This window comes from Glossina fuscipes, unplaced genomic scaffold (genome assembly GCF_014805625.2).
Source record: "Glossina fuscipes isolate IAEA_lab_2018 unplaced genomic scaffold, Yale_Gfus_2 112, whole genome shotgun sequence".
Classification (NCBI taxonomy): domain Eukaryota; kingdom Metazoa; phylum Arthropoda; class Insecta; order Diptera; family Glossinidae; genus Glossina; species Glossina fuscipes.
In genome coordinates, this window is record NW_023998455.1 from 9,076,205 (window position 1) to 9,148,293 (window position 72,089).

Sequence of the window (72,089 nt, forward strand, 5' to 3'; positions counted from 1 at the left end):
CAGGATTACTTTCCATTGTAAATCAAGAGTGAAACAAATGTTTGCCATTTCTACGACGCGGGAAGGTAAAGAAATAAGCGGCCAAGAGCTTCAGTGAAATAGAATTTAAATCCTCTAACGCTGTTCTACAATACGCAATTTGCGTTATATAAATATCAACAGTTATAATCTTCGACGGTAGATGCATCTTATGAGATTCCGCCGCTAGTGATATTAATATAGAGTAGGGTAGGAACAAAACCATTTCCTAAAGCTTTTCCATAAAAGCCTGATTACGGTTTTTTTTTATTTGATCGTAAGTTTCTTCTTTATGAAATTGTAATGTAAAAATTAGGAAAAGATAATCTACACTTAATAGTCACGTTTTTTTTTTAGTTAGTTAAATGAAATTTTCTTATAATTATCAAAGAGAAGAGTCATACTTGGGAAAGCTCCACATGGCATCACGGATTGTAGGTAAATAGATTATTTACGTCCGTGTGTGCGCAAAAACTAAAAAAGAACGGAAAACCGAACAATACTGCACACTTTTCAACCAACTAAAAATTTAAAAAAATTCGATCTGAAAATAGCCCTAAATCAATTGCATAGATTAGTTAAATAAAACTAAACTAAAGAAGAAGGGCAAACCAAAAGATTCAGTACACTTCCTAAATAACTAAGCAATTAACTAAAGATTTATTGGATATACCTGGGAAATTCGGTGCAAATATTCATTAAAATTTCATAAATTCGATCCGAAATTTTTCCCAATCAGTTCACAAAAAAAAAATGGCCAAAAAGTCTCTCTCCAGATCTTTAAAGCTGCCTAAGTGTAGGAGCACACCGATTTCGTCTCCTGTACTATTAGCTTATGATCAACCTAAAACATTAGGCTTCTCTGAGCTGGATTACCACGAAGCCCACAACAAATCATATGCTCCAACACGTTATGGATACTGCAGTTGTGTGTTAAAAACGAGAGCTGAAGAATACGCAACGGCAAAACAACAATTTACTAGAGATGAGCAACAAAATCTAAAGAACAGTAAAATAACCTCAACAAAATATGTGTTGCACGTTAGTGACTTCAGACGGACAATTGTGGATAAAATATGTTACATAAGCGTTAAGCTTAGATAAATGAAGTTAACATAGGCGATGATTACGAATTAAGATCAGTTATTTTTAAATGGGATGCAAATGATATCAAAGAAAGGTGAAATCAACATCAGGAAAACGAATCTACAGGTTGCAGAAGTTACGTAAGCGTTGCCCATAATCACGAGTTTATGTAAATGTGACGCACATTGTTACTTATAATGTTATGCTTACCACCATTTCCGGCTGATTGATACGAGTAGTGATTATTTTCGGAGCATTCGGTCTTCGAATCACATCTGAGACGACCCGAAAAATATTACTTGAAATCCATTTTATTACAAATTTATTTTTCTCATTGTTGGAGTGATTTGAAAAATAACGTTTTTGCACCCTGATGCCACGCGCATTTTGTTTCTAGTACACTGCAGCACAAAACAAGATGTTTGTAGAGTGCTATTCCACTTTGTTCAGTATACACAGCATAAGTGCCTTAGCAAACTGTATGTTTTAAAAAACAAGAACAACATACGCACACAACCTTTTCTCAAGCATTTGTTAAATTTTTATTTTTAAGGACTTCTTAGATGAAATACAAGTTGTGCGATAGATCTTCTTGTTGTGTAAGTGAAACGTAGCAAAAATGGAAAAGTAGCGCAGTGTACAGGCAATTGTAAGACGATTGAAATTCATTTCAAAAATTAGTTCATCATGTAACTATTTGCAACATTACGCAGCAAATTGGTTTTCGCGTATATTAGTCGTTGCAGAGTTGTTTCGTTTTGTTTTTTGTTTTTTTTTTTTTTGCAAAAATGAAACAAAGCCATGTTTTTTGCTTTTAATGAAAAACTTGTCGAAATTGAAGAAAGCAAAATAAAAGTTTTCATCGAAAATTACCCATTTATAATAATCACATGCACACAAGCGACAAACACATGCAATAAATAACTTATTTCTTTTCGCTCGAATTGAGGATAAAATCCCACAATAGTATGCGGACGATATGTATTAGCTAAATGCATATATATGTACGTAGATATGTATGAGCTTACGGGCGAGTACATAGAAGTGAAATTACCGCAAAATTGAAAAGTAAAATCAATTATGGCCGAGAAAATACAGCCTCAGCACAATCGCTGTTGACAACAAGCATAACAGCTAGAGAATGTTGTTGCACAAAATAAAACGGACTTGTGACCTTTTGCCTTATTTTACTTTGTTCAAAGATTCGGATGTAAAGAAGAATCGGTGTGCATGTGCAATGCGGTGCTGGTGTGGCGATGGTAACTGCGGTCAAACTGCACAGATGAGCCATGTTGGTGATTTTGCCTTTGATTTTTAATAGTTTTGGCATTTGGCCAGTTACTCTTATTGTTGCTGCATGAAACATTTTCACAATAATACAATATAAACATAGATTTTGTTACTTAAAAGATCAATTTTACTTTTTTTTTTGTTCCTTTTTTAAACGGAAACTTTTTTTATTACACAGATAATCCAGAATTCAAATAACCTTTTTTTTCTTTTACCGTTCCACGTACAATAGAATATGAATATGAAAATTTTTAAATAAAAGTAAATCCACAATGTGAACTGTTTCCTTTGAAAATGGTACAAGTCGAAAAAATTGAAATAATCAACGATTTGCATATTAAAACATTTGAATGCAATGATGTCAACTTTCAAGAAAAATAAGCATCCATTTCTTTACTCACATTAATAAAATCAATTTTCGAATATGAAATAATCACGAATACCTTCGAATAGCTGTTGAATTTGGGCGGGAATTTTTCATTTATACCGCCTTCAAATGAAATTGCTTAGAGAAGCTCTTAAGTTATGTTAATTTGAATTTCATGTTTCAAAAGAGACGCAAAGATAATGACTTAGACAAGTTGTCGAGTAAAAAACATACATATAATGTAAAAACAAATATAATTTTTTTTTTTTTTTTTGTAAAAGTGACTTATGCCAATTTCAAGGTAAATGACTCACATAATAAACTATTTAGAGAAATTAGGCCGAAAAAACCCCAGTTTAACATATATTAATTTTTGTGAGCGAGCTCTCAGTCACGACCGATTAATTTTTGAAAGAAAATCTACAACTAAGTGATCGTAATGCCAACCTAACTTTCTGGGAACTAACTTGTGTCTTCTATGCTGGGGGGATAATTACTTCTGCACGGACATTGTAATGACTGTGATTGTCAACATATACCGATCCTAGACCTGAAACTAGTCCGATCACGACAAATTGTCCTTTAGTTGCCTTGCAGATTCCTAGAAGCAACATCGCTCCATCCGTTCATCAGTAGCATGAAAAGATTAATATCTGTATCTCAAAAATGATGCCAGGCAAATTATTCAGTTTATTTTCTACTTTAAGCAGCGAAGCAAAAAAAAAGAGAAAAGAAGAGGAAAAGAGAGTAAAGCTGTTGCTTTAAAGCTGTAAAGCCGTAAATTGTTAAAAACAAAATTTTAAAATGTATTCGTTCGTTCGCTCAAAACTTAGAGAATTCAGATGTTTTGAGAGGACCGCTGGACAGGCAACTGCACATGGCTAAATATTATTCCATTTGTAAAAGAAGAAAAAATTTTCAAAAATTTATAAACGGATTTGTTTTTCTTATTTTGGTAGTTGATCGTAGGCATAATTTGTGCTTAAATTGATTCTGAGTTTATCTCTACTACACTCTTATTTACCATCGCTCGTATTTACGATATTGTGGTATGTACTCTTTATGCACTTTCATATCATCATTTTCGGGAAGTCATCGCACTTTACTTGTAATACCGATCTTTTCGTTTATTTATTATTTATTAGTTTTTATGCATTTAGTTAGTTTCATGCATGCAATAGAGTATTAGAGCAATAATGTATTCAATTACAATTATATGCAATTTCATCTTACTCGTGACGTAATATTCTGTAACGGATGATTTTAGAATTTGTGTACGCTAAAATCCGACTGAATAATTTTTGTTGCCAAATTTCACGTAATTAGTTAATTATTAAAATTGCATTTGTGAATATTAAATTTGATTAGCGAACAAGGGCGGGCGCCTTGCATATATTCGTCTCATTTAAAAGGGAAAATATCGAGCCACGTTAGTTTGTAATTTATGAGCACTTTGTATGCAATGTGATGCAATGAGTGAGTCGATCTGGACACGGCATACTGTATTTATTGTTTAATTCTGGAAAAGTGTTTCAATTGTTGTTTTATCAGATAAAACAATTCAGTGGATGTATGAAATGTGTCATATTCTGCATAAACATAACGCCTGTCATGTCGTCTTCACTTGATATTACAAACGTGTAACAACTGCTTACGTAGAGAAATTATCAAATGGTTCTGCACAAATGTACAAAGCGGTCACATCTGTGGATACGTATATGTTGAATTTGCTTAGCTTAACTCAAAGTACATGCAAGTTTGAATATCACACGAGGATTTAACTGATTTATATACAATTTAAATAAAGGCAAATATGTTTGCACATAACTATGCGTACTGCGCTTATGACTGTTTCACGTCCATAATTTCTGATGATCCTGATGAGTGGCGTTGTTTGTGAAATGTGAAATGACAAGAACGATAGAAATGGCATGAATATAATTTCATTCTAATCATCGTTTTGTTGAAGGCATACTGAATAGATCCCATACACATTAGAATATTTAGGCACAAATAGAAACCTAGCATGTTCTCTTTGAATAAGGAAAGAAAGCATGCATTAGCATGGGCCAGCGTTTACATGAAAACAATAATCAATTATGTGCAGCTTTGAACTAACTGGTGTTGATAGGAAATTTTCAAATTTGATGAATACATTATTTTGCATAAATAAAAGAAGAAACCGGGCGCCATTCCTATTTACCTACGATGTTTTAATGTACGTACTAGTACCACACATAATGTTCAAAGGCAAAAATTGAGTAAATCACACATCAGTACTGAAGCGTAGAGGAACTGCTCATAAACACTACCACAAATTAAAAATTGGATGTAAATATTCCGTCGCTTAACCAATTTTAAATTTTTTTTAAGTTATTCTACAGACATTTTACCTCACTTCAGTCAACTTTCGATTTTAGATTTCTCTAGAATGGCTGTAAATAAAAAATAAGTATTTAAGGAAGCATTTCTTAGGTGACTTCCACAAATCAACCAATGAACTAAAAAGTTTTGAACACTTTTTGTAATCGGGCTTGCATGCATTCTTAATATATAAATTATTATATCTTTCTGGGCAAAAACGGTTTATCGGAAGTTGACGCCAATATATCGTCTCAGCGTTCTGCGGCAACTATGCAGATTCCGCACAGTCTCCGATGAAGCAGCAGACGCTATTGCCAAAGTTATATTGGCAGGCGAGATGCGGCGTACCTGCGACCGGCATCATGCGGCTCCTCCATCCATCGTCAGTCCTCTGAGGCTGTAAGAAATGAGGAACGGTTCGTCTCAACTAGAAAACGGCATTTGAGTGGGGAAAGAACGGCGATAAGAAGTTGTAAATTATTATGACGTTCACTGTATAAGATTCCGTCCTCCGCAAAGTAATACTCAATGCGTTGATCCAAGGGAGGAGAGTGATTAATGAAGGGTGTGTGTGCGAGAGGTAGTTTTAATACGTAAGTGCCATGGTTGGCGAATCGTGCTTGGTACTTGCACGGGCCAGTAATATCTTTGGAAGGTTTCCACGTCCAGCGAGCATAGCAAAAAGAAAAAAACCTTTCTGGCCAAGATGTGTTAACTATAAACTATTTCGCTACTTTTAAACATAACAATAACACTTTTTAGACGTTAGAAAATCCTCTCCTAACATTACCAAATTGACGAAGTCTTTATCGACGAATGCAGAAACGATGCCTCGTCACTTAAATCTTTGTTCCGAAAGCAAAATTAATTTCACTCGATAGCTATTAATGGGCTTGCAAAATGAATAGACGTGTTGTCCGTGTAGCTGCCTCACATTCAAACCCAAACGGAGGGATATACGAAACCTAAAAATAAAATATACACCATGTTTAGGAACACATCTCGTTTCTTTCTCTGGGTGAACTGTTTCATATTTTTTGCAAAGATTTTATTACAATTGCAGATAAGCAAACCGGCTGTCCTCACGTGGTTGAAAGAGACTGTTGCGTGCAATTTTGGATTTACAACAGAGTTGCAATCTGCACAAGTTAATGTCAAGCGCAAAAAATGTATAAAAAAGAAATTGATATAAAATTAAATAAAGACGGAGTTGCATTTGCTGCCCTTTTCTGTATCTGTAAAACGTGTATTCTTAAGCAGGATTCTTAAGCAGACATGAACTCACTAAAGAAACGTGTGATATAATTCACACTAAGCCATCACCATTGCAAGCTAATTAATGCAAATAATATATAACAACAAAGTGTTCGTCCGTCCGCCGAACCACGCTAATGGATATATTTTAAATAATCCTGACTTTTAAATTGCTACTCCCACAGCCTATATTGCGTTGATGTCAATTTTATTGTAGCAATACGTTTAGGCTGCACGTTTGAAAATTTTAAATATTTTAATAGAGTCGCGTGTGTGCCGAAGCAAATACTCATGATTTACACAAAATGTGCAAACGGCAATAACCGGTAGGTGCCAGTAGCGAATAATTTTGCACAACAATTGTAGACCCCATTTACGGCTTATTACATTAAAATAAGCAAAAAAAAAAAGAAAAAACTCTATGAATATTTTGATCGACGTATGAGGAGATAGAAAGACAGGCTATTAGATAGGAAATTATTTTCACGCTGACATGAAATTGAATTTAAGCACAAATATGACAAGCACAGGAATTATAAATTCATTACACATTACCTCGTATGTGCGTTTCCTAGCATTCCATGCGGGAATTTTTAAAGGGCTTCTTCTTGTTACCACTAATGAATATAAAAATTGATTTTGTAAAAGTTTTACATTGTGGGCCTCATATGTATGCAACAGGGGCCGATAGAATTTTGAATAAGGTGCTACTGTTTGATTTCCGAAATGCTACGCTTATCTTGCTTTTTGTACTAGTTAACTGGATTAATGTGTTAAAGAGTTTGCGTTGCGTTGCATTATGTTATTTTTGCGAGAATATATGAGTATGCATAACTCACACCTCATTCTTTCGACAGCTTGAGAAAATTACATGTTCTTATCTCATTAAGTTTTTCTCATTCTCATTCTCACTTATCATTATCTTATTTAAGAAAAAATTCATCTTCTGCGAATGTCATGGTTTCCGAAGTAATTTCCTTTAATTTACTTTAACTCCTTTACTTAAAACTTTTTGTCAGAGATAAAGCAAAAATTATATAAAAGTTAAGAGCGAGAATTTCTTTAATTGACAAAATTTATTTTAATTTACTAACATTTACTTTAAATCGTTAATGCATTTATCATCGACAACTATGATGCACTAATTTACAAAGGGATGACGAAAAGGGTTGTATTCACATGATACGGTCACAGGCAGAAGGAAGAGGGGAAGCTGAGTGGGTAGGTATCCAAACGCCTTCAAGTATGTACTTACTCTAGCTACGACTAAAAACAACTCCATACTTATGATTTGAACCCACGAACACTGACTTGATGGTAGTCGCTGTTCTTACCGTCTCGGCTACTCAAACGGATCGTAAGCGTAGCAAGACAGTTTGGCATAAAGTTGGCTGAATTTCATTGATGCAGCGTTGAATCTCCTCCCTCAATGTACGGATCGTCGTAGGCTTGTCGGCATAGCCCGCATAAAAAGCAATCTAGCGATGTCAACCATTCTTTTCACAGTTTGCGAAGTTAAGCCAAGATTCCGACCATATTTTGTCCGACAAACTTTCATTATTTTTGAAATGTTATTCAACAATCGAAAAGGTGCTGCTCTCCTGTATAACGCATCATTTTTACTAACCCTAAGCTGTCAGCAGTCTACATGTGCATTTATTTTCTGGTTGTCAATACTTTACCACAAATTCAAATCTAGCGTAAATTCTGAGACCCATGCTTCAGATTAGGAACCGCAATAATTTTACATATAATCGATTAGTAAAGAAAACCGACGGAATCATTTTATTAATCTTTAAGATATAATTCGGTGTTAGCTTAATGAAAGATGCAATCTTTAATTAAACATAATAATTATGGTATTGCACTTGAAGAACTTTTAACAATTAATTTCATGTAGCCGTAATAGAAATCATATAAACATACATACATATCTATGCTTTGATTCATAACCGAGCAATTTGATTAGAAAGTTAATACTGAAAGTTAACTGAGGTAATGAAAACGTAAACTTAACAATGAAAAATGAAACTATATAAATTTGAATACATAGATCAACATTTATATATATATATAGCCTTGGCAATACTATGTGTTGTTAGATGCCATTTGAAGCTTCCACTGAACGGAGTTTGATATTTTTGGCCACAATCTTTCTCAGAACGTTGTGTGATTTTTGTGAACGGAACATAAAACATGCAGTGATTCTACTACAATGGTGTTTACATGCAATGAGTTCGTTGAGGTGAAAGACATGACATACACAATATTACTGTACTGTTACTGTACTTGATCTCATTTAACAGATCTAACGAATCGATTTTACCTTTCAGCATGTTAAGACGAGATGGCAAATCACTTGGAATTTCTAGGATTTCGCAGCGCAGAGATCAAGAACCGATTTTTGACAAACCCAGGGAAGTTATTATCGCGCTTACATAAATGAGATTAATTAAAATTTGCCCTGGCAGTTCTCTCAGATTTATAACGAAAGTGGGTTGAAATTGGTTAGAAGGCTTTTCCCTTTATTATGCTAGTCTTTAGAGCGGAACGAACAACAAGACCATTTTTCAACTGAAAGAACATCAATTAAAATAGAAACACCAGCAATATTACGTGTACTCGACTTATACATCTTTTCGTTATTCAATGATGAATAAGTAAAGCACAGAGTCAAATTGCGATTTGAACATACGATAGAACCCCCTAAACATCCTGAATTGCCTGAAAGGTAACACTGCAAGGACTATTATCAGATATTTTATATACAGTTTTTTCAAACCGTTTGCATCGATTTAACTGATTTTTGACAAGTAATAACGCAAAACCAACTTCACCTAAAAATAATTTTAAGGTCAAATTTAACTCAGCTCGTTATTAACACGACTGTGGGATTTGTAGCAGCGTAGCAGTGTCATCGGCTACGTTTTATTCTTTTCGATAGACCGATGACTTTAAAATTGTAAACATTCGAGATGTAGAAGTCTGCGCCTTCGAAGCAAGCATTCAGCGTTCACTTTATATTAAAATTTGTTTTTCTTATCGCAATATCAACTTTGGAGAGGCTTTTCTCTTTAAGTTGTCCTTATCGCTAATTGACATCGCTGTCGGTTATCTGTTGTCTTTCTTTCATCAGTCCCGTAACAACGATATTTCTAAAGTCAAATGAAGATAAAGATTTCAACGAACGTGCGCACGCCGATCGGTATATAAAAGGTTGTTAAATTAATTTGTTGACCAAGAATAGACAGATTCGAATATGCTCTCTGCGATTGATGTAGTTAAACATAAACCTAATGAGATTTCAACGTATACATGTAGAATGCTAATATGGACAAGAAATTTTCGAACATGCACATAAAAGTGTTTTGTTTCTTTGAAACGTACACTAATATCATATACACACATGCCTACATTTTGGAAGCGAACAATGGCAGTTAAATTTTATTCCTTAAAATATGTTTATATTCAACAACAAAAGCATTTATTGCGCTTACTTACACTTTGCATTTTCGTTTAACGATTCTCAAAAGCTGTCTTGTTTTGTTATATTCTTTGCATACTTTTTTCTTCTTACTGCATTTCATAATCTGTGTACATGCACTAGCAATTTGTTAAGTATTCATTCGTATTGCAAAACTGGCTGTAGTGGAGAACTGTACAAAACAAATTGAATTTTATGTATATATTGTGTTGTTGTAAAGCAAAAGGAAAAAAAAAATTTTAAACTGAAGCACTTTTGCGAACAGAAGATAAATCCTTTTTATTGGTTTGTTAGTTTTGCAAAAATAAACAAAGAAAGCAATTATACTCAGTTTAGGACGAACTTTTTGATACCCATCACTTACTCACTTGCCATTACGTGTTCTGTATCGAAGGCATTTCAAAATTAGAGAAAATAGAAATCTTGTCGAAAATGCACTACAAATACATTACACGTTGTATGTGTAAACACCCTTTTGCTGTGTAGCAACATTACGGACTCGGCGGCTAAACAATCCATCGCACGGAAAATTGTTCGTTTAACAGAACAAGCGCAAAACTTAACGTAAACCAACTAAAACCCACAAAAACAACTAAACAACATATCGTTTGCGAATTGTTAAATATAATATTTACTAACAATGCATCCTATGGGTGTGGAATGTCTCGCGAATTTGGTCTTCTATGTTTAATCAAACACATCTTTTTTTAGTAATATAAATATTTATTAAGGAAAAGGAATTTTCAAATCATTTCGTTTCACAATCACGACTCAATTCAATAGAAAATGAAAAGAAAAATCATAAAAATCGAAAAAGACTTTCTTTGTTCTGAAAAATATTTACACCTTACTGCGTTTTGCTAGCAATACTTACACTACATGTATATCTTAATCAAGCTTAATACTCAAAATTCTTTTTCATCTTCTTTTGCTTTGTGTGACGTAATTTCAAGCGCTACATATAACTTTCTCGGCTTATGTACTCCTTGTAGAGAGTTGAAAAAAAAAAAAAAAATTAATATTTACTTAGGTATAAATGCAGTTTCATGCATACTGAAAACACAATTTTAGATTTGTTAATCTTCCAAAAGAACAAAAAGAAACAAGTTTCTCTGAAACTTTCACTAACATCTGGGAAATCACAAATGTTAGTAAGCATAATGGAAAAGGAATGAATAAATAAAAATATCATTCTTTAAACGTCAAACCATTTTAGAGATTGCTTTCTTCAATATCAATTCAAACTAATCAAAGTTGTTTCAATTGAAACTCTTGTTAATTTCCTTAAAAATCCGAGTAACATACGATTCCATATATTTCAGATCCAGTAGCATATTCGATGATATTAATCGATAAGCTTAGTATGATTAGTTAATTCAACGTTTGCATCTTAAGGGTCAATCTCCGTATCTACTGAGGAGGAAAAGATGGACACTCTAACTTTAAAACGCAGACATACTACATAATCTCCCCTACATACAGCATTTTGATTATTCGCCCTTCATAACTCGAAATCAGATTAGGGTATGTGGAGACTTTAGAAAAATATGCATTGTGATGTTCGCAGCGATACGTGTTATCATTAAATGTGGGACAGACGTAGTCTTCAATAGAGATTTTAAATATGACGTTTCTATTTAAACGGTGAGCACATAATACAATGAATTTGAGAAATTTCCTAACGCATGTTTGGTGCTATTTAATGTCATGCCGATGGTATAGTCGCAGTTTGATCACCTTCTTGTTCAGATTAATTTATTATGCCCTTCTTCCTATGTTTCTACTTCTGAGTTCAGCAAACGCCTTATCTTTTTTTTAAATATGACCCATCACTCGTAGAAGGAAGGTAAGAGAAATGGGAACGTCGTGGACGCAGCGTATGCCGAATATAAAAGTGTTACGCCTTTACCGACCGAGCTGACTTGGTAGTCGCGGTGTTTACCTATTTAGTTACTCCGGCGGACATGTAAGGCGGCTTGTAATAAAGGATGTAAAGGATATGATTGTTCTCACATAAAAAGAGGGCGTTTAGGGAGTAGTGGTTAGTGTATGAGTACTATGCATCGTTAGAAATTCACTCTAAATTTCAACAAATATATTTATGTATTGGATAGCGTGTCGTAGAGGCATCGGAAGAAGCGGTAGCTTGGATTAACGAAGTATGCTCACTACTCTTCGTTATCTGTGCAGTTTATCTTTGTAGTAGCAAACTTTACCAGTTAGTTAGTAAAGTGAAAAACAACAACAGAACACAGACCACTAGTTTAATAACAGCAATAGTGTCAATCAAGTAAGTCAACCCTGCTAGCAATGCCCGCTTTGGGTTGATACAACTCCGCATGATTAGCTACTCTTTTCGATTGCAATGATAACAACACTCTATACAATCCCTTGCTTAGCTGATTTTACACTTAACGAAGTCACCGCAGCCTTTATGTCAGCCAAGACTGTTATAAGCGTGGCTACGATGTCTACGGCAAGTGAAACAAATGATAATCAAAACTTTTCAAAGCAATTGTTCGAACCAATGCTGTTGATTTGTTTATCAAGCAAGATGCACCACACGATTGAATGAATGATACTGCGTTCAAACGTGGTAAAACATTTTCATATAAATGACGTCGTCTTATCCAAGCGTGTATTCTTTTCTTAAGTTGATGGCGATTTAATTTATACCTGCTTCAAATTTTGACTCGAATGACTTTAATGGTAAATAGAGATGCTCGTTACCTTTCATCTAAGAGGGTTTACCTCTTCCTGACCGTAGTAATATATTTAAGTTTGTTATTTCAACTCGTTGCTGCAGGACACCTTCTGACGACATTTAACAATGATGACAAGCAATTTAATAAAAACTTTACAAATGGATTAGTGAGTAGAGCCGACTAAAGATGTATGGCAGCCTGAGTCACGGTTTCTTCTCAAATATGCAAATTGATAATGTTGACATAAAGACGTTTCGAAGCTATATATTTCCAGGTGATAATTAACAGCCAACCAACCAACCAACCAACCAACCGTGTATGATTCAAAAGTGATGTGCTTCCAATTTCGACTCTAATGTTTCTTTTATAGGATATTGCAGTTGAACGTCACCTTACTTTCTAAGGTCTTATCTTTCAGTCAACTTCAAATTGCACGCAATGATTAAAAATCTTTGCGTACATTGGTTGATAATCAAAGAGCAACTACTGTCGCTTAATAATTCGAAGAATTTCAATTTCAATGCTAAAAATTTCCAAAACAAAAAAAAATCATGCGGTTTTGGTGAAAACTTAAAAAAAAACATCTTTCTAATGTGTGTGCGTGTGTACGATTTAATTTTCTTTCCTTTTTTGAATTAGGTTAGGCTGAGAACTTGAATGTAGTATGACACTGTGATTGTGTATACACTTGAAAGGGATATTAAATGTCTTTAGACAGACATTTACTGATGAAACTATTGTCGGTCTGAGAAAACGCTATCGATAAATAAAACAAAGTGAACTTTATATCATAAATTTAATAATGAATTTTTTTTATTACATGTTTACTAAAGAACGAAATTTACAAAAGGTACATCATCATCAATATTCTTAATTATAATTATGTTTGTATGGTATATTCAGTTAGTTTTAATCTTTTCAAAAGTTTCAACATTCAATTAATCTATAATATTTATTATATTTTTTTATTATAATTTTATTATAATGTCTTTTTATATTTGCAATAACTCTACCTTAACCGAGATGCTGATGTTTAGTAATCGATACGAGCATTCTCTGTTTGTCTATCTAATATCTATTCTGAGTTTTATTTTGGGTTTTGTTTTCGTGTTGCAACAACCTTACAGATGGATATATGTATATTTATATACACATAAATTTACATTAATTTACAAGTTTACATTTTTTATCATGTGTTAATGCCTTTTGATATCATTTCCTTTTTTTCAATTTGTTACAAATCAATGCAAACATAACATATGTATTATACTTAAAACCTATACATCTAAAATTGCTAGCTGTGCATACTCATATTGTCTTTTACACACATATGATACAATATGTACAAATATTATATACATGTATAAGAGAAACTTGACAACCGAAGAATTTATGAAATTCTTGTGAGTATATGCAGATAGTGCAAATTCTTTCTATATGTTCTCACTGCGCTTTCCCGGGCACGCTTTGCCTTGAGAGGCGGAGTGCATCATTCCGTTCTGATATCACAAACTCTATGAAATATATGCGCAAAGATGTATCAGTACATGATCAACTTGTCTGGTTGATCTGCCGTCTTTTGTTAAGCTCTCAGGGTAGAATGTTGAGGACGTCTCTGGTCAGGTTTCACCGTGCACGTAGTCATCGTCTAGTCCTCGTTACAATAGCTACAAACTGGGAAACACCTCGAATAACTGCTTCAAGTATTGTTTAATATCTTAGCGTCCTACATACTTGTGTCGATTGGCAAGAGACACCTAGACGCTCATTTGAAAAATAATTGCCCACGTGTTAATTATTGAATATTAAGAGAAAGTTGTCTAATTTTAATATATGAGCTTGATATGTGTCTCGGACGGCTGGATACGAAAATTTTTCCTATCTCAAATCGTATCTCAAATCGTATGAAGCGGTTCAATGACCTTCTCCAGCCATGTATCGCAGAGCGGAGGATTATTACTATTACCCTAACTTTTCAAGAAACTGCCCAACAATATGCTTAATTTTCTTCCTTTACCTTAATATCAAACGCTATACCTATCCACGTATACGTATCCACTTCTTGCATACATTCTTCTCAACTAGTGGTAAAAATGAGCAGAAAAAAAAAAGAGTAGAAAACCCAAAAAAAAAAAATATATATAATCTATTAACTTTCCTCTTTCCCGTTCTAGTTTGTGGTTGATATGAAAAAATTTGGCTTTAGCCAAATACATAACTTCTTCCACATGTTTAAATTTTTCATATGTGTTAGGTGTACAAAAATATTTTGTGCTTTACAATTGATTTCATCCGGTTTCTCTGTCGGTTCCACGCTGTCATTCAAAGTGTAAAACGTTGGATTCTAAGAAGCAGCCTTTACGACACCGCAGCTTGGAAAGTAATTATCTACTGCCAACTTCTAAGAGAAAAATCATCTACTACAAAGTTCTGAACTAAGTGTGACACTTGGGAAAAATGGACCTTTTACGGGCAAAAGAAATCGAAAAGTAACTATATTTCTATTACAACGCATCTTGGCATGCAGTAAAAACAACCCAGGAAGGGACCTCGAACTTGAGCTGGAAACGCTTTCTGATTGCAGTTTATTCTCTACATTTAACTGCCGATTACCACGTGATCGTATCGTGGCAGGTAGGCGGTTCACAAATTCATAAGCTAGTCAATAAGAGACCAAAAACCCTAGGTAGTAGTGATAAATATTTCGATTGTTAAGCTTTGCAGAAAATACACTCCAAGCAAACTTGACTTTAAGCAAACAATGCACAGAATTTATTCCTACACCTAACAATTTAAGCTACACTTTAATGTGAAAACAAATTTTTTCAATCTTTTTTTTTATAAAACTTTTAACAAATCTTGGTGTTTATTCCCATAGCAATCGTGTGCTATGTAGGTGTAAATGGCCTTTCGGTGTACCGTCGTTTTCAGCCTACACTAATGGACAAACAAATCTGAAGTTTCATAGTTGTAATGAAAGGACTTAAAATTGCTTATGTTTCGAGCTCCATGAATGTAAAATAAAATAAAATTTTCATTTCACATGACATTCAGATACGCACATATGTTTTAAGTATTTCAAAATCCCATCTACATCAAGCATATATATTCCGCTTTTGATCAGTGAGTAGAAAAAACGAATATTTCATATAGCGACTTTGCGGAAATACCTTACCGGACAGTTGGTGCCGAACTGGGAATAGATCCAACCAAAAAAATCTTTATTGCTTTAGATATACTAAATTTTTTCACATATTACGAACTCACATCCAAGCTACCTAAATTCTATCTTTCCAACTAGATGTTATTTACCAACACTTAATTAAGACTGCATACTTTGAAGTGTTTTGTATCTCTATCTCTCTAAGCTTTCAAAAAAAAAAATCTTTTAAATGAAAACTAAAAGTATTCATCATTCCTCTTATTTAGCTGGTGAAGAGGAAAGTTCTCATTAGCATGGGAGAGCAATTTGTTAAAATTAAAACAAAAAATTTATGTAAGAAACGCTTTAGAATATTTTAAATCTTCTCAAATCTTCTTCAAATAACATTTTTTGTGCAACAACTACAACAAAAATTATAGAAGTTTGCTTATGCCAAAATACTGCATTTAAAGTATGCTTACGATTGACTGCGATGCCATGAATTTAGAAACTCTATAAAACAGAATGATCCTACTGAACTAAGCGCTATCGTCAGTTCCGCTTCGCTTTTTTGCACAAACAACACTGTTTTGTTCTTAACACACTTCGCTCGTAGCATTGCACACGATCGATCGACTTTTTCGAGGATTGCAGATCTTTTAAAAGAGACTTGGCATGAGCTATTGAGAATGATTAGAATCTTTGTATCTGGAATATTTTTTACCGAGAACGTTAACCGAAATTGGTGAGCAAAAAGCATAACGCTACGAACTACTATTGCAGTGTGGGAAATATTGGTAATGTTTCAGTTCATAGCCACTTTTAAAAGTCGGAAGTAAAATATCTTTCACAAATCAATTACAAAAAGCAATTAGAACCAAGTTGTTTTCCAGGCTGCCTTCGCTACGCATTGACAATTTCTTAAACGTGATAAGTATGAGAATTAAAAAAAAAAATTGAACACAATTTTTCTTATTGGATTCAAATTCTGTTGTAATACATAGACAAATTCATTGAGAAGAGACATATTTACGTGCACACACAAATTTGTCACGTTCACTTCTCTATGCACGTGCATGTGCTTTAGAATGTTTAAAATTCATTAATGAAACATGAATAATGAAAATTCATTAATGAAACACAACTAAAATTTGAATTTAAATGCATTTATCTATTTGTCTGTACGTATTTGCATAATAATTGTTTATAGCTGCGTAGATTCTAATAAATTTATATACACACAAACAGACATACCTAGGAAAACATTGGCCTGATAATAAGTATAATTATCAATTATTATGTATGTATGCATGCACATATTCTTCTACACAATTGTACATTCTTATACGCTTGAGAAATTCTCCGACGTCCGTATAATCTTTTACATGGAACGTGAATCCACAATTAATTACAATTAACTATTGTTTATATTTGCGTAAATATTTATGTAAATTTACTTAAGAAGCGGCCATTAAGATTACTCCTTTTAAATTCAGCAAAATTTCATGAACAGGCGCAATTTCCTTTTTTTCTTTTCTCTCTGCTCAATGCATTCCTCGTAATACGTACGTTTCCCCTTTTATTTGTTACTCTATTTGCACTTAGCTTAAGAGTGAGTGTCAACTATTTCCAGCATAATTGGCTGCTTTCGTGTTTTAGGCGATGTATATCTACTGACGCCCCGATAAGCCAGTGCTTATTGATTACTATTGATCGAAGTTCTTAATGAATGCATTTATTCATAAACAGTAAGTGCGAAAGTGAAGTGAAAGAAACTAAGAAGAAGAAGAAGTGTTTGAATATAAATGATTTGTTTCCAAAGTTTGTTCTTTTTAAACGAAGGGTTCATAGCATATATCACCAAAGAATAGATTACCATGAATTTATAATTTGTAATGTTTAAGAATATGCAGCGAAAAGTGGATAAAGCCAAGTGTTTTCACAATTGAAAACGGTTAAAGGACTAACGTGCAAAGATTGGTAGCTCACTTCAGAATATGCAACCATTGGTCACACATGAAATTTCGACATAAGGAAAACAGATTTAAAATTTGCAAATACAAGATTTTCGGGAGTGAACTGAAAATTAAATACCAATAAGCGGCACCTACACGACGATATGAGAATTCAAATCATGCTGTCTCGCCTTCATCCGTAATGCGAAACGCGACACACGCGATATTGCCTTGAAGTACATATATCTGTTCGCGTTCGCCGTTGTTCCGAAGGCCAAAACTAATTTTCAATATTAGACCATTTCATATAGGACAAGCAAAAAAATTATATTCACTTTAAAGCGATTTTTTTTCTACCCACCATATCAAACGAAAATAGTGTACGCTATTCATCGATTGGGCCTTTTGTTTGGGTCCCTGAAGTACATGTGCTAACCTTTTGCAATCCACATACCTTCATCTATAACAGGAATGGTTCTCCATGACTCACATCTACTTTTAATTAGTACCCGTTAGTATTTGTAGAAAGTTTCACACCAAGATCCGCTATGAATTACAAATTATAATTTTATGCCTGCTGTTACCTTATATGTAAAAACTAGAAAAACTAACATCAGGACATTTTGCCACATTTCGTTTGAGGTTCGTTACTAAGTAAACATGTGGACTCGTCAATAGCCATCATGCACGTGTATGTCGCCCTGCAAGCTCACTGAGTGTTAAGTTAGGCGAAAAATTTGTTTCAATCTATTGGTTAATCGCTCGTAAGTAAATTTCAAAAAGGCAGTTCCGGTTTCGAGTTCAGACGATAGCATTGGCCCTTAAGCGATCACAAGCGAATGCGTACACAAAGGCAAAATTTGAAACATTAAAGATACACACATCGTATGCTCAACAAAGAGTACATATTGACTTTATCAAAACAAAAAATGTATTCTGTCAATCCCAAATTTCATATTCCTTACGAGTGAAGTGACTATTACCTAAGAAGTGTGTGATATATATACACACAGAGTATGTATATATTAAAGTTTTGGCTTTTACAGGACGTGAAAATGAACTGGACATCATTTGCGTGCCTGGAATCACCCTGAAATTAAGCAGCAAACTATATGCAGAATTTAGTATTTAAGTGTCTATGGCGGACTTTTAAGAAGTTTAATCTATAATTCGTACTATAAATGTTAAATGCATGATTATGTTCTCATTTGTGAACTGTTTATTAATTTGGCTATCCATTGTTTACATAGAATCCTTAATCGGGCTCTTTAAACGGACATCTGTAAGCCTCCATTGTTTAGCAACCACAATGCAAATCTACAGAGAACATCGAGCGTACACAAATGCACTAAAAGTATGGCGTATGTCTCTGCATGTGCATAGATACATTGTTGTTTAGGTTCAACTTATTACTTATTAATATGTACAAAAAAAAAAAACTGTATTTAAGTTGTATGTATATGTACATTACCGGAAGGTGGTCCTTACTTTTAAAAAGTTCTCTTGTCAAACGAGACCGCTTTTTAACAGCATGACGATGGAGTCGCCCAGTGCTGCGAAGATCAACACAGCTATTAGGGTTACATTGCTTGTCGCACTAAACTAGAAACCGAAAATATCAAATGTTGTTTGAAAACACATTTCGCAATGTTAACGTTTCGATACTTTTTTTTGCTGCGCTCCTTTTCTTTGAAAAGGCAACAAACTAGTTAAGGGCTGCTTTTTTAAATACAGTTCGCAGTGTTGTCAGCAAAGACTATGTAAGCAAAAGAAATGCCTTTGGTAGAATAATTGAATTTTAACAAATTTTTGTCTCTTCCTAAAGTGCGCTTATGCAACACATTTTTACATTCACGTGAAATTTTTGCCATTTACTGATTTTGTCCGCCTCCGGGCTGTGGCTCCGATGTGTTTTGAATGCTTTTGTGTTTCGCGGATGGGGAAGGAGAAGATTTCGAAAGTTTAAATTTATGCAGTTGTTCCCTTTTGTTTTCCAGCGAATTTTGTCATTCGTAATAGAATTGTGAGTTGACCGGCACACCCGTTGACAGAGTACGAGGAGCAATTCCATCATAGGAAAGTGCCGTTGGCTGTTCGGTGAGTATTTGCGTCTGCTGTTGATGTGCGGCCGCCTTTATACGTCTTAATGTAGACGTTGCTGTTATGACAACACTGCTACCAGGTGTTTGTATTGATTGCGGTTGCTGTTGCTGCTTTTGATATTGTTGACTAAGATAGGTTTCCCCATTAGATGTTGAGATAGGTCGCGTTGCGGTATTTAGTTGGCGTTGCAGCACGTTTTCGGTGTTTATAAGATAACCAGATCGAAATGTTGGCGCAGTTGTATATTGTGCTAGCGAAGTAATGGGAACTACTGCACCTTAAAATAAAGAAATACAAAAGAGAGGGTTTTTTGTTTGTAATTAACACTGTACGAACAAAACCACTAAGATATCATAATAAAATGCTTAGCAACGCAGGCGAATGTGAAAGAAAATAGAACCAATTCGTACACTAATTGATTTTAAATAGGTTTCATTTTCAACTGCAGCGAAAACTATTCAATTAACAGAAGTACGATTGCGAATAATTGGATTTAAGGTTGAATTCACTTTCTTTACAAATTGCGAACGCAAGAGAACACAAATATTAATACAACTGGCGACGTCGCTAAAGAGAAGACTTATGTGCGCACACAATAATGTATTTATTCAAATAAACAAAACCAGCTGAACCCGTAAACTAAAATTTATTTATTAATTGCCGTATTCGGCAAAAGCTCGTGGTTTTTATTAAAAAAAAAAAAACAAAAAAAAAAAAGGAAAATAAAATTTACTCTACATGTCAATATTTTCCTTCATCGAAGCAACCGATGAAACGAACTATTTAGGTGAAAAAATGTCATTCTTTAATTTAAATTTTCTTCGTATCTAACTTAACATTCGTTGCTTACATCACCTGCATGCATTCGCAACGACGAGACATCTATAGGAGGATAACAAACAACGCCAAATTACACGACGCTATGCTTTATAAGGAATCGACATTGTATTCAATGGTACTTCCGTTAAGTGGCAAGAACATTTGTAAATTTTGCATTTCCTGCACTTAAATGGAACTGTTCGCGTAACCTCAGTTTGCCTCGTATTGAACATCTTGTTAAATTCTTTTAATTGCTACGCGCTGCATGACATTTATAAATAAGCAAAAATATCTGCCTCTGTGGCAATCTGTGTGTGGCAAAAGTCTGATGAAATGAACCTCTCTCTTTCTTCGTTACATTGTTCTAAGTGAATTCTGGTTTTTCCCCACTAGATTGACGCAGCCGGTGTGATTAGCAATGCCTTAGGCAGGAAGAGTACCTAACGGCGATTTTGTGCTCCGAACAGCGATAATCTCAATTAGTACACAGAAATGTTCAAAACCTGCCTTTTTGGAATGCTTATCTTTATGTAACGATTGCTAGACTTGCTCATGGCGTCATCTTATTTGTCGTCATCTCTAGATTCCACATACACAATCAAAATTTTTGACTCAATTTAGTTTATGGCAATTGACCCAAAATATTTTAAATTATTCTAAATAGCAATAAAAACGATGAACAGAGTTATTTGACCCAGGAGGCTTGCCCTTGCTTTTATCAATTGTGTGCGCGAGAGTGTAGTGCTTTTAGATTATCGATTGCAAATAATTCTTAGCGTGGACGCTACCACGCCCCATGGCATTTAACATCAAGCAACAAAGCGTATAAATTCCTCCGATCCGTATCGCAAAATGATGAGCCTACTGTACTTCTACCCTTTGAGACGCGCAATTGGTATTGGCGTGAGGAAAAATAAAATAAAGTAAAACCAAACTGGGTGAGAATTGAAAAGTATTTTCTTGCATTCACAAGGGAAGAAACAACCTTAAAGCGCTTGGAAGACGATTTTGAAAAAAGCGCAATAATTGCGTAAAAGATATGTTGATCTTGTTCATTCTTGCCCTTTCCATTGACTTGGACTACCATCGCTGCAAAGAGGCTACAAAAAGATGCAGCCTTCTAATGGTGAAATGCTTTGTTAACAACCACCGACACCGAGCGTCTTGTCAGTAAAGCGTGAAATTAAGGATATTTAGACGCTAACTTCAACATATAACAGTTACGATTGTCTTTTAGTTACTCGCATTTGCCGTAAATTTTTAATCAACAAAATTTTAACACAATTTTATCACAATATGAATGAGTATATTTACACACTTATATACATGCAGAGTACAGCTCTACATATGAATAGCATGGAGGAGTACTCCCAGCGCTCTTTTCCTAGAAGTTATGAGCATCGCCTCAAGATTTATTTCCTCAGGTTGGCCTTAAAAACTAACCTAACCGTGCACCGTGCAATTGCCAAAAATTAGCGAAATTCTTTGTTTTTCTTTGGAAGCGTAAAGTGTAGTTAGGCAAATTCTAACAATTGAAATGTTATTTATTCAAATGTAAATAATTTAGTGAAAACTCGAAACTTCTCAAGCATTTCTAGAACTAATATATGTTTAGAAGAATTGGTTCAACCTTTAACAAAAATGAAAGCCGGCAAATGAATCACCTTTTTCATGTTCTACAGGTGATCGTCGGACGGAATCTATATGAAAATTGTTGTCGTTTATCTGTGCTTGTAAGTAATAGAGAAGAACTCTTTTTTTTGCTTTTGGAAACAGAGGAGTTTTCGATTTATATTCTACTGTGGACATTTTCAATACTGTGGACGTTTTCAATACAAGCCTAGTTTACAAAAACTTCCAACCTTTCTGCGAAAAATTAAGATGAATGTCTTCATTTTGTTCTGATTTTGTCATAAGATCACAGACGTTACAAGGGCGGGCAGACAGGCACGAATAAATCTCGATTTAGATCTCGATACCGATCAAGCATGTGTATTCGTTATAGGGCAGCCTAAAGCTTCCTATTTGGGTATTGTAAACGTTTTGTCGAAATGAATATACTTCTCATCGCTCGGTCGTCGGTATAAAAATAAAAAACTTTTGCAAAACCTTTTATCATTTTTTTTTCATTGTCATTCTAATCAATAGTGCCTTAATTAGTTTGAATATAAAAGCTACTTACTTATAACATTGTTACTAGAACTATCTACCGGGTTATTGGCGGCGCCAATGACAATCGTTGGCGCTAATATTCCACCCATAACTGGTGACCCTGTCGCTGAGTTATTAACGGATGCATACGTTTGAGCCGAAATGCCAAGCACATCAGGCGACTGTCGAGGTCCACACAATAATGAAGTATTTCCAATGATATTAGGCGGTAATGAGTCTAGCGCGCCCGAATGCGATACCATATCACTAGATGGAACATAAAGGTTCGAAGTCGGAGTATAAGTAATGTAGTTCTGGAAACGTAGAGCAAAAATGAAACAAAATGTAAAAATTATTTTTATAAAGAAATGTAAATTTTAATTCATGGTGACCGCATGGCACAATTCATTCACTTCATCATAAATTTTGCAAAATAAAACTGAACAAATAAATACAAGGAAAATAGTAAAAGCAGAGCCGAGGGAATGCACAAGAAGTACTTTCAGTTGCTGAGTTGACCATTTGTTGGAAGTTTTTTTCTCTTTTATATTATACACTTACACAGCTGCATTTCTGATAGTTTGTATGTAATAAAATGTGTGCATGTATGTGGGTTTAAACCTAGTAACTGAATGTATAAAAAAGTTTATATTTTTTGGTCGCTGGCTTACCCCACTTTTTGACACACTTGGCAAAGAAATTGGTGCTGTTTGCAAATCGATGTCGGCATCTATTTCAGAAATTGCGTCGCTGAAACCTTTCGGTAGCGTAGTTTCTCCAACACCCTCGCCAACATGATTACTGCTTCCCCCTACCCCGCTCATGCCGCATCCTTTAATAGACGATGTTGAATGGGTGTCAGTACCCAAACCTTCGTGTCGCTGCACAACAATTCTCGCTATTACAGCTACAATGCACAGAATAACACCGATAGAGCCCGCAGATAGAAGATAAAAAAACAAACGCTCCTGATCTCCTAGATTTTTTCAAAAAAAAAAGGAATGGAAATATAAAAGATGTAAAATTTTAAAAATATATGCGACGTAAGTAAAACGGAATTAACACGAGACACACAATGAACAAGTTTTATGAGTGACACACAGACGATTGTTGCCATTTACTGATTGCAGGTCGATAAATAGACCCTGCATGTGCATATAAATACAGTGCACAATCAATTTATTAGCACACATTAAATGATTGTGGTTAATTTTTGTTGTTGCGTACGTTTGAATTTCTCTCCTTTGACCACAATGAAAAGCTACAAGACAAATGAGTGGAAATATGTTTAAAAATTTACCTTCCAAATTGAGGTCAGCACTGTGAGTCATTACGGGATTGACGCTACCAGTCTCGCTTTCAAATTGAATAAGAGAACCGTTAGGAGAAATTCTATTCGTAGTAAATGTTATATTTCCCATTGTATTATTCCTAGTTGCTGCGGCAGTCGCGTTACTGTATAATTTGGGTATAGGCTCTGACTCTTTGTAATACTCGTCGTCGTACAGTTCATTAATGTCGCCTTCGAAGTCTTCAAGCTCGTCTGCCTCTGTTCCGGACTCATATCGATCCATTAGTACTTGTTTGGGTACTAGGAAAAGAATTACATAATCGATGTACAATAAATTGAGTTAGTTCGTTAGTTGAGTTAAATCGTGCATGCACATTATTATGAGGTAGTAAAAAAATAGACGAATTAAGGCTCAATTTTGTTCAGACAATTTAAAATTTTATTACAAATTAAGTCAAATGGGTGTTAACGCATGCAGACAGAACGTTACGTTACGCTGGCAGACAATAAAAGTAAAACTCTGATGTGAACTCATTCCGTGCTATTTAAACTGCATTGTCGATGAATATTCGCTTAACTAGAAATGCTCATAAGTGGAAAAATTGACAGCAGGAAGAAAATGAAACTTGGGAAGTCGCTTTACGCTACACGTCAGGCGTAACAAATGCAAATGCTTTTCTTTTTTACAATGCCTTGTTCTATTTTAAGTAAGATTGAAATCACATGGCTGAGCACATTGACCATTTCTCTTAATAATAGTATTTATAGTATACGTCATGATTGATTTACCACAAGTATAAACTACTTTCAGATACATCCGCGAATTTGGATGGCAAGGCGAACCAAATGTATTGGCATCTGCTGCAAGATTGCAACGGCGTCGTCCGTGACATATTTGCATAACCGTCTCCGTCGCGTACGAAGCCAGGCAAGCTGTAAAATACAAATATTTAATTAAATTGCACATTTTTCTGTACGTTTTTACAACTTGAACTTGTACATTAAATACTTCCACTTTTTTTACTTAAAGAAAAAGAAGCAAGTGAAAAGGTTAACATAAAAATAAATCAATTCTCTCTTATATCTCTCTTATAAGTAGAAATGTATTGCCCATCTTAGCTCGTGCGTTTCCAATCTGAATATAGCTTAGCTTACGATTTATGGTCAACGGGTCGAGTTATCATATATTTATAATAAAATCAGTATAAAGGGTCGAGCCCAAAGTACATGGATCAGAGAAAGACTTCTTTTCTCCTATTGGCTTAATAGATGCCTTGAACCTTTTAGAATACGGAGAAAAAAATTTTCCTTGAATTATCAAAATCTTATGGATCTTTGTGTGTCATATAGATCTCTAATGGGTCTAATTAATGTCTTACCTACACTTGAAGAAACGTTTAGAAAGAATTCATGTTCGGTTGAAAGGATTTTCAAACAAAAATACATTGGCGTAGCTTGTTTTAGGCTGCTACCGTGATTCTCGAGACTGCGAGTTTTGTCAAAAATTTAGGTAAAGAAAACTTTGATTACAACCTTCTTGAGTGGTCTTCCCAATTCAAGTTGAAATAAACTAATCGAAGACTAATTATGTGCTTCTCATTATCGAATTGCATAAAACACAAAATATGTACGTAAAAGCACACATACACTGTTTACATGAATTGCTGGAATTCTCAACAACTTTCTCGTAGACTTTCCTTGCTAAGCAAGTGCTATAAAGTCAGGCTTTCTGCATGTTTATATAACTACCTTTTTTAAGATGCGAATGTACTCATCTAAGGAAGCATTTCGAGATCAGAAGGCGTGGATCAATTGCACATTCGATTCTTACAACACGAATAAGTTTCTTTCATGCCGTAAAAGTCTTACATAGCCGGGCATCTCGACTGCTTAACTAAGATAAAAAAATGTTGTAAAAATGATATGTTTTTCGAATCGATTTAATGTACAAATACAACAAAATGAAAATGAGATGACACAAGTAGATGGTATTGCATTAATAATGAATCAGATGTTTATCAATAGTTGTTTTAACGATGCAAAGTCTTTTTGCAATGTGCGTCGCCATCACTCCGAGAGGCAATTCGATGTTTTAATGCTGTGCTTAATGAATGTACTTACTTTCCTCACGTACTCCCTGAGGCTGTGGGCACTGTATGCTTTCATATTCCGTGCGGCCAAAACTTGCACTGTATACAGCTATACGGGAATAGGGATTACACTCCAATTGTGCCACATCATTGTGGCAAGCCACCTTGCTACGAAACTCGTCTGAAAACGTGAAATATCCGAAATGCTAAGTTAATTCATTTTGCTATTTTACCACAAACTTTACTCATAGACAAAGCAAAGAATTAAAAAAGGATTTTTGTGTGCATGTAAAAGAAGAGTACATATGTACGCATTGATATTTGTATTCCGGAATTCTCGGGCGCTATTCAAGTAATGCATTTTACATATTCACAAGAAATTAAAACAATAAATCAGTGAGCTTACTACAGCTCGATACCTCATGCTTATATATGTGTATGTATGTAAGTACGTATTGTAATACATACCTTACTCCGCATACACATTTGCATATACTTTAGTTTCACTTGATATTCTTCGAAAACATTGGAATGATATTTGATTTGCATTCAAGTTATACAGACTTCTTAGAATATGTGTGCGTAGTCTCCCCCCTCACCTAAATCTGTATTAAACACAAAGCAAAAACACACATACACTATAAGACTATATAGGTGCAGGCATTGCATTCCCAACAATCTCTTTTTTCCCACACACAAAAACTTTGTGAAACACTACTCAAGGGATTTACTTTTCGTCGATTTTTTACTTTTGCATTTCTTTTTTCGAACAGCGCATTTTTTGAATGTATGTGGGCATGCGATATCTGTTAGTAAAAAAATATCTGCAACGGTTTACAAAAAAGTATACTACGATACATAGCAAACGTGGGCAAATGCCTTTCTTTCTTCTTGCAGTGGGCCACTCTGAGGGACACAATATTTTTATATTACAATTGGAATTTTCTTACGGCCAGCAATATGGAACCTATTGATCCCTTGCCAACGCTATCATACTTAATGTACAAAGGCACAAACACTAGACCTACAGATTATTTATTTATCTGACTTTGAATTAATCAACACGATAAGCCCCATTAATTAATTTTAAAAAGTTGAACTTTGTTGTGTTTTAGTAATAAATATTATTATTATTATTATTTTAATTTTAGACTAATGAAATAAATTCTTAGACTAAAAAAAAGTACATTGAGCACTAGCAACACAGGCTATCGGCTCTAATAATAAATAATCGGTGGAAGTTGTATTGAAACCAAAATCAGTTGTATTTTTATAAGATATAATTACAGGAAGTTGTATTGAAACCAAAAAAAAAATTGAAATCCCTTCACTTTCCTTATCAGCAGCCGAACCGTCTGTTGATTTCAGATTTGATCAGATTTATGTGTCCAAAAAAAATAAGTCTCTTCCCGCAAATCGTAGCACAGGTATTATATGTTATGTAGCCCTATTGTCATATCCTCGTAGTCTCAACAACGTTTGTAACAATCTCACTCTTCTCCTACATTCCTGCCGATATAAGCGCGTAATTGCCACAAATACTAAGATAAAAGAAAGTGTTATTTCACATGAATAATAATTTGGGCATGGTTTCGATAATTAAAGTTATTCGTTCCATATCTTAAATGGACTTTACACTAGGCAGCGTCGCCGTCGGCATGAAAAATTGACATTCACAGCCAGCAAGATAGTCCATTATCTGGAAGACACTTTTTCATGCATGCTATATAATGCTACGGAACGCTCTACCATCAAATTTGCAAACGATTGCCAGCGGTGTTAGGTTTGAACGCTTGCTTACACAATAATATTGCAATGCAACTAATCCGTAAGACAATTGATATTCCATTGTTTTCTGCTGTCACACTTTAATCAAGTGCGTTACACTCAAGTGCATCATAACTTAGACTGCAATAAGGGTATTATTTGTGATCACCAATCTACATGATATTTGTTCATCTATAATACACCTACACTTTAATTTAGAAGGTTTTATCCTAGTATAAGCGAGTATAGGTGCTAACTTGAATAAATAAAATAAAGTAAAAAATAAGTAAATAATGGATTGCAGATAATAATTGGCGTGGCCTTCAAACGGTATTGATGAAATCTCGTGATCTCCAAGGCAAGTGCATTCGTGACTAACTACTTTTATTTTGCTATATTTACATGCAAAATTTTTAAAATTTACTTAAATTATTTTAATATTTACTTCAAAAATTTATTCGATTTCTGTCGCATGAAATGTATGTAAAAATTGCTAAATTTTCCATGGAAGAATCAATTGAAAAATACCAGAACGGGTAACTACTTATTTAAGTTGCAGAAACGTAAGTGAAGTGTAAACGACTTTTCCATATACAATCCCTGTGACAACATACATGCCGACAACAATTCCTGCGGTAATAGATAAGACAAATAAGGATCAAAGACAAAGCCGGCTGATTACATTTGCAGTAATTTCTCCCTTCTCTTCTTGGGTTTCTTCGTGGTTTCCTTTAACTAGAACGAAGCAATTTTCATGAAGTGGATGGATTTAAAAAACTAACATAAATGAGAAATAGTCGTAAGCAAGTTAAATAACCCACTGATGGTTTGCAAAAAGAAGTTTCATATAAAATTGTGAATAAGCGAATCGTAACATTTGCATGAGTTAAATGTTTTGAAATCAATCACCAGCTGGTATGGAATGGAGGAGATTCCTTAATGAAATCTGATGATTTTTTGCAATATTTACTCTCTATGTTCTGGTTTTTGTGACGCAACGTGAAAAATAATAAAATTTTTAAGAATTAAATTAAGTTTGCCAAACTTGGATCACATCCTTCGATATTTTGGGTATTCTCCAATATGCGGAAAGGATATGAATTTGCATGAAAATAATGAGTAATTTTTGCTGCATTATTACCAAAACGAGAGCATAACGGTGATAAGCGAAATGTTGAAAGGATGCTTAATGGTCGACCATGCCCGACCATAGAGTCCTCACCTATTTTTTCTGTTTTGCCTTCTAAACACTCCTTAATTAACAATATCAAGTGACATAACGTTTAGCCTGGGCCGATACAGAAATTGGGGTAAAAAATATAAAGTGGACACACAGTCGACGCAAGAGTACAAAGGCTTAAATTTGCCATTATGCATTAGAGAGTATCCTTGGAGTGAGTAGAACATAACGTAGTGTGGTGTAAAGTATCTAATGATCGGCCTTGCAGATGACAATATTCTTCTCTTACTTGTCTTCTTATCAGTACCCCTCGCCGAACTTCGATTATGATTTAAGTGGAGAAGAGTTTTAAGTCTTAGTTCCTATCAACCAAGTCTTAGGACCAATCAATATTACACTAACTATTCGCAAAAGTTTGGGTTCCTAGTCATAATTTCAACAGAATGTGCAGCAGACTTGAATTTAGACGATATCCGATGGATATTTTTGTATGCACTAAATATACTAGACAAACCTAATGCACCTCTACGGGGATTACGTATTACTTTCTAGCTGTAACTACCAGAAATGGCCTTTCTGTAATGGAAAAGTATACTGAAAAATAGAGAAGATGGAAAGATTGCATTACATCTCACTTCCGTTAGATAAGAATGCCTTAATTTGTTTTTTCTTGATGCATCTTCAGTCCATTTTTGACTTTATGCGCTCATGCATACACATGTGATGCACTTGTTTTAACTCGTAGTAATGTAGAGAAGATGTTTAAAAAGTATGTAGTGAAATTAGGACCTTGTCATCGTTTAACTATTTACATACATAAAATAGTTTATGCAAAATCAAAATAAAAGGTTATGCACGTACACTTTCGATTCAATGGAAAGTATGCTCCTAACTTCTCACATAAAAATTAATTTCGTACGAATTCTGATTTCTCCTGCATGCCACTGTAAAGTTCAGTTTATTGTTCGCAATAAAAGTTTAGAACTTTTCATAAACAATCCATTTTACTGTAATTTTACAGCAAAATATCAACATCGTAAAAAAATTATAAATCTATTAAATTCTGTTATGAAATACATAATTCCACTTAAATCGCAAAAACTAAGAAACAACTTCCTTGGAAAAAAAAAGAGAAAAGCAAAACTTGCAATAAATAAGAGGTAAGCATAATAAAAAAGTCATAGCTCTTGAAGTTTCAAAACTGAAACCATTCCTTTGTTTATTCAAGATTGTATAGAAAATCTTATGCTCACTCCTCTCTTTTAGGTCTTGTCCAATGTATTATAAACCAATTTAATTATGCATTCTCAGTCCATCCTTTCCCTTTCTCCTTTTGCTTTCATCTTTTCCAGAAAACTTGTTTAGATAAAATCTCTCTCTTTAATATGATTGCTTGTAAAAAGAAGCCAATTTTCCTTCTTTCTCCATGTAGTGGTGCCCTCGAAGCGAGCTCCAAAACCTCGACGGCTTGTAAGAAATGAAGGAGAAGCGTTAGCAAAAATTTTCCATTAATAACATTTCTCTTGCTCGCAGCCGGGGTTTCATTATATATTTGCGTCATGTCAATATACTAAAGAGAGTGAAATTGCATCGTAATGAGTATTAAAGCTTGAATACTTGACAATTATTGTAATTAAGAGGTTATTTAAACTATGATGACCTAGAATGGACTTGTTCGACTTAAACAAAATATTTTTTCCACATATATGTTGCTGCTGGTTGGCTTCTCATTAACACATTGACATACAAGTGATCTATAGACACTTAAGGCTCGTCATGCATGCAGATGCAAATGACCACAATGGCCGTTTTAACCTTTTAAGAAAACATTTTAGATCGAATGCAGAGAATAATGGTGCATTTATTGTCGGAATTAAAAATGTTAGATTAATGCTTATTGTTAAGTAATCCAAATTTGCTATTAACTAAGTATGAAGAAATGACGAAGGTAAGCAAAAAGATTTAACGACTGTACGATGTTACACTATACACTATACCTACGACCAAGTATACCCTACCGCCCAGAGATTTGAAGCCGTGAACATTGGCTTGGTAATCGCGGGTTTACGACAACCCGAATACTTACGAATATTTTAGACCTTTATCGCTCATATTTCTTTTTGTTTGCAGAAGCGGAAAAAAAAGGGAAATTCGTATTCATGTGTGTAGAACATAACAGTTACGAGATCTTTCATTCCGGTAGTTCTATGCAGATAATTTACTTACATGGACGGCACTTGTATGCAACTTCAACAATTTTTCTCTTTTTGGGGCATGGATCGGCATTGATGCTATTGCTGCTGGTTGTGCTGCTATGATAACTGCTCGTCCCACTGGTATCGCCCACTCCACTTGCTCCCAAGCCATAAAATTGAGGTCGTCCATCAAATTTGCAGTGTTTCTTTTTCTGACAGGCTTCAACAACAGTCTGAAGCAAGGAGTACTACATAAAGATAACATTAACCGCAACAATAATAACTACACACAAATTTATATATAATATATACGTATAAAAAAAGTAGAAAATGAAAATGTTGCTCTAAATTAATAGGTGTTCAATTTTAGTTACGTAATATATGGGGTTTGTGTGAACGTACTTGGCGAGTTTTCTATTTGTAGAAGTTTGTATAGGTCGTGGGCATGGAAACTAAGTCCTGAGCACAAAATATTGATTTCTATAAGTGAAGCATTTCAAATCAAGAACTGCTTCTACTAAAATCCTAAGGAAATTGAAAAAATTAATACATTGCTCTCTGCTTAAAATTCTTGTTTATGGAGGCTGAAGTCTTTTTAAGAAATTGAAATCTAAATATTACTATGAAATATGGAAAATTTGCTCTCTTAGTGCAGTCAATATCTTGAAAATTTTAAAAAATTCTAGTGAATAATAAAAACAAGCGCCGCCCCTCAAATAATTATTTCCGAATCCGCCTGCGTGGCCGAGTAGGCAAGAGTCTCGACTAGCAACTCAGTGGTCGTGGGTTCGAATCTCAAGTGCGGCAGAGTTTTTAATAAAGGCCGATAGGCTTAGATGCTAGTGCTTTTAAGAGTTTAGTCTTAGAATTTATTTCTCTGGCGAAATTAATAATAATAATAATAATAATTATTTCCGAACTTTACATAGTACAATGTAAATTTTATGTATTTATCCTCCTCTCTCTCCAAAAATCAATAAACAGGAACAAAAATTTCCTGAAACGGCAACAGTTCCCAAAACTTGGCAGGATGTCAACCAAATCTTTTTTTAAAATTGATATGACATAGGCTTTCTAGAAACCAGAAACTCTGCCAATGAAAATATTTTGCGGAAAAAGGCCTTAGGTAATTCCAATAAAAGTCCACCGTAGACTTTTCAGATACATAAAAACAGGCGTCCTGTACCTTGCAGGCATATTACTCTTCGATTAAAGTAAAAAACATTTAAATCCATCCGCTGAGTCATTAAGCAAAATAGCAGAAATCCTCCGGTTGTCTGCCTTTTCTTTAACTAGGATCTCATAATTTTAGTTTGAGGTTCACTCTAGGGCTGGCTGGAAACGACTTTGTCAAATTCGAAAATCAGCTGAAATTTCCAAAGACTTTACCCAACTATAAATTTGGACGGAAAGTGCATATATGATTCTCAGTTTGCACAATCACTAATGGGCCATTGCAGAATACCGTGAAGGTCTGATTCGAAATATATACAATAAAATCGAATTAATAATATCGAGACAAGGAATTGTTACTCTACCTTCCCAAAAGAAAGCAATTATTAACGAAAGTGTTGGCATAATTCGAAAAACGTCTCTATATTTTTCACGTACCGTTTATGTAAGCAGAGATATCCCCTAATGTAGAAACCTCTTTCATCCCCGTCAAACACTCATGTCTTAATTTGCGACACATTATTTTTTTTCTCCTCTAAGTGCTCATTACATTTACACACAAACTTAAGACAGCTTTGCGTCGACAACTATTAATGAGCGCAGCGTGAGACAAAAAAGCTTAAGGAGTTCGACAGAATTTTAATTATTAAATTAAACAATATTGATTTTTTATTATATAGTTTTATCTAAAAATTTAAGTTTTTGTTTTTTGTTTTTTCGCTACACAACCAACGCTAGAGGACTCCATTTCATATTGTTTTAGTACAATCAGGCCTTAAGAGCTTGGCATCTTTGATTAGTTTGTGCGTAACTCGCCAACATGACATTGGAAATTACGACAAATTAAATTGAAATTGAAATCAAAGACCCACAGATTACCGCAGACTTCTTAGATGGGAAATTTACCTATAAATGTAGGTGAAGAACAAGAACACGATAAGATTCAACTTTGCATTCAAAATAAAACAATTTAAGTTGAATGTTTTATAAAGCTTTTCATTTTCAATTGTCCCGCATTTTACCTTTAAACTAAAGTTTTTCCTCTTCAAAAGCATATTTGTGATTAAATACAATATTATGACGGAGCAGGGAATAAAAATATTTTTCCATTTTTACAGCAATTTAATTAAAATATACATACATGCGTGATTAAATTAAAATGCTCTCTACACGTCTGCAATTTTGTTCGGTAGTAACGAATTGTAACTGTATTTAAAAATATTTTTGTTTTAACTCCTGGCGAGATACCATACAAAGTTTATATGGTTTACATATGTGTATATGATCATCTTAAAATAGAACATCAACTCAAGTTTGTCCATCTGTCCGTCCTATTATTTTGCTGTTTGTTATCCACAGGCTTACGTTAGCAAGAAATCAGTTTTATTCGGGGGTAAGTAATTATTTTTAGGAACGTTTTTTTTTCCAACTCCTGGCGATATGCCATTCCGTTGAGGAAATACTGCATTCTACGTGCGTATGATCAGCGTAAAATTAGAAATCGATTTAAGTTTGCCCCTCTGTCTGTCCGATTTATTGTTGAAATCTTCACGATAGCAAAAAATAAAATGAAACTTCAAACTTGCTTGAGAAGTAATCAAAAAATTAGCGATTGCATATTGTAAGTGTCACCCAAGTTAAATAAGCGAGCGGAAAAACTACAATCATTAAGCACTAAAGCATCATGAATTTAAAATAAATCACTCCCTAGCATTTATTCTATTTTTTATTCATTTCATGAATTATAAGAGTAATTTGACTTGAAGTTATTTTCACCTGATGCCTGATAGTAGAGTAGGGCGTGTAGCGGAGATTACAATAATTCTGAATAAAAGTTTTTGCTCAACTACAAACGCAAACGCAAATGCATCTGCATGTACACAAGTGTAAATTATACAATAATTTCGTAAATAATTCAGGTAAAAAGCGTGTGAATTTTATATTACATCAACACACATTCGCTCAATCGTATATTTGCATATGTAAACGTACCTGCAAAGCATTTGGCCACATGCAATTCTCTGGCGCATTGTCTTCACTGTCACTGCTGCTTATAGTCGATAAATCGGATGCATTTGATGTCGCACTTAAACTGGTTGATGCTTCGGGTAAATGACCGGAGTTTGCATATCGGTTCGCTGGCACTTTTTGAGTATGCGAACCGAATGTGGAACCTCGCAATAGATGTTTCGTTTTAGCTCTGTCCTGATTGCTATCACCGTTCGTAGGGCATAATTCGTCAATACTTATGCCATCTGTTAGATGCAATAAAAAGGACGAATTATTTTACTGAATTAAAAAGCGAATAAATCATCATTTTTAGCATAAAAAGACACGGAGTGGCCGTAAAAATTAAAACAAAAGTAAAAAGAAGAAAACAACTAGTTTCAGTTCAGTAAATATGCAGAAAAAAATTAAAGATGCATGACTTGGCGATGAGTACTGGTCAACTTACCTTTGGCTATGAATTTGTTGTACTGTGCAAATTCGATGGATATGCTGGTCCCACGAGGACATGCAATTACAACCTGATCCGTGTCACATGCAGCCTTCTGATATGTACGCAATGTAGCTGATAAAAGTGCTGTAAAATTTCCAAATTTCACATTTGCCCGCATTTTTTGTGTGGGCGCGTTTTTTTTTTTTTTTTTTTTTTTTTTTTTTTGCATTTTGCACGATTGAATATACGAAATGTTCCATATTTATATATTGCGTATGTGGAAGCATTTCCGTATCCAATGCAATTATAAATATATATATATATATATATATATATGTGTGTGTGTGTGTGTGTGCGTTGTATGCGCGTGTGTGAACGTATTTTACCATTCAATGTATATGGCATGCAGGTAAATAAAAGTAGAATTCAAGAGAGTGATGCATATGGGGTAACATACGGCGAAATATTTTTCATTGGCATCGTTACCATTGCGTTGCAATATGAATAATGCGGTCACGGTTGGTTCGACGGTTGTTTGATTGAGTTGTAATGGCAGCAGAGCGATAGTATATAGGGCAATTTAAGTTCATGAAAAATCCATATCCGTTCATTATCAGCAAAATTCGTGATATGCATTCGACATTCATCAGTCAACCAATAGACCCAATGATCGATTGTTATGCGCGAAGTGTATTCAGTGTTAAACCGGAAAATAATTCGTTTCAATCATGTCCCAAAATGTATGTGAACCAATCAAGGAGCACAGCATGGCGCGCATTTGGTTGATTGTTTACCATCGTACCATGGTAATGGTGGTATTACAGCGATGACACGACAAAACAGAAGAACAATTTATATTCAGTTTAAGATTGTTTATCGTATGATACATCTCGATGCGAGTTTACGTTGTTGCCAGCACCATCAACAGTAAAAGTAAAATAAATAATGCCCCAGTCGTTCCCAAAGCAACAGAAGCATGTAATTTATAATAAGCCCAGCAACAGTGCAAGAACAAGGCCATCGACGAGTAGAATAAGAGGATTTTTTATGAAAAGAGAAAAAAGAAATACAACAAAGAAATATAATAAATGTTAATATCCCTTTATGATGTTATTACATTAGAGCAATGACTTTTACACATAATATAGACAACAAATAGGATTATTTAGTAGATATAAATTCATGTATGTTCTTATAATACGCCATATACATACAAGTATACACACAAAAAAAAAAAAAATACATGAAATTTTTTTCTGATTCATATCACTTTTGTTTATTTTATGCAAATTGTTTTAATTTAGTTTTGTCATTATTAATTCATAGTAACAACAACAATATTCTAAAAGTTATAATTTGTTCAACGTAACTGCTGCGTTTTAATTCCATTTAGATAATCTATGAAAACAGTTCATTTTTAGGCCGATCTATTTGTTCCTTTCACCAACATGCAACACGCAAATTTATATGAAAAGTGGACGAAATGGAAAACAAGAGATGCAAGATTAAGAAGACACTATAGAAAACAAGTAAAAAACTTCGGGGAGTTGCAATCCGCACATACTTAATATATCCTTGTATCGTTAATAGCGTAGAGTACAACACTACCCTTCTAACCATAATTGCTGATCATCACAATAATGATGCTTAGTATTGGAGAAAAATGAAATTTCTGCCCACTTTAGACAATGGATACAGGAAATTTTAATACGTGAAAACTGCTAAAGGTTTTTCATTTTTACCTGTTAAAGTCTTCTAAGTCTAAGTGGTACCTTCTCCCCTTTTGAGAGACGTAAATCAAGAGTGGTTCTTTGCAAGAAATATATCCTCTTTTATCCTCCTTTATATTCACTCCTATGTCTTCAAAATCTTTTAAAATTCGTCTTTTAAATTTAGTTTAATTACGAATCTTTTCAACGATTCTCTCTATTTAGATTACTAAAGAGGTACTGTTTCATTCATTTCGCATCTCTTTTTTTTCTTTATTTATTTATTCAATGAAGCGCAGCTACAAAGTGGTATCAGCTGAGCTAAAATATATACATAAAGCAAAAAAAAAAAATTGAAAGTATGCAAAACTAATTTAAAATAAGATTCAAAATTAACGAAAAATAAATAAATAAACGAGAAAAAAAAGGAAAAGAGCATGCATACGCCTGATATGAATCCATGTTCATGGCCAAATGAACATAAAGCTATATGCATGCGAGCTAAAAACGTAACCTAGATCGGTGCAGAAATGAATAACTTTGGCAATCGTTTTGCTAAGAGAATATTAAAGCGGACATCAAATTTAAATAATATTTAAATAAAACTTCGTGCCGCGGGTGGTCGAAATAGATATTAAGACAAGTCTTTAACAGACGACTAACAGATATGCCCGAGATAAAATTGCTTCTAAATTTTATATTGATATTAAATAAAAGCTATTTTTAGACTCGCGTGAACTACCCCGAATTCCCTTTCGGTCCAATTCGATGTGCAAAGAAGCAGCAGAATCAGTCGTCTTGAGCCTTTGAAAACTAAACAACATTCAAAGAAAGCCGCAAAGTAATTACACTTGAGATTTTTCAACACAACTCAAAGAAAGAAATGATTTCCCGATAACTGGATTAAATGTATTTCACTTATTTTGTTACATTAAGAGATCTGACAATCTTTGCGATGGTTTTCAATCGGACAAGTATTTGATGCAAGTGATGAACATTGAAAAATCGCATATAAGTCTCTTAATTGTGTTTTTATATATTGGCTGGCATTTCAGGAGCCGTTATGCAAACTAATCATCAAATATTGTGCTTGTGTTTGATTTTGAGAGGTTATTAAAAAAGCTTTCAACAAATTTTAATTGCCCTCAAAATGAACATAAAATAGTTTGTTAGATAATTTCAGTTCGTCATAGTTTAACAAACTTTGAAAAGACATCAGCCACAGAAAACAGTGCGGCCTCGTCTAGAGATAATTATGGCGGCCTGTACACTATAAAAAATGTTTTGTTGGATGGCTTGAGTATGACCAAAGCTATGTCACTTTTTAAGTTTTCTCTAACGTTCTCTCGAAAAAAGCCAAGTTTTCTTATACACAAAATTATGCCACAAAGAAAAAAACACCGTAGCCTTACTGATAGTACAAAATTTCCTATCTGAGATATTTTGAAATTACAAAACCTTAAACGAATACTTAGTAAAATTCAAAATATTTGAATGTTTTTCATTAAAATCCTAATTAAAGTTTTCAAGCAAAATTATCATAAAATAGTTTTCCTTTTCTTTTACTTGCGCAAAAGTTGACAACAATTTGAGTGCGAGGTCACATTAATTGTAATATGTAAAAAAGCTAGAAATAGAAAGCCAAACAAAAGCCAGAATCCTTTTTCATTGTTATGGTTAATCCCAAAAGAGGCCAGCAAACAACATTCAGTATAATGGCGTGAATAGCCAAGCTGTAGTCAAACTCGTATTTTCGACGTCAATTCGATATTTCTCTGTTGCGATTACGTTTTAAATAGCAAGTTGAAATTTACCGAGTGTGACCAGCCAGGGGCTAGCAAACATTTCAAATTGACAGATGAAAACGACTAAAGAAAATATTTCCAAGTTGTGACTGTATAGGAGTTGGAACCGATCTCTCAATTAAACGACGATCTAGTTGTGACTTTGTAGTAATTTGAGTTTTACCAAACCTTTAAATAAGTACAAAATCTGCACAGTGTTCTTCTGTTTTCGAGAAAATAATCGATACGCAATCGCAGAAGTCATGGCCTACTAAGCATCTTTATGCAAATAGAGAAATTCCGGAGAGTTTTCTCGCTGGTGGGGAACCGCATTTCTCCGTGAAAAATCGTAATGACGAGAACACGAATGAGACAACTTTATCATTCTCCCGAAAGAAAACCTTTCATGTGATTGGCAAGGCTTAAAGAAGAAAAAATAAATTCGCAACTAACCAATAGAGTAACACGCCATCCTAAACGGCTTCGCAGATTAAATAATCAATCCTCTCATTTTCATCGAGCAAGAATTCGAATTATTCGGAACGAATGGAAATTGTCACTAACTTCTAATCCGCTCTGTGACCTCTTAAACTGCCTTTGATTACGCATGGAAATTATGCAATTTTCAGGTTTTAATAGCATGAGAGAAAGTACAACTTTACTTAAAGAATAATCTCAGGTACTTCTGCTCGTTCATTAAAGAAGAAACACAAAGAAAAGTACTTATCAGGGAAAAGGAATACTTCTGGTCAACTCTACAACAATTCTATCTTTTAGTGAACGACGTGTGGACTCAATAGATATGTAAACAAAGCCTAAACAGGGTAAAGTGTGGGAGTCAAGGGAACTGAGCTTCTTTTTCAAAGAGATAATACTTTGTTGCTCGCCGATGAAACTGATATCGATAAGCGCACGAAAATCTATGAAAAATTTTCAACCCATATACAGTTAGGCATATGCATATTTTTATTTGTCCTTTAAATATACTATAAACTGAGGAAATAGCCTTTCTATGCATAAACTTAAGGATATATTAAAACGCGTCGATTTACGCTCGCTTATCCTTTGTCATTCCTCTTTGCTACGTTTGTTGTATAATATCGCAAGCGTTTCAAATAGTAACAGGTATTTCTCAGTCTTTACGGCAGTTCCAAATTTGTGCAAATTTATATTTCACCGCGTAAACTAAACCAGCTCTATGCGAATGCAATTTTTCAAATTTTTTCTCTTCGCTCTGATCTCGTTTCGCAAGCTTTGCATGTGTATATCTGTGTTTCTGAAAAATAATATATATTATATGCAATTAAGCTGCAGCCTCAAAAGCGGTGGTTGTGAATTTTTAACTAATTAAAAGTCATTGTTTTGAAAAAAAAGCATCATAATTAGAACGAAGTCGCTAGAAAGATTCTACAGCGCAGTAGCGCGGATGTATATGTATGTAGGTAAATATTCCAGGATAAACTATATGGTATTCATAGTACATAAAGATGTCTGTGTGTCAGTGTATATATATGTGATTGTTATTAAACAAAAATGTTGCCGTTCACCAATTTCATATGTATTTATAAAACGTCCACTGAATCTTATGACTTGTGTTATGTGTGAATGTTTTCTCGCTTACCCAAAGGATCTATGCGCAAAATAATTTCACCGATCACTATATTAAAGATGAAGAGCAGCGTTAACGAGAGTAAAGTTCTCGCTTGTAAAATTTCCATTATCCTTGCGGTCGTGTTTCTGCTTCCTATGCTGTCAGCTGCGCGTTTGCATTCGTTATGATATGCTTGATGGAATTTGAATTACTCTGATGGATCTCAACGATGATAATATCGATATTGTTGATACTGCCGGCAAAAAGATGGGGACAGGCAGTAACGGTTTTGGTGGTTTTGTTTTAATAACGAATAAATGATTAGCATCCAAAGGAACAAAAAATTTTTTAATCAATTTTTGATTTCTTCAGTTTTTGTCTACATATTTAGATTTTTCATACTTTTGCACAGGCAAATTATTAATGCGATGGCAGGTAGGATTTGACTTGTTTGCATTATATGAGCGTCAGCAGCAATATTCGTTATAAAGGATTCTTTTCGAGGGCGCACACATACCAGTATACGTATATGCAAACATGCCTACCAGTAAATACGTCCGCGAAGTAATTAAAATTTTAGTTATTTGTTTTCTCTTGCTTTTAAATTTTATATCGGGGGCCATTTACCTTGTTTGCTCAAAGTAAGCATCACTTGGAGGCTAAATGTATTCGTTTACATTTTACATTTGTAGGCAGCTACATGCACACATATACAGTTACACATATGAACTATGGGCAGGTAAGCAAACGTTTATTTATTTTTTGTTTTTTCGCCCACATTTTTTATTCAAATTTCGGTATTTCTTTCACATTCTACAAGCAAGGGTTTAAAAACCAATTTCCTTTTTAGGAAATAACAAAATTTCATGTATTTTCGCTCTTGGTCGCTTAAAAAAAGTGAAATACAATTAACCTACATTTCGTTGAATTCTACTACAATCGTTGGTTCACGTCAACAACTACGCTTTGGTTTGCTCTGTCACCACAGATAATAAATGCAACAAGACAAATATCGATGTTCATCGTTCCAAAACAAAAAAAAACAAAAAAAACAATAAAGAGCAGAAGTTCTATTTATTTGATTATGATTGTCATCCGTAAAGAGAGAACTTAAAATAAACTGCACCCTGCACACGTCGCAATGTAAATTTATGGGCTTGTGCACTTCTTCTTGTCTGTACGCACAATTCTATTCTGCCAACGCCACGCTCTCCCATCCTTTGTAAATAACGACGGCATTCAGAAAAGGATTAAAATAATTTGCATTCGCAAAATTTACGAGTTTACGGTGTATTTCAGCCATAAGTTCCAAAGCGCTAAAATTTCACACAAAACAAAATGCTTTCTTCTTCGTATTTCTTTTCTTTTGAGTGTTTAACATACATATGCTGCACGCGCTTTGCTAACTTCTGTCGTAAAAATTCTGCTATTAGGGAAACGAAACATTTGATTTAAGCCGACTACTTAACACCCATCCTCGCATATATATATGTATGTAGATTGAACTTCATTTCTTTTTGTGCCAAAATTGTTTTCACGCAAAGAAACCCTAATGATGCGGGATTCGCAAAGCGGATCAACATTGTCCAATTTTGACGCAGTTAGCTTTCAAATCAAGTTATCGTTATGCGATATTTTTCTCAAATAAAGGCTTAGTTTTCATTACAGGGATTATACGGGCCACTCATTCAAATTTGTCACATAAATTTAGTATCCCAAAACAGTGTTATTCAGCAAGTAGCGCAGAGAAATTTTGAGAATTGCAAATGCCTTTCGCAAAACGTCTTTTCAAAATGAGGCATTATAAGGGTAATGAGGGCGAAAATTGTCCGATTCAATTTATTTTCTTGAGAATTTGCCCTTAAGCCAAAACATGTGAGTGTACTTGGTTTCAATAAAATACCTGGAATTTCGACCAGCTTGCTGAACACAGGAACACGTGGACGGACGGACAGACAGAAAGTAACTCTGAATCCATCGGAATAATAAGAGGTCTTCAGTCATTTTCAATGAACAACCTTAATATGCCCTGCATCACAACTTGTGTAGGTGATCAGTACCATGTCTCGGTTGAAGGATGGTGAAAAAAGGTATTATTTGGGGTGTCACATGCTAACAAAAATTCTTTATGTATATATATTTGCACACTTATGATGTATATACATGCATTAGGTGTGTGTGTGTGTGTGTGTTTATAGTTGCTCATTTTCGAAGAGAACTAAAGAATTTTTATTGATTAAATTACGTTCACACTACGAGCTCACGACCTAAGAACAAATTTAATTTTCTTCATTATTTGGCAAAGTCTTTTCCAAGATTGAAACCATTTTCTGTGATTACCTAGCTCGGACGATGCCAGCCAAGACTCTGAAGAATGCTGCATTTTAGTTGTTTATGAAACTGTAAGAGCTCATTTAGAGTTTACTTTGGTCGACTTATAAGATTCAAAAAAAATGTAAATGAAAAAGCCAGAAAATTCTCCGAAATTCATGTCCGAACACAAAGAAGAAACGCATGCGCGACGAGATTTTCTTTTTTCCTTGTGGGCGTAGCACTCCAAACATTGGGAATCACTGAAACATGCTTAGTCTACGAATAATATAAACAGCAACCATATTAAAGTTATTTCCTTTTCTTAAGATCGTACTTCAAAATGGATAAGCTTACAGCTGGTGTGGTTCAAAGCCCGCAACTTGTTAAGCATTAAAATGAACGTTCTTTTGTTTTTGTTTGTTTCGCAAAAGCTTGCAATGACTAGCTTCTTGAGATGTAGACAAAAACAGAAGAAGAAACCTCCCTTTCGAAATGAGGTAGACGCTCGAAAATATCGCTAGTAAACCACACAAAATGCTCAGGTCGGTACATTATCCTGTGACACATCTGCTGTTGTACTTTTAGGCTTTTTTGTTTTACACACAAACAAGTTTTTCCAGGAAATTATGGAAAGTTTTTTAACAAAAGCTACGAAAAATTTTACTTTCGAACAGATTAAGTTTTCCCACTTGTTTTACAAAAATTAAGCGTAAGCGTGTATTAAATTTCTAATCCTTATTTAAACAAGAAACACTTGGTATTTAAATAATTTCTCACTGTTGAAGTAGAAGAGTTGTCCTTATTTTAGTTTACTACGTGTAGTTTATTACGTGTTTTAATCATTTCGCTATCTATTTTAGTAAACTTCCTATATGGCCAATGTGTATGTAAGTATGCATGCATATGTATAAATATATACATTCGGATATATATGCAAACATAAACACATTTATTTTATTTACATTAAACGTATCATCATTTATCAACATTGATAAACACATATAAACTTTCCTGGAATAAATCAACAAAAGGCAAGGAGAGATTTTTCAAGCGTATGGTTTATTTTTCATTCCGGTGCAACTATTTGTTTAAGGAAAATTTTCCTTTTCCATAAAAATCTCGAGATTCGATCGCGTATTAATTTTGTTAACTTGGTTAATATTTCGACGTCGAAGCATATCGGCATTTTTGATCAGCATTAGGTGCAATATGATCATAATTACGTTAGTTCACGTTTGCTAAAATTTAATATCAGCTTAGGTATCCACATACAAAGTATCAGGCGTTGTTATATTTCTAGTTGCTAAATACAGCAAAAGCTGTTCGTGTCCATATATGTTATTACTTAAAAGAATGGCTTGGATCTTTAGATGCCATTACGAAAGCAACATACGCCAGAGAATATTTCATCACGACCCACATACTTAAAATAAACACATATATGCTGAGATAGGATAAAGAGAGCCACCAATAAAGAGATATATATAATTCCTGTAGCTCCATTAAATGGCAGCGAGCTTATGAGCTACGCTGTGTTCAGGTGGGGATGTTCTATTTACGTAGGGGGCACGTTGGCTCGCAGTAAAGGTTATGATTAGCAAAGTAGGAAACAATGTAATAGTATCTGAGTATGTTCGACTTGGGAGTGATAACCTCTGAAACGATGGCAAAGACTAGCACAGTTAGTTCCGTTTTAAAGCACAAGCGACGTGGTAATGCCAATAACGTAATCCAATATACCTATGATGTGCATGTCTGCTAAACATTTCATTTTTTTTGCGCTTTTTGAAAAAATGGTTGAAAATGTTAAATGGATCTTGATCAGTAGCACGGTCTTAGAAAATATTCAACCGCGCAATAACATCGCCCGGACTGAACATATAATTTTGTGAAAAATTTCACCCCTCCATGTGGAAATATAATGAATTCGGAATCGATGCTTAAAGGGTATGACTCAAGCAGCTGGTTAAAATACACGTGCTTTGCTTCTGTTAGAGAAATGGAAAAATGAAGACCGATTCCTGAGACTGATTTTCAAGAGAGGCTATAAGAGAAGAGGCAAAAGTTATCTTACGGTGACTCTCTTCTAATGAATAGTACCGCTATTACGAAACAGAACATTCACGAATTGTATTCATTCGAAAATTGATTGATCATGTCCATTGTTTGATATCGGAATACCACCGGTTATATGTGATTCGTTAAGCTGAGGCCGCAACCAAGTCGGCTCAATCACTACGCTGTTGACAGGAACAGAAACTTTTTTCAGCAAAACTTCAAGCATTTTGAACAACGTTTGAATGAAACTAAATCGCAGTACCGAGTTGTATCCAAAGATTGAACTGTGAGTTGCCGTAATTCTAAAACTCTGAGTTACGACAACAAACGACAAGGTAAGCCAAATTGTTCGATTCGAAGGTAACACGGCCAAAATAAATATGGTCTCAATTCGTATGTCCACGGCTGGAGGTATACAAGAGTTATCTTTCTGTCTTTGACAACGAGAGACAGGAATCCCGCTTGAACTATATACGTTCCAGATAGTCTATTCGCCAGCCTGTTTCTCATTTTGCCTTGAAGCGCCTACAGTCGCCTCGAATACAAACTTGAACCTTGGCTTTTACGTAGTTTAGCGAGGATAAAAAACTTAAATTAGTCTAGATATTCGTAATGCAGGCAGAAATTACTGGTAAGAACGTTTTTTATAATCCCCGTTTCCTTGCCAGACTACTTAATCCATTTAAAGTTCGGGAGTGATTTTAATGCACCCTGCAGATCTACTTAATAATTTTCCGCTGAACTGGATTGAAGCTATAAAAATGAAATATGATCCGATGAATTAATTTCAACAGTTTTATGCTTAATTCTAGCAAATGGTAAAAAATGGGCCGACGAAAGTCTCAATATTTATTTAAAGATTCCCTAAGGAGACAACGACGTTAGGTAAATTGACTGCGTCCGTAATGTGGTCACGAAGGAAAACTTCCTTAAAATATACATGTTTTTAATCCATTTTATTCACGAGAGACGTATGCGTTGACCTTTCATCTGAGATGGCCAAGGGAATTTAACACAATTTAACAAGTTTCACAAATACGCATGACTGCTGATCGTATGTTGTGGTAGCAAAACTCTTGCGATGATACATCTTGGGGATTTTACATTTTAATTAAAACGGTTTTGTTTTTCATATAAAAATAATCTTAAATTTTTTTTTTTTTAATGTTTTCCATTTTCTACTATCCCGAACAATTCACTTCCACATCGCAGATATTTCAATTAACTCATTTTATACAAGCACAATACAATCCGTATTCATGTTAACACTTAACAGGCAATAATTTCTGTATTTGCAGACAACGCATTCACATCCGCACGTTTTGCTCTTTGTATTTAAAATGCGCTTTGGACGCCAAATACCGCGAACCGTCATAAATTATTGTAACCTATTATTTGCCCGAATACTCAATCGAACATCCGCACGTTATCATATCAGCAAACATGAATTATTGTATATGAGCATTCCAAGCAAGCCGCGTTACTGCACACCTGTGCATTTGCAAATATACATATACGGACAATTTATTTGATTTTCTGATTTGTGGAAAGGAAAAGCTTAATGCAATAATCCAAAGTCTAGTGCTAACTTCTCCACTTCTCCACTTCACACAATTTAATAGAAAAAATTATTAACCGTTTTTAGTTTTTCGTTTACATTGAATTTTCCCGTCGTCGTCGCATCACTTTCCTAATAAAATACCCGATAAGTGAGCACAATGTGCACCAACATTAAAAGGCGTAATATTTGAAATTTAGATTTATTTTCCAATAAATGTTCCGCTAGCACCGAACCAATTTTAGGCAGCTGATAAGCTAAAAGCAAATGAATAGCTGGGTTTTAACCATCAAATCTTATTTGTCTTTTAAACGTAACCAACATGTTTGAAAGGCAACATTCGAACCTTCGAACCCTCGAACGGGGTAAATTTTATTCTCAGAAGTATTTATTCATTTCAAACAAAAACTAATGCAATAATAAACTGATGTTAAGGGATATTTTCTCTTTTAATTACCCGATTGCTGTTCCAGCTCGTGAAAAAATATTAAGTTTTCTCTCTTATACAATACATTTACTTACCATATAATTTGATATTCTTAAGGCTTCTTTAAACTTTCGTTTCATTTGAATTTTGATTTCTAAACTCTATATTGCTCACATATTGCTTGAAGAACGAAGCAGGCGTCTGTTGAAAATTTTGCCATCTAGTCTTGTTAGAAATTAAATCAAGCATCTTATATAAACGTACAGAAATATTCTAGTTTTCTAGTCTTTCAAGCAAAAATGAGGAGAATAAAACGGACTCAATCGCACGTCAGCGAAAATTTCTTTCATTCTTTTGTATTTAGAAGCCATTCAATAACATATAACATATCTTATCGTTTAAGAGAAATTTACAAGGTTGTAACATAAATAAAACTGTTAATAACATAAAAGAGAAAAAATGACAGAGAAAGTCCCTTTTTTCGAGAAAATTCCTTCTATTCTACCACATTATGTATGTGGACAAACTTAAATATTTAAATATTTATGTAGGTCAGTACATTCACATTCAAACTTTTCAAACTTTACAAGGGTAGGAGTTAAACATACAAGTAAACCTTTTTTTCGAGCATGGTCAATGTTTATAAATGTTTATAACATTGTCAACTGAACTGTGGTGGTCGTTTATAGAGTTAAGTAATTGAGTTTTCGAGACCACACACACGTGAATATATATTAAATTGAAGAAATAGAAAAAAATCTGAATATGAAAACTTGTATGTGAATACAAATAAACATGTTAATGACTTTATCAATTTTTTAAAGATTGTTTTTGTTTTTTTCGGTAACTTAAGACAGACAGACAATGTGCTTTGGCAACTTTTTTTTTAAATTTTCAAGTCAAACCGGGAAAATTTATAATGAAATCTCAAGAAAACTTTGATTCGGGCGTATGCTAAACGCACTGGGCACATTGAAAGTGCATGTAATGAGCAACGAGCTTTTATAGCACATTTCAGTTATTTCGAGTAACAAGGACATGAACATCATGAACGTGAAATAACTCCATTTTCAATTTACCTTTTATTATTTTTTTTTCATAGAAACGAGCAAGAGCGAAGCCCGTAAATCCATATTTAAGAAAGAAAACTACTTTAGAAAATGACAAGAAAAGCCATTTACACACAAGACGAAAAGAATTTAAACCGAAGATTATTTGCACAGGCATAAAAGAACTGTGTACTAAATGAAAAGCAAGTAAACACACTATAATCGGCCAAGATAAAAACTGCAGGAATGACAATCAATAAGCTGACCTCCAAAAAGGCAGTACCAGTCTTAAAGATGACATATATTTCACATGTCAACTATAGAAATCAAAAGACTCAATAAACTCTTTTGCTCTCTTCATTACGGCTATCAACCGACCGCAAGACGTCATTCTGCCTTCAGCCTGTTAGCTTCGTTCGCATGCAGCATTGGAACGTAGTTGAAAGTGAAATTTGAATACCAAATTGAAATGCAGTCGTGAAAAAGGCATAAAATTTTGAAAGCAATCTTGTAAGCGAAAAGATTATGAATTACCTCCTTAGTACAATCTTATTTCCCTCTTCTCGAAGCCACCTGATTGTAATTCGATTGTCTTTTCCCATCGAAACAAATATTTTTTTTATAACTGCATGTCAACATAAGCAGATTCGTTCTTGTCTGCTTTTGCTTGCTTAATAACAAACTTAACTAGTTTGAAAGTGTGTACACAACAGAAGAAATGCTAATATTTCTTAAACTTCCAGTGTCTGGTCTCTTCCGTCTTTTCCTTCTTATTGGAGATGTCGGTTCCTTAGTCGTTTATAACTACTTTCTTAACTTTTTATCATTAATTTTTATGCAAACTCTTGCTTTACAAAGAAAGTACACAAGTTAACGTTGGTCAATTTCATCATTGGCTTTTTGCCCTATCCTTAATTCAAGCACGATCTTCTCCTTGGATTTAATAGGGAACATCTAATAAACAAAGTGCGTCAAAATATGGTAACAGTTTGATTGCGTTATTCTGCAAATGTTTTTTTCCATATAATGTACGGGCTTCTTCGATAGATTTGTTAATTTTTTGAGTAATCATTTAAGAGATCTTAGCCCTTTGCTCTCTCTTTCCTTTTGGCTACAAAAGCTCTTGGGCTTTTAAATTTATTTTTGTCTTTGCTTTATTGAATCCATTCGTTCTTCAACTTTCATCAGACATTTTTCTCTCCATAAACCAAAGACCCCCAAACACCCAATTATTGCGCAATTGTATGAAATTTTCTTTAACGTATATCGCACATATTTACCCAAATTCTTTATCTTCACTCGAATACAAGATATTTTGGTTTCAGCATCAGATTTATTGCATTTGTTACTTGATAAGTTTCTCTCTGCCTTCATCTAAATGCGTTTACTTTATCTACTTCACCTTATCGAGGCTGCATTTTCTCTTTACCTATACGATTTCATGATATCTGAAATGGGCGACTTTCTACTCAGCAAAATCGAAGGGATGTCGAAGGAGGAAGAAATGCAAAGGTCCTTTCGTCTACTATTTATTTGATAGGGCAATAACTTTATAGGTTTTATTGCATTTATGTCCAAATAATCCGATTGAGTGAAGTTAGTACCACCAATTCATGTGAGGACTAGGTAACTGACTGCCTGACTATATTATAAACCCGAAGCACCTTTTCCATGATCGTGCTGTTTATGTTCTAACAGACAATTAAAGTTGCAGCCTTGAAAAGCATAACCGTAGCGTCGATTTCTTTCAAGCTTGTTAGTTGTGTTCTAAGATGTAAATGGGGCCTAATAAAACGTGCAGTTCGGATTCTGTACGGTAGCATACTTGTTGTCCCTGCGACCTATGGTATGACGGACCATGGTTGTATGGTATCGGGATGTCGTGACATAATGCTACTCATCAGAAAAATCGTCTTTGCCTACCTACCATAACATCAGTACCCGCACAGCAAAAAAAAAGAAAAGAATTTTCATATTTTGTTTATGAATAGCTGTCGCAAGTATAAAAATTCGGCGCTTTAGAGAGAATAAGCGTATATGTTCTCAATAATTTGTAAAAATGCCAACCATGTGTGAATAAGCGTATATGTTTGTTTGTGCCATTGCGAGAGACAAGCAGAGTTCATGCTTCCGGAATACTTTCAGACTCCAGCTTTTTGAAGTAGCAAGTCCATTATCATACTCAAAAAGGGTAAGTGTTTCGCTGATAAGAAATTAAGCACATGAGGCTGCCAAGTGGCATTGGGACTGGCTTTGTTTAAAATTCGTTAAATGTGGAGAAATTAAAATAAATTTTATTGGAAAATTTTCCTTATATTCGCTATACGCATTTATTAAAGTCATAGCGTAAGCCATAAAAGCATTTATTAATGACTACGAAAAATACCGGAAGCCCAACGAAAGCCAAACATAATCCTATTTTTTTAATTCCAGGTTTGAATCGAGAGAAATAATCCTTTGGCAAGAGGGAAAAACATGATTTCCTTTGTGTTGCTTTACTTGCTATAAGTTTTCGCCCATTGACAAAAAAATTTTATGGGTTTCTTTTTTAGTTTTTTTCGGGTTTTGAAGTTGTTCATGGAATAATTTAAGAAATTTTTAAGTCCTTTCTTTTTTCACATCTGCTTCACATTTTGTGAGCATTGTAATGAGGCACATCTGGTGGGAAGCAACGTCCACAAATGACCATCTTTTGGCGGTGAAAAAGTATGTTATTTCAACAATGTCCTCGACTAAAGCGACTTAATAGTTGCAATTGTAGAGTCCTTGTCATTTTATTTAATGCTCTCAGTGCCCGCTAAGGTGAAGCGTTTGCATTGTTACCTCAACACCAGTGTCTGTCAGCTTTCACTTTATTGCTTTTATAAATGTCTTTGCTCCCATATCTATTGCATAACATGCCATGCAATAGATATCTCGTTCTGCATATATGGTCATTATTCGGATCTTCCTGGGCTTGACATTTATATGTTTTCGCTTGTGTGCCTCTCTGGCTATCGATGTGCATATGGTGTGCAGCACACAGATAGATGGCTCGGTTTTGTTCTTACAATGCTGTTGATTATTTTCTGTAGCTTTTTGTTACATTGCGGACATGTTTGCTTACGTTTCCTATGAAAGTTTTTAAATCTTTTCAACAGTTCCGTTGCCATAAAATGGTCCCTAGTATGCTATCCGACAAACTTAAGTGCAAGAATGCTGTGAAATGAACGGGAAATGTACCTGAAGATAAATTCTGACTGACTCTTATGGGCTAAAAACCCCACACCAATAACTGAATTCATGCGAAATTTTTTCCTATTTTTTACATTTTACACTGTTACGACAATTAACATTCAGCCTTTCATGAAATAAATCATATAGCATTTGGTTGTCATAGAGGAATTACATTGCAAAATTTAATTGTCGTTTAAAGCCAAACTGCATTAATTACAAACTCCGTTCTCTAGAAGAGCGTTCAGCATAACAAGATGTCTAACTTCAGATTATAACTTACAAAATCGTACTAACTGAACTGAAGACAAACCTCCTCCTCCTTCTTAATCGTATTCCTATCAGTTGAGATATACACTTGTGTAAAGGTGCCAAACGAACAGATTGCTCTTAATTAAATATTGATGAACTCAGAATGAGGTCAGAAAATGTGCCAATTGTGTACAATCTAGCGAATTGCATTAAATTAAAAACAACACATATGTATAGTGAAGGCAAATATCCGTAGTGGTTTTTATATAAAGAGCAATGCAAAAACACAAACAAAAAATAGCCATTAACCGGTAGAATAAATATTTCTTGTAAAACAAAAATTAACATAAAAACAATATTTGCTGGTTTTAAGCAAATAATTCAAGTGCACAAATAAGCCACAATTTTTTTTTACTTTTTCATGACTAGAGAAAGAGCGCAACGTAGTTTTCAAACTTTTTTTATTTTACGCAATCCGAACTGCCCATATAGTAGTCTATAAATTTACCCTAAATGTGGTAAATTGCCCTTAAAACCTAAAGGTGAAGGGTTCTATTTGTTGGTTTAAAATTTTCAAGTTTCATTTGCTGAGCTCCAGCAAATCCACAATTCGCATACACCTGACTTACTGACCTCATAAAAATATTCGCAAATCTTCTCTACCTTAAACTTTAGAGTACATGAGCGTATCTGAATCTGATCTAACTTTAGCAAAAAGTAGAAATTAGTATTTAAGCTTACTAAAACTTGGCCTTACCCAGAATAAAAATATCTTTTAATTCTTTGGGCGTCTTTTAAAATATTTTGATTCTTTACATCGCTTTTAACATGCATTAACTTCGCTCAACTCAACTCTGCTATCCAAATTAGACGCTTATTCTCACATTTTTCGAATTATTGAGAATTGTATACGCTTATTCTCGTACTTTACCAAATTCACGCCCCGAATCAAGCTTTCTTCTTCGCATTAAATTTATATTCCAAACCAAAAACTTTACATTTCTCATTAAGTGCATGCTTCGTTTTATTCTTCTCTAAAGCTTTATTTCTAAAGTTATGTTTCTACGCATAAAGCTTTTGCTAAATTGTGGATTGAAAAAGCTTTTAACCAGCAATAGCATTATAAACCGCTTTTATGTTAAATATCATAAATTTTTTGTTCCCACCACAATTTCGAAATTACTTTGGTGCGTGGACTAAGGATAATGCTTAGAAAAGCTATAATGATGATGGAGAAGCTTTTCAATTTAAAGATATTGGCGAGAAAAGATAAAAACTTTTTCGTTTCTCGCTTTATTTTTCTCTATTTTTTTATTTATTCCAAGTCTAAAACCCAATTAAAAAATGTAAATAAATGAATGACTAATTTAGGATACTTTCAAAGAAATGCATTTTTTTGCTACAATTTTCGAATCGAAAATAAATTATATATGCATGTGCAAAATATCCAAAATATAAAAATTATTGTTAACGTTCAGCCTAAATTAAAATAAAAATTATAGCATAAATTTGTATCACTTTGGGAAGAGTTAACATTGGGTACAGACAGTGTCTACCTGCAAGTTTGTAAGGCTAATTTTATACCAACCGAAAGCTTAATAAATATATACTTTGTAAAATGGTGACAAACCGTGTCGTGGAAAAAGCTCTCCAATTTTATTGGAAAGTTTACATTTGGGACAAAATGCAGAGATAAAAAATTTAGCAAAATATAACCTAAAAATTATTTCTTCAGAATAACATGAATGCCTTGGCTCTTATAAATTTTCCTAATAACAATTTTCGGCTTGCTTTTTCCCCCCTTCTTTTCTGAACATCTCTTTGCAGTGACGCTTTATTTTTAAAAGCACAGCTAAACGGAGATGTTAACATTAAAGAATTTTTTACATAACTAAAAGGGTTTGTTTACAGAAGGAATGTTGCTTTTCCATTCGTTTACAGCAAAACCAAACCACTTTTATACCTACTTTTTTTATGGAATATGTAATTTTTATCGTAATAAATAAAATAAATAAAATAAATAAAAACGGATGAGATTATTGTAATTAGACATGCCCTTCCATAAAATACGCCACACCACTTCGAATAATACAGTCATTCAAATAACGACTTTTCAAAATAAGGCTTTAGATGGGCAGTGATGCGATCAGAAGCAATGTTTGGACACCATATCGAGGAAACGATGATATGAGAGTTCAAGTAAAAGATTAGAAAAGTTATATTCACTTTATGTTAAATAAATGTATATAAAAATAAAGTATATATAAAAGAATGATTGAACGACAGCTTTTGCTTTGAATTTCACATAAGGCATTAGTTTATATAAACCGCCCACATTCCACAAGTTAACCGCCCAGTTACAACAATACGGTATATAAAACGCCCATATTCCACAATAGGGTTACCAAGTCGTATGATTAATTTTTTTTTTTTTTTTAAGGACTTTCTCAGCTTAATAAGTTGAACACAGAAGTACACTGTGATCTGACTAATACCAAAAAAAATGCTTGAAACTTTTCACACTTGTCATATTTTGTCAGATTATTATTTCAAATGTTATTAAATCATTTTATTATTGATTTATGGTGATTTTTAGATTATTTTAAATTGTTTAACAATTTAAAACATATCCGGATCGTGCGTTACCACGACCTCTTTTGCTCACGCTAAGTGTTGCTAAAGTAACGAAATTTAAAATCCTTAAACATATTTCCCCCAATCTAATTATAACCACAATCCCAAAATTTCTTTGAAGAATTAAATTGTCTCAAATCAGAACAATACTAATTACTAAACTCAACTAAACAGACCTCCAACTATTCCCACTTAACCTCCAATTGCAACAACTGATATTAACGCTCTCTTGAAGGTGTTAAGAAAAAAATTCCACAAATCTCAAGAACAGTAGAGCTTGCAATACGGGCGAGCATATGCTCTAAGTCATCCGTCAGCCTTTAAGTCAGTACCTTGCAAATTATTTACAAAATACGCAGAAAGTAAATAAGTAAATCTATAAAAGGTTCCAAATATAAATTGTGATTCTTAAGCCAGTGATAATTGTAACTTTTCTCTTGTGCAGTATAAAACGTATTATGAAGGATTTTTTACTTTTATCGTTGTTCCTAAATTGAATAAATTATTTTAATATTATTGTTTAAAAAAAAATCGCGAATATTAGTAAAATGCTTTAATTCCAAATAAGTAATTGTCAGAGTTTTGTAAGGAGTAAAACTATTAAGGGTGGCCTTAGAGTGAGTCTTTAATGCTCACTACCTAAAGTAAATGCCTTAAAGTGACAAAACTCGTAGTTCGAAGATCAGATGTCGTCCAGCCAGTCATTTTATAGAGACTGTAAATTATAAGCGGACGGAGCTTATAACAAATAACGGCAATGAACTGTAAACTGTACTTATTGAACTTTTATGGATAAATTAAGCCAATTGTTAAACATGGCTTTCGCCCATTAACAAGTAGAAGATATACCCAGTTTCAATTTTCCAAACGTGACTTTTCCAACAACAAGCGGACAAGTAGGTTTGGATCGACTCAGAACCTTTTTTAATCAAGAATACATATCCTCTAGAAATCCAAAACATACTTACGGCCATTACAAACCAGAGGCACTTACCTTTTTCAACTGCCGTGGAAATGGTGGGAACAGCCGAGATAGAAAGTTAGCTTTACTATTAACTTTTTTAATATGGATTAGAGTGTAGTTAGTACACTCGGATGTAGCGCGTTTCGCATATGCCTCGGAAGTATATTGAAATTTGACGACACTCTACGAATTATGCTCAGAGCTAAAAACCTAATTACTATGTGTGGATGTTTTGAATTCACCAGAGAATGGCCTAACAACTTAAAACACCAAATCTTACATTAATTTGAGTTTGCCGAGTTAAGTTCTTTAAATGCCCGGTTTTTTAAATTTCTATCGCTAAGAAAAATTCAGAGCACTAAAGATTAATTTCAATTTTTCGCACGAAATATTTACGGTTTCTTCGCAAATTCAAGAAGATTTTTATCTGCCTGTGTGCTTCATAAGCGCATGAATGTTTGTTTCAGTACTTTAATACGCCCTGTGTGCCGAATACTAATATAGCCAAGAAAATATGTCCGATCACACATATGCGAATATGTAAAAGCATAAAATAAGTCGTTTATACGCAATTGGCTCTGAGTTACACCAAAATGCGTTTCCTCCTCATTGATGCACAATCAATCCAAATGCACATCCAAGGGCATTAATGTGGACATATATGAACGGTATTCTAGATGTAATCACAAGCCTCAATGGAATTGCATTTTAAGCCCGCTCTTATGGAACGCACTCTATGCATTGTTGATAACAAACCAGCATTTGCACTCTGTGCTTGTGTTTGTGCGGATTAAGGAAACGAAAGAGCTTCGCAAATACAAATAACTTATCATTTATTTATTTTTTTGATTTAAAAATAAAATCAATTATTTTATTCACAGGTCAGGTCACAATAACGCAATAACACACTTAAGCCGCACCAATCTAAGATGAAGGACATAGAAAGACTAAAATGCTAGAGGTTTAGCTGGTATTTAGAACATAAACTATTCTCATCGATTTTCGCAAATTGCAGTTTCTTTAAAAACGGTTTTCCGTCCCACTTAGTTAGCCGCGAAAAGTTTTAAATCTCTTCAGGAAATCGCGCGGCTGGCTATGGCTAATCTCGACTTTCATTCTATAGAATATAAGACGAAGACTTTCATTGTATCTGACAGATAGAGTTCTTGCAATAATTAGCGCTTTCGTGTTTGCAGATAAGTCAATAACTTCGATGATGTTCCTGTTTACCTTACCAACCGCATCTCTTATTCCCTCAGTTGATTGGACGGGTGGAGATACTTCCACTAGGTTGTATTGTAACGTGGAATCAAAATGAAATTGACCTCATTAACTTGTGTATGCACGTGCACCGCATGCATTTGACTATTTTTTCTGGATGTTTTTTTAATTAATGATTTCTGTGAGAAAACGAAGTAACTTTTTGAATTTATGCATTATACTCTCGCATTAAAATGCGATAAATAAAGAACCGACTAACAATCGGCTTTTTATGATTATTTAATTTACCGTCACAAGCTTACGTTTTCTTAGACGTGTGTTTGCATTTGTCTGGTCACTTACCTGCATTATGCATCCAAAACAGACGAGAATACATATACGTATAAGTAACAGCAAAGGGAGACGATAGATTAATACATTTTGATAACGGTAATCGAACGAATTAACTTAAACAAAACAATTTCCTAGCGAAGCGAAATAATAATAAAGTCGAGAGGAAACTCGTTAGCCTTATGAGTTCCTCGAGCCAACAAGCATTGTGTTTGTAAGTGCGATCGACGAAAGGATCATTCATTTTGCGATTTAGTTCATACGATCTTCCTTTTATGCGGTTTTTGTATTTAAGCGTCTTTTAATTCCGCAACCTTTGTATTCTCAAAAAATATATAAAAATTGATTTCTATCGAAGAAGAACAACTCTTTAACTTTCACACCCGCGGTCGAAGTTTCAACTAAGCAAAGCTTTTCGTGAATAATTGCATTTATTGCGTTTCCGTTTTCGTGCAAGTGCTTGGAAGTGAACGCTTGCATCGAATCGAAAAGCTGGCAAAACGGATGCCCCAATCTGCAACTCAGGAAAGATCGAGTGATCTAGGACGAGTATCGTGCCGAATGCTGTCACTTATGTGGCAATCCACTAATCGTCTATACGACAGACAAGAAGTACAGAAGTGAATGGCCAAAATTCAATTTCTGATCAGTCACCTCCGGAACTCATGTGTATCGGAATGTTAATCAAAAAAAAAATGGCCTCTGTGCTCTGGAATAAACATGGATATCGTGGAGTTGAAAATGTTAAAAACATAACTAGACACAGTTGAGTTTAAAAATGGGAAGATTTTTATAAGAAAAATGAAAAAAAATGAGCGAAATATTTTGTTCGCCTGCACACGCACTTGACATCCAACTTTAATAAACAGATGTCGATACAAGCGCATTTATTAAGTAAAACTATTTACGGGGTGGTGGCAGCTTCTCTCCTTGAGCATGAACGTAAAATGAAATCAATTAATGCATGCACAATAAGCCAGCGAAAATCAAATTAAATTGAGTGTAATGCGATTAAATTAAAGCACTGTTAAAATTCTTTGCGAACTGACGCAATACAGAGATCGACCATGAAAATATTACTACATTTTGTTCTCTGAAAACATTTAAAGAAGATTTCGAATTATCGATAATGCTCAAGTATTTATTTATTTAATTTATTTAATTGCAAGGAAGATTACGGTTTTAAATCCGAAGCTAGAACTCAGAGGATAGAGAGAAAAGACTTCAACTGATTACCGTTTGCAAAGACCTGGTGCATACGTCACCAAATATGTACTAATAACTTTGTTTATTTTCAAAAAAATGAAAACATTCTTAAGTCAGAAGAATAATAGAAGTATGCTCAGTCGCCAACTACATATACATGCTGCCTTTGGAGCAATTTATAGACGAAACGACGAGACGGTACAGCCGAAAGACGTCTTCGCTCGCCAAATTAAACAACGTTATGAGATATAAAACCACTGCACACCTTCAAGACATTTAGAAGATAACGATTTACCATCAACGGTACATATGACTTTGTTTAAACCGCTTTAAAATAGCGAGCAGATAAGATGACAAGCAAAATGGAAGGGATTGCCTTCTTAAGGTACTGGGGAACCCCATCGACGCTCAATCTTTTCATTAATCCATTCTACTTGCAGTCCATTTCACTACCTACGGAGACACGCAAATAGAGACAAAAGCATAACTTACAACCCATGAGAGCTATTGAGTTTAAAATAAATATTTCTACGAACTATTTAAAAAAAGGCCAATGCAAAGATCATGATGTTCAGTGAAATTATGAGCCCGGACTTAATAAAAAATTATTTTACACCTACAAGCTATCAGTTGGTATCGAAGAATCGCCCAAGTTTATGCGTTAATATAGACTCAAATAATATTCGTATACAGTTCCTGCTTAAGAAGCGTTAAGTAATATATAGTTGACGATGAAGTGTTGTAACCAACTTGGACATTAGGACCCTATGCAATAAATTTTAACTGTTTTGAAGACTTTAACATAAACTTGATAAAAAAAAGACCAAAGCCAAATGGAAAGATTCTTATAAGAAAAGTCACATAAGCAAGCAAATGCTTGCAGTTGGTCTGAAATAAGAACATAACAAATGATAGGTGAACTCGGTAGTTTGCATACAAGCGGAAGTGTAAACCCGAATATATAGTTTTTTGGAAAAAGCGAAACCACAATTGTGTAGCGTTTAATATACTTTCGAAATATGGACTTTATTCTCTCTTAAAACATGTTCATGTAAAACAAGTAAGGCAACTATATTCGGCTACGACCAAATCTTTTATACCCACCACCCTATTCCTAGGAAAAACTAAAAAAAAAATACAAAATTGCACTTCTATGTAGTCTGTAAAACTAGATGGGCGTGCCGAAACTTTTTTCATTCCTTTACAGACACTACAGAACCGCCCTTAGAAGAAAGGCGCAATATTTTATAGTCTTATCTGCTATAGGTTACAAATACTGAGCAAAGACCAATTTGTTTTCCTTTTTGGAAACACATACGTCTTCAGTTTATGTGCTACTTTAGATTTCTTTTTCGGCCGATTTGCTCCATTTTCAATTCAATACCAATCTGCGTGCAAGAGGTTGCAAAGGCTGCAACTTCATTTTTGCTGCCAGAATGTTTGCCACAGATATTATACAGACAGACAGGTAGATAGACATTCCCAAATCTCTTCACAATTTGTGCTGATTAAGAATACATATACTTCCGATATACCTCCACAATGAGACGGTTACAAACGTTTTGAGAAAATTAATATACCGTATCCTCCAGCATTGGATATAAAAAAACATAGACTAAAAACATAGATTATTAACACATTTTAAGGGAGATAATACATCTTCATTTGAGGAATGTACAAAATTGTTCTCAACATTCTGTCTTGTTTGCGTTATGATAAATAGGCACAAAACCTCAAAAAAGTAAAAAAAAAAGACAATTTAATCGCTTGTAATTTTATGGGGGCATGGCTGATCTTCCATATTTGCACGTAAAAAGTGGAGTATTTCGAAAAGTAAATGTGGGAAACTTGAGCCATCTATCTTTTATAAAACACCGGCAACCGCCGACCTGCTCATGTATAACATATAAAAAAAGCCAACTTTCTTTTCGTTGTTGTGTAGGCCGGATTCTATGATCATCTTAACAATCGACGACACTTGTTTAAAATTTCACTAATAAAATAAATAAATAAATATGCATCCATTCACATATCAATCTAGGTTTTTAGTAAGAAATTTCATACAGCAGGATCAAACATAAACCAAATAAAAATGTTGCGGGGAGAATTTTTTTGAGTTTTTGTTTATTTTCATAGAAAAATGTATGGAATTTTTCACTGTCATAGAAAAATGTATGGATTTCGTTCATTTTCATAGAAAGATGTAGCTTTTCATTCATTTCACATTAACATCATAAATTTTAAATTTATTAAAAGTAACTCTGTACTCTCTATTCTGAATATATGGTACTTCTCATAAACCATGTGTAGGGGAAATGGGGTAACGACTTTTAGCGAAGGATTTACCAATTCGAAATTTACATAAATTCAAATTCATTTTAGAAGTGCACACAGAAGTTGTAGGAAGCGAATGATGTGGTTATCGGATCTCATTGTCAACTTGCATGCAAGAACTTTTAATCTTTCTGCCCAACTTGAAATTGCTACTGCAATTTTCGTGACCGAAAGGGTGTTTATCGCCCCCAAACACGTAGACGGACGGACGGACGGACATGCCGAAATTGATTCAAAACTTGGTAGCGATTAGTAACATAGAGTCTCTGTGACGGTTTCTTCTGGATGTTGCAAACGTTTTGATGAAATGGATATATCTACAATCTCGCTGTGGAGGATGTGGATAAAAGATTTTGTGATTAACGAGGTGATATATGTGATATAGGTGATATATGCCAAGTTCCAATCGGCGATAGCAAATATGAAAACTGTGAGTACTTCCCTTCCTTTAAGTCGGCAAAATTCACAACTAATTTATGTATTTTTTTGTATGCATTACGTACTACTCCTACGTGCTATTTTAGATGTGCTATTTAAGAATGGATAGACGTCTGTAAACACACAAACGCACAGTTATTGACACACATTTAGCTACAGCATCCACTTACCCAATTTTTCGCCGCACAGCACATTAACCCACAATTGTGTGAATATCAGGATAAATGTTACGTAGAATAACTTGCGCGGCTTCAAAACTTCAAACGAAACCATTTTCATGTTTTTATATGTTATTGCGAGAGTTTCCCCTCCACTCATTAATACAAAGCGTAGAATTTATTTTTATTGTACATGTATTTTTTCTTATTCTGCTTTTAGCGATCCTCTTGTTATTGGGCTTATTGCTGCTTAGGCAAGGTGTGCTTCTCCCATTGAAATTGTTGAATTTCCATTGGCAACAACGACCACATCATGAATTTAATTAATGCGCTTAATTTCATTTTTAACTCATTCATTTGAAACTAATCTCTTTACCATATCTGTCATTGGAAAACAAAGCGACTCTAAATTTTTCATTCATAAGCACCTTTTTAGAAATGTTAGCAAGTTTCCTTCACTCACAGAACACTTCTCTTGCGGATGTGTGTACTGTAAAATGAATGCGTATACTTCGAACAGTTAAACGTTACATCTTTGTTTCCTTTCTTTATAAATTGTGCAAATCTCTGCTGAACTAGTTGATAAGGACACGGGTAATGTACTTTAACTTCAAGTCGAAGCTTTCAATATCCATTGTACAAATTGAGCGAAAAAAATTGCTCAAACTATTATTAATTAAATAAATTTTAATTGATTGTTTTAAAGTCGCAACCAAAGCATTTTGTTTGCACAGGAAGCACAAGTACGTTTTAATCGTATATTCATTACAACTTAATTATTGAGACCAATAACATTTCGAAATATAAGAAATCTTGCTTTCATAATTAACCAAGTGTTAGTCGCACTCATTAAAAATTTATTTGGGAAGTCATTCCGTATCAGTCACTACCAATAAAAAAGACACATGAGACAAATTCCAATGCAATACGAGATTAAATATTTAATTTTATGGCTCATGGATCGAAAGGACTCGCAAAGTATTACGGCAAATGAAAACTTCAGTTGCCAAAACGATTAAGTTCACTTTCTGAACCCTTTTAAATCTTATAACGTGAAAGTACTTTTTTGACTCGTAGCTGCAATAATGCAAGTTGCAGTAAAATTTGAACGAAAATACTTACATTGCTACTTGCATGACTGGCATCACTATTACTTTAAAAGCATCTAAGAAAGCAGAAATATCACTTTTCTTCACTTTCCAGCACTTATTAAGCCAATGAAAAACATACTCGCGTTAGGCGAGCTTCTGTCTCCATCTTAGCGAGTTGTACTTTGTTCCCAGAAAGAGAACTATAGAGCTATTAACTTCGCATGGAATATGCGTAAAACACCAATGTTGCTTCCGTAATAATTTCTTTGGCGTTAGAACTGAAGCGGCTATAGACATCGTCCAAGCAACCAGGAACGCGTTTCGCCAAAGCCTTGCAATTGTTTACCCCAAAGGGGAAATCAGGAATTCTTTACAATCACAGAACCTGCACGGTCCTAAATTGCGTGCATGAGTGTACAGCGATCCTTAATCATTGCTATTCAACCTAGCTTCTCGTACTTTTCCTAAACACACACACAATTTAGGAAGCATCAATTGTGAATTTACATGATCTCAAAACTTACTTTTACTAAAATAGCAATAAATCGAAACAGGGAAGAAAAGTAGACAATATTAGTACCACTTATCCGGAAAATTCAACGGCGAACCTTAAAAAGCCAAAGGCAGCTTGTGCTTAGGTGAGACAAATATTTTATAAAAAACAACTTAATTGCTTTCAACATAACAGCATCACATTTATGGATTGGGCACCCATCAACTAGGCTGCTTCCACTTGCTATCCTTTCCTCTTTTCCCGATACTTTCTGATCACTATCTTGTTATAGGTACAAGGGACAAAAAAGTAAGGTATAGGTGGGCACGGCTCGTCGTTGAATACCCGACACCATCCCACAATTATTCATGTACAGACTTTCCAAAATAACCCATTATAGGGAAGTGGTTGGATAAGTGATGCGATCAGGATCAATTTTCAATAGCTTCCGCCCTTAGGCCAAAACACATCAGTGTACCAAAATTTCCTCAAAATATCTCAAAAATTGTTGCTGTGGGTTGAACACGAGAAAGAAAACAAGACAGGCGAGCGTATAGACGGACAGACAAGCTTGGAAATTTGTTCTGAATCGATCGGCGTAATAATAAGTAGTGGTGTAGCTTACAAAAATAACAAATAGATCCGCGATAAAAGGAATATTGTATTCTCCAAACGGAATCGATAGGAGTTAATCCACTTAAAATATTGCAAACTGACTGACATGTTTTGAATTTTTCGAATCGAGAAAAATGAATTTAACTACGAAACCAACATTTCACTTGCAGCATGTGATGGAATTTTAAATGTCTTTCTGTCACACAAAGATGCTCTATTAACAATAGTTTTGCTCCGTTGTCTTTGACGATTAACTATAAAAATCATTTTCGAGCGTTTCTATTGTAACTCCGGGATAGTAGCTTACGAAAGGTTCACAATTTTTTCTATCCTTTCAAAAGTATTCATCCTTCTTGGTTTTATTGCATCTAGTATGTCATTTGCACATACATGAGAATGTAAGTGTGTGCATTTCAATCAAGCATTTGAAATGAACATAGATCTACACTTCGTTTTAAAATAAATAAACCATTGTCCCTGTCAGTGCGCTAAAACTCTTTAATTCAAGCACATGGGAATAAAATCTCTTTTTCTAGATTCCAATGTCTTCCTCTATATGTCAATCTCTGTTTGCCTGCCATCTCTTGTTAAGATCGTATTTTTTTTTTCTCCCAAATTATGAAAAATGTTCTTAAAATACATAATTGTTTCGTCGTTGCCTTATTTTTGACTAAAGCTAGACGTGCCTGATAGTTCTTCAACGATTCTTCGAAAGCTTCGACTACCTGCTCCAATTTCTGCGACTATCGGCGTTCCAACATTAGGCGATAAATAAACAAGCAGACGAAAGGGACGACGCAGATAATTAAATGATTAACGAACAAGCACGAGCTTGTCTTTCACTTTCGTCAAGAAAAGTCCAAAAATCATACAACATATGTCCGACCTATAGACACGCTCACAGCCAACAATGCGCAAAACTTCTAACAGCTTTTGTTACCTTCCCTCTTTAAAATTTTTGCTTGATATAAGCCTTAGGTGAAAATCGAAAGCCAATTGATTCGGGTCCAAAACTCGTCCAAAACTAACACAAAAGGAAAACAAGTTGAGCTTCATAAACGGGCTAAGCCAACTATTAAATACTCCATAATACTGAACTCAATATAATTCTTCACTTATGTCGGTTCTTGAAACTCCAAATCTTATTCCTGCATATCCTATACGGACTCCCTTTCTTGACAAAAAAATTGTATGCCAAACAAATAGCTATTTTGCATGCGTTCTCACCATAACATACTAACAATTAGACGGTGTTGCTTACAAAGGCTTACTTCGTGTCAAAACACTTATACGGCAAGAGGTTCAAAAAATAATCCCATTACGTCCATATTTCCCGGGCGCAGTTGGTACGCCAAAGTACTATTTTCAATGCTCTTTGTGGGAAAACGCCAAAAATGAAAATATATCTTTTCTTAAAACGCTCACTGAAAACATATGGGTCATGATTTTAAAACTGCTCCGATCTTGTGATTAAATATGTCAGCGGATCAAATGTCATCGAAACGTGTCGACAACTGCGATCTGCACGTGCAAAAATGCGTAGACGGACCTCAGATAGACAGGCGAAAACCATTCAAAAGATAATCTGTAAGTTTGCGTTCTTTTACTACTCCTATCTGAGGTTATAATGGTCTCATCGGTGAGAAAGGATTTTGAACAAATTAAGTAAAGTAAATTAAAAAAGAAGAGCAAACCAATCAAAATTTATTGCTATTATGCCTCAAACCACCTTTGGCCCTTGATACCTACTAACTGCATTAGCTTATCGTACATCCTATGACCTACCAATTAAACCTATCGGCGTCCTTTTTTCGTCTGTAACGATCACAAATTCACAACTGAAACCTAATAAGAATCGTCGTTTGGAGTTCACATTCATTTGTCCATTGTCTGGGATTGGCGTCAAACCGCCTTATGATCGCAAAATGTTAATTTAAAAACTTGGACCTTCGTATACTTAAAAGCAATCGTTATGCTACAAAACTGAGGCTACATGAGAAGAGATTCTTTAAAAATTCGAATAAATGTCATTCACTATTTAGTAGTATATATGTACGACCAACAGCGATGAAATGGTGGTCTTAATGCTTTGAGTATCCAGTGTGAATATATATCCGGCTTACTGATTTTGCATTTAATTTGCATGAAAACCGTTAACTTGTTTCAAATTTAAATACCAGTCGTGCTCAGCTACTTCAGAAGTTTTAAATAACCCTTGGTTTCCTTTTTCTGAGTAAGTCTCAATTTTCCACCTTATCTACTGTCGAATTCAGGCCCTTAAAAATTGCACAGCAAAATTGCGATTACTTTAAGCATTGCTGCAGCAGAACGAAAGATGGAAAGATAGAGGTACGGAGAGACGGAAAGATGGAAAGACGAAGAGAAGAACGGACAGAGAGACCTTGCTTAAAAGAGTAAAGGTCTACGACATATTTCGAAAAATTGCGTCTTTGCTGAAGCTACAAAAGCGGCAATCTAACTTCTAATTGAACAAACTTATATATAGGTCCAAGTTACATCGAAATTCCCAAAGCGCTTTTCAGTAGACCTGTTTGTTATTGTCGTTTGATATATATCCTTAATCCTGTTTGCAATCCCCGAGAACAAGCGAAAACAGACGATGACGAAAGAGAGATTATAGAAGAGAGAAAAGGCTCCAATTTTTTTAGACAAATGCCAGAAATTTCTCGAACTAGCACACATTAATCATGTTATGCCGCTATAATTCAAACTGCATCACATATAACATTTTATCACAATCACATCTGTTTCACGTCCCAATCATTCTGGAACATGTTGAGTGGTAAAAATTTCTCCAAAGCCTCAAAATTCCAGCAGCCACCACAATTACATGTTATTGATATTATTGTTTGACATTTTATTCTCATAGCCATCTCTTCTATGCACATATAGCAAAAAGTTTAAAAAACATTGCACTTAATAATAAAGATGACGTCAGGGAATCCCTAGTTGCAAATATCAATATATGGGAGCATAAATTTTTAAACGTATTTGAAAAACACACTGAGAAATGCATATATACATACATGCATATTATATGTTACATGAGCACAATTGTATTTGTGTGTTTCTTTCACTAATTTCGATCAATTTTATTATGCAATAATCTCGAATTTACGCAACTATGAGTTTGCTGATTTGTGTTTCAATTATTATTAACTTGCAAATAGATGCAAACATTCATACAATTTCAGGGGTAAGTAGCGGAAAGTACATGTTAATGTAACGACATTCTGAAAGATCTTTTCTAATCAGTCACTCCGCAATGGTGAGGAAATGTTTGCGAACTGAATTCACTGAAAAATTTCCAAAGAGTGCACATTTCTTCTCAAGTTCCGTTCCTTGTTAATTCACATTTGGAGAGAAACCACTTTAAAAGTAAATCGCTTAAAGCGCGCAATCCAAAGCATGGCTTAAAATTTGTACGGTTTCATTGTATCACTTGAACCTTCATATATCCATGCACTGTCATTTTGCTCTTTTAGTTAGCAAATCTTTCTGCGTTTGTGTTGAATTGGGTAGAACTTGTAACTCACTTATAACTCCTATTAAATTTATATGATCACACTTTCACTCATATCGTAAGACTGGATTCTTTTGTGCAAATTAGCGCATTTAAATCGCTTCTTTGTCTTCCTTTCGAACTATACGGCTTAAAAAATTGCTATTGGTTTTTTTAATTTTGGTTTAGTTTGTTTTTTTTTTTTTTATGTTTTTACAGTATTCTTAGGGACACTGTTGCTGCATTTCTGCTTTCGTTTTCATTATCTTCACTCCTTTGGATTACCGTGGATAAAATGACAGGAAACGAATACTTTAGTGCCGAAAGTTGTATTATGTTTCTAAACTGTAAACTGCAAAGTGGACGCTTTTAGTTTTTTTTTTTTTTGTTTTTTTGCTGGTTTTAGGAAACGGAGCACGCTACACCGCAGGAATGAACGACCGGCCAGCAATCATTCCTTTGCAAAGGAAAGCAAGCAATCAACTATCTCCATATCCTTTATTTGATATCGTTTTTTAAGTTTTTAAGTTCCTAAATCTCCCTCAAAATAAGTCTCACCGATGAAGTAAAGAGAATTTGTTCTCAGTTTATTTTAAGAGAATCGATATAAAGCTTTTACCCATCAAAAACTCTTAATTTTCTCTTTATAAACGGAAACAATGTGTGAAGAGTACAACACTACCTTACTTAAAACCAAGAAAAACTGTTAACAGTTTACACATGCTGTGTTTATACAAACTCTTAAGTGTTAACACGAATTTGTAAATAACAAATTAAAAATAATTCTTTAAGCAAATATTTTTAAATTAATGCTGAAGTTACGCAAACATATATATTAAATACGGAACATTACAATAATTACTTGGATTCAAATAATTAGACCTGTCGTTAACTAGTTACCTGCGTCGACCCTTTTGAAAATAAACCGAGACGCATTATAAATGTTAGACATGAATTGGAAGCGTACACTATGTAGAAAGCTTGGCTTAAGAATAATCTGAATTTCTGATTAACTTATTTTGTCATTCTTCCTATAAAGTCACATATCTATCATCCCAAAAGTCATAAAGCCATTTCATTCGGTTGCGTCGATACTAAATTCAAATGAAGAATATGGATCGGGTAGATTAATTTTATGAACCTCCTATACGTAAGCCTTTGTATGGAAGGCGGACTAGCTTTCACACTTTATATCGAGAGAGTCCACGAGAGTAATTTGATGCAGAGTTTAACTGTACAAAAACTGGGTCTCGTCAATCTAGTTCTAGTTCTAGTTCTTTGGCCTTACAGTCCCTTAATTATTAGTAATTTATAAAGAAAATAGATGAATAATATTGAGAGGCTTGATAAGAAGATTAAACTTCCTTAATTTTAATAGTGGCACTTCAGGCCTTGGGTTACCTAAAAATCCTTAATATATCATGTTCTAATAATTATCAGTAAGTTTGTTTATGTATGCATGCGTTCTGCTATTCGTATGCATTTGCATGCATTGTTTCGATTCGAATTTGCTAAGTTAGCTTTCTTTCTTAATTTCACAAGTTTTTTTATCATCATATGCCTTTCGGTTTCGAAATTTAGAATTAACTCCTTTTATATTAAGGCTACTACTTGCTATTTTACGAGGGGCCTATATTCATCTTTCTTTCGTCTCTCTCATCTTGACACCGCTCAACTTGTGGCACTCATTTCGACAAAGTTCCTATACATCGCCTTAAGCCAACTATTGCCGAACCACGTTTATTATACTCGAAAAAATGCAGATAATAATTGGAAGACAGACAAATCTTGCGCTTATTGCGCTCACGCGTTCATTGAGAGTACTGACCGCCAGAACACTCTACTCGCTATATTCAGACGTGTTTACAATGTTTTCAAAGGGATATAAGTACTGAAGCTCACGGGGATTTTGCTCAATAAATTATTAACAGATCAATGATTTCGCAAGGAATGAAATCCCTGAAAATTGTGGAAAGTCATGCAAAAATAACTGAAAAATGCACCGCATAAAAGGGATGAAGGGCTTCATTCTGTCGCTTTAGAAAAAATCAAAATTGTAAGGCGGTATAGAAACAATCAGTACGATTTTCCAAGAATATTTTATCTGCAAAGATCTACGAGACCGGGATAGTAACATATCGGCCAATAATTCCGGAAAATCGTCAGCAAAAAAAATTCACATTATTTTGAAGAATGACGTTTGTCAAAAATTCATCTCTTCTCGACCAAGTACTCATAATGATTTTAATGACGCTTCTATCCCAAACTGATCTGCGTTTATTCGCAATGGAACGAAAAAAACAAAATACAACTCGATGGTTACAAAACGCTAAATTAAATGAAGTTCAATTTGTGCGATCCTCTCAGACCTATTGTCCAGACCGAGCATGCAGCTAACATTACCTCTTTGTAAATTCCAAAAGGATGCTCCAGGAAAACGCATTTAGGTAAAACGACGATGTCGTTGTGAAAATTGAAATGCATCGAAGATCTTAACACAAAGTTCATCACATGTTAGAGAAGCTGTTCTTTTTTTATTTAGTCTCGTCAATGTAGAAATCACACTCATGCTCCCTCCTGCTAACGTTTCTTAAGCAGTACCAGTAACGGTTCTTTTCTAATATCAACTGATACGTTTTGGCAAATTGCTATTAATGTTGACATTAATATTGATATTAACCAAACTCTTCCCTTCTTATGCCCTTCACTAGTTGCGATGAAAGGGTGTATTCAGTTGCACTTGGACTTGAGATAGATTCATCTTTTATTACACCGAGCAGTTCAAAATCACTTTCTGATTTGAGTTAAGCGTGTCTATCCGTCTGTCCGTCTTATTTTTTTGTATATAAACTCTAGCCCGCAATATTTGAGATATTTTGATGAAATTTGGTGCATTGATCCAAGGACGAACAGTTCGAACCCTGAATGGAATATAAAAAGTTTAAGCCTTAAGTCTTCAATGGTGAATATAAATAAGTTTCTGATAAAATAGTCTTTCATTTTTTAATTTTAAGAAATCGTGCTTTCTTATCTCTCACTTACTTCTTCGATTCTTTTAATGACGCTTCTGGAGACGACACTTTACAATATGAGGTGCAAAATATTTTATTCAAATCGCTGCACTTCTGCTAACATTATTTCAACCGTATGCGGAAGAGACGAGTAATCTTTTGATGTCGTTTAGAAGCGGACAAGTAAGAAAATTATATTTTGTCATGACCGAATTTTTTATACCCATCATCATTATCCCAAAAAAAAGGAATAGAACTAAATTTTCGCACTCTATGATGTTGGTTGAGCGCGGCTAATTTTTTATATTTTCAGAATAAAAGTGGAAATTTATACGGTGTTAATGTTGTATGTTGGGGGCAATTAGCAAAAATAAGAGAGAGCAAAGGCATTCACAGTGTTTCTTGTGGCGTGTGGCGTGTGGGCGATTGAAAAGTTTGCGTCAATTTGACGAACAGACGGCGATGCTTAAATACATTGAGAACTTGCAAGTGGCCAATAATTCGTATACTTTATAAGGTAGTCTAAGCTTGCTTTTGTGCGTAATAAGGTTATTGAAAAAGAGCTTAAATTTCGATACATCACAATATTGAGTAGGAGTGGTCAATTCTTCCCATTTTCGTACTATACAGGTACTATAGCTCATGGATAGAATATACGTTCAACTTTTTGTAGACTTATCTGCCGTGGTCTATGAGTAATGCTTAAAAAATCAATTTTTTGGGCCATTTTGAAAAACCGAGGTATTCTCAATTTGGGCGATTTGACCCATTTTCAATACCAACCAGCGTGCAAGAGCTTTTACTGGTTCTACCAAAATTGAAGATTCATTTTTGCGGCCAGGAGTCTGTTGACAACAGACATTCATACTTAAATCGATTCAGAATTTTATGCGGATCAAGATTATATATACTTTGTGGGATCTCCGGAGCTTTCTGCTGCATAAAACCGATGCGAAAGTCATTTAACAACTGCTAGCTGCTATTGCTTAATGGAGCGAGGAATTGTTGATGAGAATTGATTTATACTTTGCGTTATTGACCATACTTGCGTCTCGATCAAGATTTTTATACTTTGCCGATGTTCTCTCAAATAGTTAATCGTAAGTCAAATCGGATAGATTTTCAGAAATTGTAACCACTGAAAAATTATGATAACGGTATTTTAATGAAGAAAACAATTACAAAATTAAATGTAGTTTAATTTTCCAAAATTGTAATTAATTGAATTAAAATTTAAAAACTATAATTTATTGAATTAAAATAATTTAATTGAAGGAATTAAGAAAAAAATGATTAAGAGACATCTGAAATCATTTGATTTAAATAATTGAAATTTTAAAAAAGTTTATTACAATAAAGTAATATTAATTTTAAAAATTGTTATGTATGTAGATCGCTTTTAATTAAATTTTTGTATAAAATTATAAAAAATGAAAAGAAAAACTGAATTAGAAGAACTTTGTTTCAATTAAAATTAGAAAATTAGAAAACTATTTTATAATTAAATATACTTTTATCTACATTATTATATTAAATTATAGAAAATTCACACTTACAATTTAATTAAAAATAAATTTTTTCAAACTCTTCCAATTAAATTGATTTTAACCATGAAAGAACTCCTTCAGTTGAACCTCTTTAAAAACAACATAATATAATATAACAAACTTATTTTTAGTACCTTAGCTCTTCCAGTTTAATTTTGCTAAATTATCATAGGAGCATTTGTTAATTCGAGACTATTCTATGGGATAATGATATTATCTACCGAAAACTCTGCAAGAGTCCCCTTCTCTTTGGCATTAAGTGGAAATCTTTAGCCTCATCCAATAAATCTCGACACTGATGCCAAGATCTTATAAGTTCTTCCCGGGCCACTCGATCTGCCAAAAATTGAGGTGATAACAAAGATCAACGCACTTGGGCCACCACTTGTGGGAACATGAACGCCCGTTTTTCTTTCCCATACACTACCCATTTTATACAGGCTTCAAATATAACCTCTACAGAGATTACATTAAGTTCGTCACGTTTAATTAGATCAATTAGTTCATCGAAATCTAGTGCTAGAAATCCGTCCGATTGCGAAACTTTTGTAAAATTTTGATCGATATACTTTTCGGCGACTTGTACAGCTCGTCGTATTCCCAAACATTCTTATCCCCAAAACGTTGTGAGGATGGCAACGTGAAATGAGAAAGTCGGCGCAAGCGTTACGGACCTTAAGCAACTAAAGAAACGAAGCGCCGACCATCAAACTTTGGACATTTTGATTATCGATGCGCACCTGTCCACTGTACGCAAAGTTGATCAAACTTTCCAAAGCACTAGGCTCGATCTATTTCATAGTAAACTCCTTAATACGACTCTCAGCCATGTTATTAGAAGAAGAACAAGCAACCTATACCAAAAAAATAAACGTTTGATTTTCTCAAATTTATATATATATTTATTTATATCTAGTGAACGTCATTTCTTGGGTGTTCGCTGTTCGCTTTGAGACTCCAGCATTGTTAGTGGTTACGATTCCCATAACGGGGCTTTAGCCCCCGTATAACGCGAGGAATAAGGTGTTACTAGCACTAGTTTTAACAATGTAATGCATCTTGAGACACGAACGAAAATCTCTCTCTGCTCACTTTTAAAGGAATTAATAATACATTTCGCAATAAAAAATAACTTTCATGCTCAAATTATATTATGAACATACACTATAACCTTAGTAGGAAAAGACTGATAAACGTTTCAAGAAGGACTATGAGAACGAATGGACGACATGCAGAAGCAATTCATTTCAATTATTACAGATTTGAACTAGAACTCGTGGGCGTTTTTGCAATTCTCGTTTAACAAATTAATATTGACAACCGCTTTGAACCTTTCCACGAGCCCAGGCGAAGACAGAGGAAGAGAAAATAAGATGAAAACAGCCGATCGAATTTTCTTACAGCTATAAATAAATTGCTTGCATATTTCTGCGCATACACTTGGTTTATTCTGTTCAAAATAAACATAATTACATTGTGATATCCCTAATATTATTATATATCATACATGATGTAGAATTGTAGATGTAAAATTAGAAAGATAATGTTAAAAGTAAAACGACAAAACACAAATAGTTATTTTCAAATTTTAGACATTTGACGACATATATATGTTTTTGAGCATTTTTGAGATGCTATTTTTGGCGGTAGAAAATGAAGAGCCAATGTGTTTCTTCCTTCATCAATAAAATAAAAA

At 34.2% G+C, this 72,089-nt stretch overlaps 1 protein-coding gene across 2 annotated transcripts; it reads right to left on the minus strand.

The window, feature by feature from the left end:
• Positions 1-15,504: 15,504 nt before the first annotated feature.
• On the minus strand, positions 15,505-60,471 carry LOC119639204. Of its 2 annotated transcripts, XM_038036477.1 has the most exons (11): positions 40,586-40,774; positions 39,989-40,499; positions 34,890-35,018; positions 34,427-34,689; positions 31,293-31,509; positions 26,151-26,300; positions 24,819-24,962; positions 24,039-24,329; positions 23,410-23,714; positions 22,770-23,052; positions 15,505-20,045 (listed from the first exon to the last, which is right to left on the minus strand). In XM_038036477.1, the coding sequence occupies exons 2-11, from the start codon at positions 40,083-40,085 to the stop codon at positions 19,672-19,674; spliced, it is 2,253 nt and encodes a 750-aa protein (XP_037892405.1). In that variant the 5' UTR covers positions 40,086-40,499; positions 40,586-40,774; the 3' UTR covers positions 15,505-19,671. The 2 variants fall into 2 exon arrangements, with proteins under 2 accessions (XP_037892405.1, XP_037892404.1); XM_038036476.1 differs by lacking the exons at positions 39,989-40,499; positions 40,586-40,774 and adding an exon at positions 60,126-60,471.
• Positions 60,472-72,089: the final 11,618 nt, after the last annotated feature.

What these genes read in the sequence shown, in the direction of transcription:
- LOC119639204 (XM_038036476.1), bottom strand. Translation starts at nt 60,273, where the DNA reads ATGAGTGGAGGGGAAACTCTCGCAATAACATATAAAAACATGAAAATG. An exon ending in CAACAAATTCATAGCCAAAG is followed by an intron (nt 34,690 to 34,889) that starts GTAAGTTGACCA and finishes TGCATCTAACAG; the next exon opens with ATGGCATAAGTATTGACGAA. An exon ending in CAAGTGTGTCAAAAAGTGGG is followed by an intron (nt 23,053 to 23,409) that starts GTAAGCCAGCGA and finishes CTACGTTTCCAG; the next exon opens with AACTACATTACTTATACTCC.